Source organism: Saccostrea echinata, unplaced genomic scaffold (assembly GCF_033153115.1).
Source record: "Saccostrea echinata isolate AGI-Se365-2 ecotype Australia unplaced genomic scaffold, CSIRO_AGI_Sech_v1 ptg000029l, whole genome shotgun sequence".
NCBI classification, from domain to species: Eukaryota; Metazoa; Mollusca; class Bivalvia; order Ostreida; family Ostreidae; genus Saccostrea; species Saccostrea echinata.
The window spans coordinates 39,818,708-39,881,964 of NW_026889778.1; the positions used below are offsets into that span (position 1 = coordinate 39,818,708).

At 33.7% G+C, this 63,257-nt stretch overlaps 9 protein-coding genes across 9 annotated transcripts; 8 read left to right on the forward strand and 1 right to left on the reverse strand.

Annotated features, from left to right (window-relative positions):
• The first annotated feature begins 794 nt into the window (after positions 1-794).
• Positions 795-1,904, forward strand: LOC133195303 (angiopoietin-related protein 1-like). The gene is made up of 2 exons (XM_061331153.1): positions 795-825; positions 1,522-1,904. Exons 1-2 carry the CDS (start codon positions 795-797, stop codon positions 1,902-1,904), a joined length of 414 nt encoding a protein of 137 aa, XP_061187137.1.
• Positions 1,905-4,525: 2,621 nt separating this feature from the next.
• LOC133195304 (angiopoietin-related protein 1-like) lies at positions 4,526-6,633 on the forward strand. Its single transcript, XM_061331155.1, has 4 exons — positions 4,526-4,613; positions 5,224-5,303; positions 5,697-5,862; positions 6,245-6,633. Exons 1-4 carry the CDS (start codon positions 4,526-4,528, stop codon positions 6,631-6,633), a joined length of 723 nt encoding a protein of 240 aa, XP_061187139.1.
• A 2,205-nt stretch (positions 6,634-8,838) lies between these two features.
• On the forward strand, positions 8,839-11,593 carry LOC133195305 (angiopoietin-related protein 1-like). Its single transcript, XM_061331156.1, has 5 exons — positions 8,839-8,926; positions 9,974-10,072; positions 10,359-10,438; positions 10,641-10,752; positions 11,223-11,593. The coding sequence occupies exons 1-5, from the start codon at positions 8,839-8,841 to the stop codon at positions 11,591-11,593; spliced, it is 750 nt and encodes a 249-aa protein (XP_061187140.1).
• A 2,987-nt stretch (positions 11,594-14,580) lies between these two features.
• On the reverse strand, positions 14,581-25,266 carry LOC133195927 (protein DD3-3-like). The gene is made up of 14 exons (XM_061331911.1): positions 25,003-25,266; positions 22,541-22,594; positions 21,597-21,683; positions 21,134-21,229; positions 20,449-20,587; positions 19,784-19,903; positions 19,355-19,510; positions 18,699-18,901; positions 17,660-17,878; positions 17,222-17,392; positions 16,282-16,517; positions 15,836-16,052; positions 15,518-15,629; positions 14,581-15,205 (listed from the first exon to the last, which is right to left on the reverse strand). Exons 1-14 carry the CDS (start codon positions 25,086-25,088, stop codon positions 14,813-14,815), a joined length of 2,289 nt encoding a protein of 762 aa, XP_061187895.1. The 5' UTR covers positions 25,089-25,266; the 3' UTR covers positions 14,581-14,812.
• A 746-nt stretch (positions 25,267-26,012) lies between these two features.
• LOC133195928 (protein DD3-3-like) lies at positions 26,013-36,386 on the forward strand. The gene is made up of 12 exons (XM_061331912.1): positions 26,013-26,162; positions 27,094-27,174; positions 30,250-30,421; positions 31,013-31,195; positions 31,776-31,968; positions 32,307-32,470; positions 32,871-33,018; positions 33,228-33,332; positions 33,594-33,650; positions 34,198-34,571; positions 34,907-35,078; positions 35,378-36,386. Exons 1-12 carry the CDS (start codon positions 26,013-26,015, stop codon positions 35,583-35,585), a joined length of 2,007 nt encoding a protein of 668 aa, XP_061187896.1. The 3' UTR covers positions 35,586-36,386.
• Positions 36,387-36,996: 610 nt separating this feature from the next.
• Positions 36,997-41,039, forward strand: LOC133195930 (uncharacterized). The gene is made up of 2 exons (XM_061331914.1): positions 36,997-37,285; positions 39,101-41,039. The coding sequence occupies exon 2, from the start codon at positions 39,137-39,139 to the stop codon at positions 40,829-40,831; it is 1,695 nt and encodes a 564-aa protein (XP_061187898.1). The 5' UTR covers positions 36,997-37,285; positions 39,101-39,136; the 3' UTR covers positions 40,832-41,039.
• A 731-nt stretch (positions 41,040-41,770) lies between these two features.
• LOC133195931 (uncharacterized) lies at positions 41,771-44,138 on the forward strand. The gene is made up of 2 exons (XM_061331915.1): positions 41,771-42,021; positions 42,136-44,138. Exon 2 carries the CDS (start codon positions 42,328-42,330, stop codon positions 44,008-44,010), a length of 1,683 nt encoding a protein of 560 aa, XP_061187899.1. The 5' UTR covers positions 41,771-42,021; positions 42,136-42,327; the 3' UTR covers positions 44,011-44,138.
• A 4,511-nt stretch (positions 44,139-48,649) lies between these two features.
• On the forward strand, positions 48,650-49,015 carry LOC133195306 (DNA-directed RNA polymerases I and III subunit RPAC2-like). The gene has a single exon (XM_061331157.1). The coding sequence runs from the start codon at positions 48,650-48,652 to the stop codon at positions 49,013-49,015; it is 366 nt and encodes a 121-aa protein (XP_061187141.1).
• Positions 49,016-56,955: 7,940 nt separating this feature from the next.
• Positions 56,956-58,635, forward strand: LOC133195307 (uncharacterized). Its single transcript, XM_061331158.1, has 2 exons — positions 56,956-58,006; positions 58,136-58,635. The coding sequence occupies exons 1-2, from the start codon at positions 56,956-56,958 to the stop codon at positions 58,633-58,635; spliced, it is 1,551 nt and encodes a 516-aa protein (XP_061187142.1).
• Positions 58,636-63,257: the final 4,622 nt, after the last annotated feature.

Sequence of the window (63,257 nt, forward strand, 5' to 3'; positions counted from 1 at the left end):
ACTGCAAAATTTCGGAGGCCTTTTATCATTTCATTTTCTTTTGTTTGGGTAAACAACAACTACTGATGTGGAGATAATACCGATGTTCGTTTAACCATTATCTTAAATTATTCAGTTTTATTGAATAATGTTTATAATCGTCGTCGAAAATTTTCAACCGATCGTCTCAACCGACATGTTTTGATGACCGTAAACTATATTACGGTCATCGGCTTTCCTACAGTGTAATTAGTACAATTATTTTAGGGAAGACTTTTTATATAATTTAAAATAGTGATATGGCATAATGTTTCTGTTATTTCCCTTTGGTAATGATTATCAAATAAGAATGCGTTTCCTGTCCATATTATCTCAGAAATATAATCTCTTCCGGTTGGAAAAAAGAGGGGAAACAACTCTGCTTAATCTCGATTTTTTAAGATTCATTAATTTTATTTATTTCCGCATGAAAAAAAAAAATCGACAAAATGATGAAATGCATCGGTCTGAAAATTTACGGGGATTGAAATCGGAGGAACACCCACCCCGGAGCTTGCTGGATATTTCTTCACAAAATATATCTACATTACTTACATGTATTTAGCATGTATGTCAAATGAAAAAGCGGGAAAAACCTGGGGAAGGGGTGTTCCTGTCTACAAGTACCTGTGATTGAAAATAATGTAATGATAACATAGAGCTATTTTAAGATTTCAATTATAACTATTTTAATTTTCTACTATAATATTATTGCAGTATAAAATTTGATAAATAAATAGGATCTTAATTTGTTCTAAAATAGATTCGTTGCGAACATGGAGTATCAAATCTCACGCAGTGATTCTCGTGAGATTTAACGGGACAGAAAATTTCAATCGTACCTGGCAGGACTACCAGAGAGGATTCGGTAATCCTGATTTTAACCACTGGCTGGGACTCGATAAGATTCACTACTTGACCAGGACAGGTAATAAAAGGGAGCCATGATTCAAAATCAACAAAGTCTTTATTATTAGTATTAAAGAAATAGCTTGATAAGGTTGTTAATTTCATTATTTGCATTTTTTTGGTAACACAGAACTGTTGACTTGTTTACTTCAAAGATGCATTATAGAAGGAATTAGAGATATGTATAATTATGTTTATGTGACGAATTTTAGGTTGTACATATTATCAACTACTTAATAGTTATTAATTAATGTTATTTATGATTAATTCGATCAAGACAAGATGAAGTAACAATTGCTTAATTGAAACAGCTACTGTATACAGGGTTATTTTTCGCTTGTGTTTTTTCCCCTTTTACACGATTATGCAACGTTCTAAATTCGCCCAGACAAAGTTTAATGAGAAAATACAGTCTCCTTAGTGTTTGTCCCGTCTTAAATTCGACCACTTGCAACGAGAGCGAAAGGAACGAAAATTAAAGTGAGCGAAAATTTCCCATAAAATACTTCCTCCCATATAATGCACAATTTAACCCACCTTTTAGGGGAAAACCTCTAATACTTGACTTTCAAACTGTTAAAATACTTTTTTCAGGTTATAACATATTTCCTGTCTATTTATTTGATTGGTATGCCGTTTCCAAAGTCGTCCGTTATTTTCATTTCAACGTATCCAGTTCACCAAACTTTCAACTCTCCATCAGGGACTATTTGGGCCAAGTTCCAGATGACCTCTTGTACAACAATGGAATGAACTTTGCTACGTATGACAAGAACGACTACAATGATTGTGCAAAGAAGCTGAGAGCAGGATGGTGGTACAATGACTGCACGTACGCCCTACCGACAGGTGTTTACTATCCGGGAGGAGACTACAGTCCTAAAGGAGGGTTCCATGGTGGAATGTTTTGGAAGGACTGGAGGGGATATGGATATTCCCTCAAAGCCATTAGCATGTTTCTATCAACTTCTGTGTAATTGACATTATGATAATGATATAAAATTGAAGATCTCACATTTACCCCAGTAAATTATGAGTCGGCTATGAATTTTACGATACTATAATTGGTGCCTCGACCAGGATATCTACATGACAATAATTTCCCTCATATCTTCAAGAAGACTGTTTTTGTTAATTTTTATGTTATTTTTTAAAAGAATTCATACATTTAAATAATAAAAAGCCTACGCGGGGAATGTATACATGTGTATTTTTTTTCCTGCAACAGTTGCATTGTTAATTCCCATACTAAAAAAACAAAGAAAGTTTTTTATTGTATTAATATATACGTGAATTCAAAATAAATCAATATTAATCTGAATAAAAACAACAAAATCATAGTATTACAGGAACGCATGCCAATCGCAACTTCTCGGGCCTTTCCGTCTAGCGGAAAAACAACCTCGAATGTATTACGTAGACGCCATTACAACCCCCTTTTCACAAACTTCGAAATAAATATGGGAAGACCTCTTATCTGTGGATTATAGAGTTTAACTTTATTGAATGTAAAGATGTTACCTGAAATATACTATAGAACATGTACATGTAGAAGGGGCTTTTAACTCCGTCTATCCTATACTTAAATAAATAGGAAGTTGTATAAAATTTTAACATCCGGTGGTGTTTGTTTTTCCGACCTCTTACGGAAAGACCCGAGATGATGCGATTGGAACGCATGCTTCACATGCAGTACTGATAGGTATTGTTTCAATAAAATTAAATATAAGGTCAAAGTTAGTTTGAAACTTGGTTTTATCCTATTATCCTAGAAATTGAAAGAATGTCATAGTCCAAGGTCACATGATGGCCTGAAGGTCTTGCACAATTTTAAATGCTTTAAAGTTTAAATATAATCCCTATCTGTAGGTCTAGAATTCAAAATATATGGCCAACAAGATTTTTAAACATTAAAAAAAACGTATGTCGAATTAACTATGTGTTTGGTGGCAAAATGGCTGTAATGTTTTCAAAAAATCTGAGGAGACATAAAACAGTCATATTAAGTCAAAGTTCAGATCAATGTCACAAAGTCAGTAAGCCTACTACGAAAAACTAAAGCCCGTCCATTAAAATTTACTTGGTTACTGTATGCAGTTCAAACTTGCAGTAGTACGTACATAAGTATGCCACTGAAACCAAGTGCCCCGATTGACTTTTCATATTCCCATCATAGACCCCTATTTTTTTTATTTTTTTTATTTTATTTTATTTTTTTTTTGCTTGATATATTTTATCAAAAACAACGCAAGCGAGTACTTTCCATATATTACATAAAAATCCCATCCATTTCATTTCATTAAATAATTAGTCATGCGAGCAAAGCATTTAAATCACGGATGAACTGTCCCGTTGTCAGTCACAAAACAAGATGTGTTTGTGAAAGACTGATGCCCCCGTATGGCAACTTATAGCGAAGGTTAAACTTTCTCAAATGCAAATCAATTATGTTGGTACCCAAAGTAAGGTCTTATCTCGAGGAATATACACGTATCTTTGAAATATGAAGCCCTAGCAGCATCCTTTAAATAGATATGGAAAAGGTTAAAGTTTTTCAAAAGTGTGTCAAACATCAAGGTCATGGTCAAAATTAATAGTACCCAAGGAAAGGCCTTCTCACAAGAAATACACATGTGAAATATGAAAGGCCTAGCATCAACCATTCAAAAGTTACGGCCAAGGCTAAACCTTTTCAAATTCCAAGGTCAAGGTCAAAAGGTAAAGGTTATTGGTATCTAAAGTAAGGTCTTGTCACAAGGATTATATATGTGAAGTTTACTATATGTGAAGGTTAATGTTGGGTGAAATTTTGCAAAACTTGGTCAAACTCCAAGATCAAAAGGTCAAATATGATGGTACATGTACCCAAAGACAGATCTTGTCACAAGGTATATACATGTGAAATATGAAAGCCATAGATCCAACCAATAAAAAATTGTGGACAAACAGACAGACAGACGAACAGGGCAAAATTTACACTATATGCCCCCGAATCTTCGATTACGGGGGCATAATTACATTCATAATTTGTATTGTATACTACGGTTGTGTTTTGTTCAAGGAACTGTTCTTTCGTTAGATCTTTCAAAGTCATAATAGCAATACCCGCACTACTACCGGGAACCAGGGTGATAAAGACCAATAGATGTAAAGATGTTGATTTCTTTTTTTTTTTAGAAGCATTAAGAAGACTGTTACATATAACCTTTTACTTTTTTAAAGAATAAAATGTTAGCTTTTTTTCTAACCATATTGCTTGAAGTGCACAATGGAACAGTCAGGATGAAAATATTTTACATGAAATATTTCCTGTTTAAAAGAAATCCAAACGCAACACAAAATTAACATGGTTTTGTCGAAGGTCCTTCTTCTGATTGGTTGATAAGTTTTTATATTAATTGACGGATTGCAAAAAATACCACCCCCAAACTAGTAGGAAAACTATATCTTCTAAAGATTCTCAACACAGATCAATTGAGAAGATCTAATTTTCTGCTTGCAAGGTTTGTATCATTATGAAGTACATTAATATGATCAGTGATGCTGGTTAATGCACAATTATTTTTTTTAAATTTTATTATTTCAGTAACCTTGCAGCATGCAGAGAAAGGTTTTGCTGTGTATCGTTCTTGTTCAATTTGGAACGTGGCTTTCTCTTGGCAATGCTGCAGCCGTGAAGTTCAAAGGTATAATATATACAAACACAGTTGAAATATGAAAGAAGTAATTTTTTAAAATAATTTTTTAAAAATTTAATTTTGTCTAAATAAAATGTTAAAATTATTATCTGCTTTTTGGCTGTACGGATTTTGATAACTGAATTGTAGAAAGAGATACGAGGAATCATGATAATTATTTTTAAAAATCCATATATCTATACAGGTACATGTATATACATGTAGTAGTAACTGTACAGTCAAGTCTCGGAAATAAGGACACCAATAATCCAAATTCTTCATCTTGCATTCGTTTAATTGGAATACAATTTACCTTTCTATCTACCAATCATTAAAAGTGCTTTAAAATAACCCAGACGCCTCACTGATTTACCTGGACGATTTGCTCGGAAGCACCAGCGTCTGGATAAACGATCTCGACTGTATACTATAAGCCTTCGAATTCATTCGGAACTTTGCTATTGATGACAGTCAGTTGACAAAACGGATATCCCTGCATGATCTCAAAGCAGCTGTTCTTTTTTTTTTTTTTACGGATGTATTCGCAATCCAACATTTACATATGTATACAATGTTTAATTATTTTATTTCTTTTTTCGAATATTTTGTTTCGTACCAGATTGTGACCATGTACGTGCAGCGGGGTTTGTCAAAAACCAGACATACACCGTGTGGATGAATGATACAACTTCCTTCAAGGTACTAATTAGTACAGTTTTTTTAGGGAAGACTTTTCTGTTAAAATATAGTAATAAGGCATAATGTTCTTCTGTTTCCCTTTGGTAATAGTTATTTAATTACGTTTCCTGTCCAAATTATCTAAAAAAAATATATAATATAGTATTTCCGGTAGAAAGAGAGAGAGAGAAGAAAACTTTCCCTACTCTTGATTTCTTAAAAATTTATTTCCACATGAAAAAAAGGGAAAAATGAGGAAATGAAATCAGGATTGAAATTAGTGTAATGATAACACAGAGCTACATGTAATTTTAAGATTTCAACTTCAATTTTTTTGTACATGTGTTTTTATTATCATAATATAATTGTATTTAAAAATTGATAATTAGATCATTGTGAAAAATTACTCCTCAGATTCGTTGCGAACATGGAATATCAACCTCGAATGCAGTGATTATGATGAGATTAAACGGGACAGAAAATTTCAATCGTTCCTGGCGGGATTATCAGAGGGGGTTTGGCAATCCTAAATTTAACCACTGGCTGGGGCTCGATAAGATTCACTACTTAACCAGTAGAGGTAAAACGGAAGAATTATAAAAAAAAAATTATAATTCATATTCAGCCTATATGTATTTTAATATCACTGATAAAAAGAAATATGTTAAAATGATTTTCAGTAAATATGCAATACACTGTAAGATAGAATTTTTACTGGTTTACTTTAAATATACAGTAGAAAGGGAATTAGACGAACCTAGATATGCCATGATCGGTTTTAAGTCATGCATGCCATTGACTTATTAAAGAATGATACTACATATATACGTGATTTAAAACTCGTGATTGAACATTCAATCATGCCAGAGAAGCAGATATCTTATAATTTGTCCCAATACAATGTATAAGTAGGGTAAAAAACCCATCTCTTGGTTTTCAAACTTTAAAATACATTTTTTCAGGTTATAACATACTAACTGTAAACATGCTTGATTGGTATGCCGTTTTAAAGTCCGTCCGCTATTTTCATTTCAACGTATCCAGTGCACCAAACTTTCAACTCTCCATCAGGGACTATCTGGGTCAAGTTCCAGATGACCTTTTGTACAACCATGGAATGAACTTCGCTACGTATGACAAGGGAGAATTCGACTACAATGATTGTGCACAGAAGCTGAGAGCGGGGTGGTGGTACAATGACTGCACGTACGCCCTACCAACAGGTGTTTACTATCCGGGAGGGGACTACTCGCCTAAAGGGGGGTTCTATGATGGAATGTTCTGGAAGGACTGGAGGGGATACGGATACTCACTAAAAGTCATGAGGATGGTTCTTTCTACTTCCGTGTAATTGAGATAATGATATAAAAATGAAGATCTCACATTTACCCACGCAGTAAATTATGAGTTGGTTATGAATTTAGCGTTACTATAATTGGTGCCTCGACCAGGATATCTACATGAACATTTTTCCATTATATCTTTAAGAAGACTGTTTTAGTTAGAATCTTTATATCTTTTAAAGAATTTGTACACTTAAAATAAATCAATGCATAAAAAAGTAAAAAGTTTAAAAAAAAAAAAACACTTTGTACATCAAGGTACCATTTAAAGATTCTCTTTGTATGGAATACTAAAACGTCCTGTACCTATACAGTATGAATAAAGTTTGCACTTTCCACTTGATCCATTTAGAATTTTGTCTATTGCTTTTTAATGCAGTACAAATGACTGTGGAAATGGTTGAATACTCCGAATTGATCGAAATATCTCACTTATAAAATTCTTCAAACAAACACGTGTATTCAAAACAAATCAATAATCTGAATAAATACAACAAGAAACATTGTATTTCATGGAACACATGCTTCACATACAGTATTGATATGTATGGTAGAGTGCGAAGTATATGGTCAGCATTTTACGTTTTGAACATTAAAAAATATATAAGTCAAAGTTACAAGGAGTGTTTGTTGGCTGTTATGTTTTTAAAAAATCTGAGAAGAAACAAAACACATATTAAAACTGAAAGAGAAAGCTAGAAAGTAGGTCAAAGTTCAGATCAATGTCACAAGGTCAGTAAGCCTATTACAAAAAACTAAAGCATGCCACAAAGCCAAATGTTATTGAAATTATAGAACAAACTCGTTTTTTGAACACAGGTCAATGACCAAGCTCAAAACATCAAGGTCTATAAGACCAGGCCCCACTATCATTAAGCAGTCTTGAACTTATTTAAGTCGCAATTGTTCAGTCATTCATAAAATGAATATTTGTTATAACCGACAAATGAAAATTACAGTAAATTTCAATGTGAAAGGAAACAATTTTTTCATAATTCTATAGCTAAAGTCTGAAACAACTGCTTCATGCTCCCAGGGCCAGTGCTTTTACGACATGGTACATGTAAAAGCCCGACCTTGTGCAAATCTAAGACTTTAGAATTTTTTTTCTTTTTTTTTTCGGGAATAATTCAATGACAAGTTCAAGGCTTGTATATATAAGCCCAATAATTCATGTAAGGTCTATAAACATGCTTAAATTACATGTACCCTAAAGTCCAGCCTTTAGTGGTTCAGGCCACAAGACCATTTGAGAATAGACTGAGGTCAAAGTTTAGATTTTGAATTCAAGAAACATGATTGAAAAGTTGAAGTCTGTAAACAGAAACAGTGAAAATTTGGCCTTATTTTCTTGATTATTTCAGAAGTTATGCAGATTCACTTAATTCTGTTATATGGTCTTGGGGCCAGAGGCCCATGGACAAAAATACTCTTTTTTGAAAGTATGTCAAAAGTTAATGTCGAAGATAATATTTTAAAAGTTTATCATTCACTAACAATATACCTGCTAAATATCAAAGCCACGATACATTTTCTCATTTTATTCATATCATGGTGTCTGGGGGTAGAATATGGCCACAATGGGGGCATCAAAAGCTTAAATGTGAATATATGGTAAAAATAAAATTTTCTCAGGAACGCGGGATCATTTGTTCATACAGTCATGTACATGTATCGTGGTTCCCAAGGCACTGGTGAGGCTACAATAGGGATAGAAATTTTACGTGATGAAAAAGGGAAAATATCCCCAAGAATCCTCTCAAGAACAAAGAAAAAATAAACATATATCAATTGATTTATTATAAAAAAAGCAAGCGCAGAAATAATGGCTTGAGACCAGTAAGGCTATACATTTGCAAGCATCTCAAGTAATCATTTAATGGAGATTCATATTTGTTCAAAGCATGACCAACGTGAAGCTAGAATTAGGATTTTAAAGATTGTATTAGAAAAGTTCAGGAGACACATCAGGTATGCAAACATTCTCAATATGTATGTCTATTCAAGTGTGTTCAAATCATGAACTGGATGCTGGGGTTAGAAACTACATTATAAATCTAGAAGTATAAAGGAAACATTCTGACTTCTTCTACAGAACAATTAGGCCACAATAGTTAAATTGATATTCAGCATTACCATATAGACCCCCAGAACATTGACCCCTTCGGAGCAGGGTTAGGCCACGGCATGGGCTCAAATTTTGCATTACCACGATGCAAGTAATCAAGTTTCAAAAATGCAGGCTGTACCAGTCGGACATGCCAACAGAAAGACAGAGTCTGCAGCACAGACACCGAGGAAGTGATCCATAAGTGTCGCTCTGCTTTGGGAGTGACACAAAAATTAGAATTAAATCATATCCACATGTATGGTTCTCTCTCTATCTTAAATCGAATTGGTTTTGCTTAGAACTGGATTTCACGAGTTTAACATACTTGTACTTTTCACGTTCACTTTTCGCGTTAACCATATGGTTTGCTTAGAACTGGCTTTCACCAGCTGAACATCTAGTACTTTTCACTTTGAAATTCCATTTTGCAATTATATTTCCCGTTTTTAATTAAAAGAAGGATCATTTTCTTTTAGTGTCTGTATGCTTTGTATTACATTGTTGAACATGGAAACAGACTTTTGTTGCACAATAATAGGAAAGGGAAAAATGTTTCCTTCTTCGAGTTAGAATAATTTCATACCTTTTCAACACGATTTTATTTAGTTTAATTAGTCAATTGAAGAGAAATGTCACCTTACCTGAGTTCAACTCTTTTAGGAAGAAAAAAGCTTTTAAAATCTTGTTCTAAATAGGTTAAGGTTACATAGGCAGTTTTAATTGCTTTTAGCATTTCAATGGTGGCGGGAATTGAAAGGGGGGAGGGGGCTTCTGTCCTTTGATTAAAGCAGTGTATACATTACACTGAGTATAGAAAGGTTAAAAAAAATAAATGTCAGGTCTACATTGTTGAAAATGTAACATTTGTCCATCATGAGACTTTTGTGAATGGCTATCGGTATGTTAAGCCTTTTTTGTGAATACCGGTATTTTTGGCGTTTTTGGTACATTCATTTTTAACCTCATTCTCTCTCAAAAAGAGAAGAAAAACAAGGAAAAATAGCAACAAAAGTCATATGGCTTGACCTGAAGTCTTTTCTGTGATTGGTTAATTGGTCTCGATATCAATTTAATACCATGAACACCATCCTTGTATTCAAAGTGGAACAGGACATTACACTTAGCTGCTAACACAAAAAAAAAACAAAGGTTTTCTAAAAAGGTTTGAATTCCGTATATATTGTATTTAGCTCCCATTACAAGAAATTAGCAATTTAATGTGTTTTTCTTTATTTTAGCTGAAGCGGAAGTGGACATCATGAAGTTCTCAGTTTTGCTATGTATCCTCGTCGTCCAGTTTGGAGCCGGTCTTTCTGTGTCAGCTGTGAAATTTAAAAGTATGAAATATCCAGAATATCACACTCCATATACATGTACCTGTTCAATACATAGGGCTCACGGCGGGTGTGACCGGTCAATAGGGGATGCTTTCTCCTCCTAGGCACCTGATCCCACCTCTGGTGTTTCCAGAAGTCCGTGTTTTATACCTTTTGTTTACCGGATTTATGAGACTGATCCCTGTTTGTTATCTTCATTTTTATTATAATTATTTTTTTTTTGATCTGTTGGTTCATTTTATATTTTCTTTGTCTGTTTTTTTTTTTTTTTTTAAATTTTTTTAAGGTTGTAACCATGTAAGAGAAGCGGGCTTCCTTAAAAACCAGACATACACTCTTAGGAAGAATGACACAACTTCCTTCAGGGTAATATACGATGTACATGATGATTAATTAATTCAATTAATACCAGGAAGGCTATAAATTTTTTTTTTTCAATTTTACATCACTTTAATAAATTTTCCTGCCATTTAATAATACAGAAGTATAAAAATTCGGGTAAAAATTACACAATAGATTCGTTGCGAGCATGGGTTGTCCTCCTCAAGCCCTGTGATTCTTTTGAGAGGAAACGGAACGGCAAGATTCAATCGTTCCTGGTCGGACTATCAGAGAGGATTTGGAGATAGTTTGGAATTATTGGGCAGGACTTGACAATATTCATTACTTAACTGCTACAGGTAAGTATAATGAATTGTTCCACTCGAAGGGACTTCGTAGGATTGGCAAAACATGAAATAAAAATATAAATATAATAGAAAAAAGCCCCCCCCCCCCCCAAAAAAAAAAACCCTACGTACTGGACATAATTTCCTGATCGTTTTTATGCCATTGCCAATATTTGAGATTCTTATACTTGTTACATATATATATATAAATATAAAAGCATTAAATAATTGATGTGTATGGTTCCTAAAAGTAGCATTTTTTCAGAAAAATTTTACAAAATGAAACTTGACAAACTTTAAAACTTTCAAGCAAAGCATTTCGAAAAAAACAACAACTTTATTTTACTTTGTATAACACAGTGCGTTCACTTTCATGAGCAAGGATTGACAAATCTGGTTTACATTCCAAAACAATTGTCCCCATATATGTAATGTGTCTATTAGTAATCCACGTCATAAAAAAGTAGTATATCTTGTTTCAGGATACAACATCTTAAATGTATTAATGTATGACTGGTCTAATGTTGCTAAATACATCGACTATTCCCAATTCAATGCGCCGAACTATGAGCTCTCCATACGAGGTTCTGTAGGTCAGGTCCCAGATGACCTCTTGTTCAACCATGGGATGAAGTTTGCTACGTATGACAAGAACGACTACAATGGTTGCGCAATTAGACTAAGAGTGGGGTGGTGGTACAATGACTGTACATACGCCCTACCCACCGGAGTTTATTATCCGGGAGGAAACTATACACCCACAGACGGGTTCTACGATGGAGTGTTTTGGAAGGACTGGAGGGGATACGGATACTCACTCAAATTTATTATAATGAGTTTATCTACTGTGTAAATGGGAGAGTTAAAGAACGATATGTTATATTTTTCCCACTGAAATGAATTTCCCATTGTAACTGGTGCCTCGACCAGGATATTTATGAAAATAATTTGTAACCATCGATAGAAGAAATGTATTTCAAGAGAATCTCAGATTTTCTTACGTAGAAAATAAAGGAAATTCAATAAAATAGCACCGATCTCCAAGAAAATTCAGCTTATTTTTCCTTTGTGGCCTTGATTGTGATGTCTTAGTCTGTCTGAAATTTAACAAGATATGAAAGGCATATTTCTCTCCTAAAAGAGCTTAATTTAAATACACATAAAGCTGATATACTGATTTGATTTTTTTTTAAAGATATATATGTTGCGTCTCGTATTTTTTTTAATGCACAATCTGATTTACAACGGTATTAATAAATAGACGAATTATCAATTTTTTCTGGTTTTCCATGGCTTTAACTAACATTTGAAGCTCAAGTGGGAATCTTGAGACATATACATACATTGCTCAGCACTTTCAGTTGAATTCTCACCTTTGTCTGTTTTTTTCCTATAATTTGTCAATATGATATAATACATAAATCGAAAAACTAAGAAAGTAAGTCATTCTTCAAACATTGGAAAACACAGGATACAGAAAGTGCACACGTCTCCATTGTCAAAGATGACATACAGGTATAAAAGGATCAGGTGAAGTAAGGGGCCAAAGGTCCCTAATACAAAAACTGGAAACATGCTTGAAATGGTGACAATTTATAAATGAAGAATTGTTTTAAACCATTTTTTATTTTGAGATAGGGTATACACAAACCGGGACCGCAGAAACCGGGTATACACAAACAGGGACCGCAGAAAGTCATTTCAGTGCGAGGGTGGGTGGGCCAATCTAACAGGAATTCCTTGACAAGCCGAAAAAAGGTCATCAGGCATTATTAATGAGGAGGCACAATGCTAAACTATAGACTTGTTTTCTATTGTATAGTTTATACTTGCAGAATGTTTTAATGGATGTAGGGCAGAGCTCCCTGGTTCCTATAGGACTAACAGAAGCTACATTATTGGTCAAAGATTAGAGCAGTTTCCCCAAATTACTCATGAATATTCGTTAAATTTTGAACGCAATGCTTTGAAAACCACAGATTTCAGTCTAACTCTGATGTTTAGACACAAATGTGTCTAACACTAATTTACTGCATAGTATGCTAAATGGGCAGATTTGTTAGCTTGTAATTCTTTTCCCTAAGAAATTAAGAGAATTCTGAAATTAAGTTGACATTCCTGTGATGTGTATGGTATCATTAAAATTCAATTATGAAAGAAGAAGCAATATATGTTATAAACTACATGTATTTTAGTACAGTGTATGTACATTCTAAAATTATCTTTGGCAATGTAGTAATGTGACCTATTGACCTATCTTGGTGCAAAGAACCAGGAAAAAGATTCCAGGTTCCTTTTTTTTTTTTAGAAAAAGAAATCAAGTCAATAAGAAATAGACGTTTAATGTATGTAGCTGTCCTGCAGCTAAACAGTGAAATACAGTTTATAAATATATTGCACAATACAACATGATTAAAGGCAAGTTCCATCACAATATGTCTGTACAAAAAGATTGAGACATGACAGAAATTACATGTATATGGAGATTGTAAAGCAAAAAGTGAAGACAAAAACTAAACAATTCATAAAATTGTAGATTAAAGAAAAGTATGAGTGATATGTCTGATTCATAATGCAATTCATTGGGCCAAGTTTCAAAAATTCTCCGTTTGCAGTTGCCTACCCAAAATGTTTAGAGTGGGTAGATATATATATTTTTTTCCTTCTTATATCAATTTTAGTTTCCAAGTTTTTCAAAGGAATTTTCATAGGGTAACTTAAATTTTTATTCACTTGCTGAGCAATTACTTAATAAGCTCCACTTAACTGAAGCCACTAATTGATTTTTAATATCCTGAAAACTTGAAATCTACCCCCCCCCCCCCCCCCCGAAAAAAATCTAAAAAATGACTGGAAAAAAGTTTATGCTGGTTGGATTTTTTAGTAAGTCGGTTAGCAACTGCAAGCAAACGATATTCTATTGTAGGCTTCAAAAGCAAAGCTGTTTCATTATAGTCCTAATTACAAGTAGAATTGCAAAGCATTCATATCAAAAATATTCAGTATTGCAAACAGAATGGGGTTACAAAATTGTGAAGTCAGAAATCTGAATGATACATTAAAGGATCAAATTGCAAAAAACAAAAAAAAAAAAAAGAACCATAAAGGAAAAAAAAGATAATTCTTATTTGTAAAGAAGTTGAACTGAGAAAATATATATCATTTTTGAATAAATTATACATGAATATATAAAAAGCTTAACTACCTTTCTCCCTGGGAAAATTATTTAATTCAAATTATTCACTGCAAGTACACCTGATAAAGAATAGGAATGTTATACATGTATTTCCAATTTTCCATATGATATGTACATTGTTTGTCACTTGACGATAATCAATATTATGCCTTTTAATTACACTGACCGACACTTACACATGTAAAATGTGAATATAAATAATCTCATATTTGGTAAACAGAGCATGTACACGTATTTAAACATGTAACATATTAGAATGAAACAACTGACAAAATTTAAGACAATTGATGATTATATTATAAACATAAATACAGGTACATTGTAGGAATAAAAGTTTTGCCATTCTTCTAAAATATAATGTGCAAATGAATTAATGGCAAAATGTATATAAACTTTAAGGCATATATATGAAAGCGAACACTTTGACCTGCAAAGTTGTGGTGTTTTTTGTTTGTTTGTTTGTTTTTAGAAAATATAAACCTTGGACTTTGTTTTTTTTTTTAAATCTTGAACTATCTACAATGAATCTGCACAAATGGTATCATTTGTGTTTAAATCAATGGTTACTATATATATCTAAAATATCATTCACAAGCCCTATTGTAGTTAACCTTCATAATCAAATAATATCTTGGCAGCTAACAAAGAATCAATCTCATTAAAAAAGACTGAAAATATAAAAATTTGTACACCATTTACATATAACTGTATTCGTAATACAGTATGACTTCTAATCGAATGACTAAAGAATGAACACTTTTTTTTTTTGAAAGATGTTATAAATTCTAATACAGCAACCTGAGCAGAAAAAAATTCTGATGAACCAGAAATGAACATTTAAAATGTAATGCCATTTGCAATCCCCTGTCTCTTAATTTACACTTTGTTTTGAACAGATCTCTCTGCTTTCCTAGCACCGCTCTTCAATTTCTGAAATCTGTCAGGATTTCGTCTAAAATACACAATAGTAGCTACCACAACCAAAGCCAAAACAATTCCAGCAACTGCGATACCAATGATGGGACCCAGGTTCTGGTGGGACCTGGCCACGTAGACACCACCTTGGTCCACCTGGAAGCTGGCGGTTCCTCCGTTAACTGAGGATGGGATCTTTGTCCAGCTGGCCATATCCTGGAATTTGGAGCGGTAAATTTCCACATTACTGGCATCAGGATCTACCTGCATCTGAATGGTAAAGGTGGCGCCATTCTGTGTCACCACAGTCTCTGGTCGGATGACAACAAAGTTACTGGCGTAGTCATCTCCAACCTGCAAATAAACATATTAACACTGAATTTGGTATTGTTCACGAAAAAGCAAAATTACTACAAATAAAAGCAAAATTAAAGCAACATTTTTTTTTTAATAAAAACTACATGTATATAAAAATTTCATTAAACATTCAATAAAATCTCATATGATTAGTACACTAGCAACACCATATGCTTTTATCATTACAGAGTATTTTATTTTGAATTGTTGTGTAAGAAGTTTACAGTGTAGTTTATCTCAATAAAACCAACTTAATGTGTGATATGAATTTTTTTTAATATGAACGGAGGGTATGGCTGGGTTACTCACTGGTTCACTCCTCAGTGACCCACTCCCTACTGCCTGTTCGGGGGACCACTCCTCCATTTGTAGGGTCTGTAGAGTGGCGAAAACACCTTGCCCGACCATCACCTTGGCTCTACTGTAAAAGTAAAGCCATAACATATAAATTTCACTCTTTATCATTCAAATAAAAACTCTACAAACTAAAAATTTAAAATGAAGATCCATTCCCTTATTACTTATATGTATTTTCAAAATAATGGAGCGGATGATATTTGTTGTACAGTCCAAATGCTTAAGAAACAAAAAAATATGAACCGATTTTCAACAAAATTTGAATCTTACTTATCAGCTAAAGCCAATGTTCCACCTCCCCAGCCAATGGCCTGGTTTCCTGTGAGGTAGGGTAAAACCGTGATCCTCCCCTTTTGATCTCGATTGGAGAAGTCATTGTTACGAGTACACATGTAGTGGTACGTCCCTTCCTGGGAAATCATACGGAGACCAAGATCAAAATAAGTACCCGCATCATCCAGTTGGGAGAGTTCACCTCCAAAATGTCCTATAAAACAGATATGTCAGTCTATGGTGCAATAATTCTCGTGCATTTTTTAAAAAAAAATCTACATACAAGTAATTTCAAGTTTTATAACAAATTCTGAAAAGTTTTCCTACATGACAAACTTGAAGAGAAAGTTTTATTGTTGTGCACAAAGCACACTGTGGTCATTTCTTAAGATTATATGCTTCAAAAACACATTTTCTGCATAGTGCAATTTATCCCTAAATACCTGGAGAATTAAATGCCAGGTGCAGCAGATCTTCTTGACTAAGACCAAGGAAAGATGAGTTGACAGCATGTGCTGGATAATTCACTCCATATTTTCCGTACACTGCCCCGGGGCCAAATCTGGTCAGACTGCCCTCATCATAGGTCGGATCTCCAAGCTGGACAATATTGTTCCTATCTGACCTGGCCTGTCCATTGCCGTCATTGTTTGGGTTGTTAGTATTGGAGCCTGTCCATCTGTACAAGTGAACAATGTCAATATCAAATACTGTAGAATTACTTTTTTCCCTGTGGGATTTATTTATGCTATGTATACGGTCACAAATATTCCATGGAAATTTGTTTCAATGTACTTCATGTGCATCTTAGACCTTCAAGAAATCATCATAATATTCTACCTGTGGATTGAACAGAAATTGTGGTTCCCATGGAAAAAGGTACATGTATGTTTACAGTATGTGCAAAGACACAAAATATACAAAATTCAATGCGGTTAAAGCTCCCAAACAATTTCTTGTCTATTCACTTAAATAGTGAAATAACAAACGACTATAGGTACTACAAAGATCATGTCATTTTATCCATATTTTGTAATACATGTATCTTGTTGAAATACCTCAGTGACAAGTTTGACTTTCTTTGTAGTAGAGTATGAGTTTGTTTTAATGTAAATACAAGTATGTACAAACGTGTTGTTTCAACTATCCATCTCCGTGTTTATTTATAGTATCCATATTTATTTACCCTAGAAGTGGAGGTACTTCATTTCCATGTTAATTCACTTTATATGTACAATACGTGTACTCTGAGGTTCCAATATGATTATGGTTAATGTAATATACATGTACATGTATGTTCAAATTTTCTGTCTTTGGGGGTTAACTCAGTGAATATGTATCTTAATTAAAGTTTTATAGATTTTCAGCTCTATGTAAACTCACTGTATATGTATGTAATTTGAGGTTCCCATCTCCAGGTTGTTGGGTACAAAGTCGTATTCTACAGATGGGTACACCTGTACAATGTTTCCTCTCTTCCCTCGTACATTGAGATTGGAGATTGTTCTTCCCACGGTACTGGCCGGGCGGGGGCGAATGGCAAAAGCAAAAGACCTGTAAAGTTTATATTCAATTATATGTATCTTTTCAAAATACTTGAAACCCAGGGTCAGATACTATAATTGCAAAACTTTGGGTTGGGTTTCAACATTTCAGAGATATATATCCTCTCAAAAACAAAACCAAGTTTCAGGAAAAAAACAAAAACTAATTTAAGAATAAAGTGATATATTTGGTTGAAGCTCTCCATCTTTTATCAAAATTATTGGTAGAACTATGTTTCAACATTCTCAAAAAATAAATTAATAAACTCTTAATCACCTGTCCTCAAATGTACGACCAAATTGTGCTGTGTTTACAGCAAGCTGGAGTTCAAAGTTCGCATCGTTGAAGACTTTAACTTCAGGGTTGTTTTCAAACAGGAAGCCCCTTTGGTTAGCCTCATTTTCAGACAATCCGACTTTGTCAGCCAACTGAGCATCCACATCTGTATCATACGTAGTGTTCCAGCCATTGTAGTCACCAGTGGAAATATTGTACCTGTATATGAAGAAATGACTCAGTAATGGAATCCTATGTACCATATACATGTATACTCGCATACAAGTTAATTTACTTATAAGTCGATTGCATTCCTTCAGCTTATTTGGAAGAATATTAAATCGACCTGCTTGTAAGTCAGCAGGATTATTTTTTTTTTGCCAAATCAGTTGTTGATTTCAGATAAATATTTTATGGTATTTAACTGACGTGTTTCAAAGTATTTTTCAGGATACAACATCAATATTTAAAATTTTATTGACAAAATTATTAACAACAATACATTTAAAACAAGAATAAAATCATCACAATGAAATAAAAAGATAACGAACAGTTACACACTTGCACTGCAATCTGTACACACTTGACAAGTACTAAAGGCATATAGAAACCTTAAAATTTCCTTTCCTGCTTTTTAAAATATTAAGAATTTATCTCGACTCTGTCAATTTTCATTGACATTATTTATGAAAATACTACATTAAGGACTAACTTATCAGTTGGACAGATTGTTTAAGACCAAAATTTATTTCCCAAAAATCTGACTTAAATGTGAGTATATATACATGGAAACAAGTAACAGTTACTATAAAGTCAGAACCAGACAATAAAGCTCCCCAATAAGGAAAGCAGATAATATAAAGCCTCTGTTATAGGGAAGTTGTATATTTTCCCCATCCCTCATATCAGATCAAAAAAGAAATTTGATTATAAAGAACTAAATTGAATAATTCTTAATCAAATGCATAATTCCTGTTCATCCCTACATAGCAATGTGTTAAAATTATGGTATTTATTCTTCAATTAATTTCATAAGCACCTTATTCTCATGGCACAATTCTCGTGAACAGTATTGGGCACAGTCCAGTTGAAGACCAGGGCGTGACCTCCGATCCCGTTACCTAGGTGATTGTCTCTAGAGAACTGGGTCTCACGGCAGTCTGGGGCCTCGATACCAAAGGCAGGGACCTCCTTCCACTCTGCCAATACACCATTGGGGTCGTTACTGGGGTATCTGTACACCTATTCATTATCAACTTCAGTTTAGTAATATCAGACATCAAAATTGAAGAATACCAACACTTCAAACATAGTTTGTTTATTTACCGGTATATAATCAGCTATTCAAGGAGATCACAAATTTTACAAAACAAATAAGAAGCAAACAATTCTGATTGTTAACTTTCTTCAATTTAAAGTTTCTTCTCTTTTTTTTTCAAGTTTGATAAAAATTTACTTTATTAATATTTGTATGAAATCATACACTAAATTTTTAAATGCCAAATTCAATGTCTTTTTACTAAATACTTATATTTAGGTATTTTTTTTAAAACTGTTAACTGACAAATACGAAAGTTCACTCAAGTTTTTACCCCTTCCCTCCCCTCCCCCTTCTTGCTAACTCTTTACTGTTCCCTAAAAAAAAAAAAATAATAAAAAATTTCTTCCATAAAAATTGCTAGAGTTATAACTGACCTCACAAGCCTCTTTAGTGTTGGGGAGGGTGATTCTGCCAAGGTTTTCTTGGAGAACCTCTGCTGGCATCACACAGCCGTACCGGGGTTTGACGTTGGCACTCTCAGCTTTGTAATAAGGACATCTGGTGGCATCATTAGTCAGAACAGCAATATCCTACAAGCACCACATATCAACATAAATATAACATTTTTTTTTTCAAACCAATTCCTCAATGGTAAGCAAGCTTAACCTCATACATGTATGTCTGCATGTATGCATAGTACTTAAAGTATTTTATAAATAATTTATATTAATTAAAATAAAAATATCTGAACAGTTTAATGTTTTACAAAGATTAATAATAGAAGTTTTTGTTCAATATTTTAAAAAGTCCTGTTCATCTTGCTTTATAACCTAACATTAATTTTGTAAAGAAAAACAGCTGACCATCCAAGGTGTGGGGCCCCAGTAAGGGTAATAATCCCGCTCCTCTGGGCACTCGTAACCATAGCGCTGACCATTGGGATTCTGTCGAGTGTTGACTGCCCTGTTTCTGTTATTCAGATTCTAAAATTTGAATTCAATAACCTTATTATATTACACTATAATCAACCTAATTATAAAACTTCACCTTTCATATTACATTGTAGTATGATATCAATTTCTGCAAATCTGGGTGATATATTTTTGTAATTTGTAATTTTAGAAAAAAAACCCCAAATTTTATCAAGAAATAAGTATCTGATTTTGTATGCTGCAATCACAAAAGCTGTTTGCAAATTTCTATCGAAATCATATTTGTATCTGAAATATATTTCATTTCTAAAGCTCAGCTGTTCAAGTTTGCGTGGGAGGCATTAATTACTACAATGTGTAACACCCACCTATTCAGATACATTTCTAATAGGCATTTTTTACAAACATTTAATTCACATGCAAGGTATGAAATTCTTTCCACTGACCACCATTTATAAGGAAATAAATTTCCTGCTTAATCACGACACGTTACAATAAAGATATCAGGAAATAATAAACCCTTTCAATATTGTAAAACAACCTAAGCTTTCCCTATGAAGTCTTATAAGGTTACAGGTAATTAATACCCCTCTCACCTGGTCTGCTATAAATAGCCCTTTGTTGCGTTGTCGTGACCGACAATTAAGGTAATATTCATAGTTCTCGTTCATGCCATATTCTTTATCTGTATTGCAGTTTCCCAGTCGACAATCATCTGGATTGGTGGGTATAGTACTGAAAAGTAGAAATTTCATATTAAGCACAGTGGTGTCCATCAAACAATCTTCATTACAATTTACATTTCAAAACATTTATTCAGTTATTTTTAGAATTTTTTATTCATGTGCTGGATTCTGAAAAGAAATCTGTCAGAATTTGTTTATTTATCAGAATTAATAATTAATTAAATTCTCTTAATTTTATATCAGGGAATGTTCTTTGACAGCATCAATGATTCATTTTGATAATTTTGCACAGAAATATTGTCAGTAAATCTTTGAATATTTTCAATACTATATATATTGTGACAAGATGATAACATTGTATGTACATTCATTAGATGAAAAAAAATTCATAAATTACTAAAACATGCAGACATATCTCTCCATGGAGTCAATCTCCCAAAGTAACATCTATATACAAATAGTTCTTGTAAATTTCTAATGTCTACGTGGAAAGAGCCACATTTTTTTTCATAGTACAGATAACATAATATCTAGTGCTTTATAGTCTTTGTCGTGGTTTACTTTTTTTTAATTACACAGATGTTAATTTAATTACTTTGTGGAGGCACCATCCCTGAGCTGGTCGTCACACATATACTGTAGAATTATCTCACAATGGCTGTTAGGGTTACTGCATGAATGCTGGTTTGTCCTGAAATAAATAAATATGTGCTATACATCAGATTATAAATATAAAGCAAAAAAAGGTTTAAAAAAAAAAAAACGAGAGAGAGAGATACAAAGTTTCCAATTCAATTGATTTTCAAATAATGTACGCAGGTGGGTTAAGAATCGCAATTTTCATCAATTGCTCACAAATTATGTTCAATATATAAGGATTTTTCTATCTGCAAAGTTGATCCCTCATAGTTAATACATAAAATTGATCCTACCCCCACTGTCATCCCTTTAACTCTCCTATATACAAGTACATACCACTCTTTTGGTCAATCCTGTATATCCTCACACTGATTTTAACCCTATTAAACCTTCTCAGCCATCCCTGTACCTGTACTCACCATTCTATCTGTAGGGTTGACCCCACGTAGTAGTAGAGTGACCCAACATTGTATCCCCCTCTATTGTTGTTCTGAGAGTCAAACATCCTGAAAAATCGACAGATTGTGTTATACATAAATTAAAATATATCTTTCATACAACTACAATGTTTCTTTATCATAAAATGATAAAAAGTTTTTAAAAAATCGGAAGTTTTATTTAAAAATAAAAGTTAAATATGCTTCTTTTGCTATTGAATAATTTTATTCACCACAATTTATACAGAAGTACTAAACTATTTCCTGTGATGTAAAATTCCTACAAATTAAGGATGTGCGGCATATTGCAAATCACCTGAGAATTACATTCATTGCCAGTACAAAACAATTGGAGTAATTAAGACACAGGTAATGATGGCCAGACAAAACCACAAAACTAGTAAACAAAACAGGTTTTACAGGAAAGGAAAATATTTCTGTTGTGTTTTTGTTTAATTTAATATGTCAAAAAGTAGACCATCTTGATCCTTAACCACTTATAAGTGACGTATGTGTTTCACTAGCTAGGATACAGACTTTCAATATCCCAACCAACAGTAGTAAATATTCTTGATTCACATGGCAACCTTAATACTTAAGATTAGCAAAATATAAAAAAAAACATTTCAATTCTTTAATTTGTGTGATGCATTTATAACGAGCCCTGCAATTTAGCTTTTCAATTATTATGATAAATTATGCAAGCATTAAAAATAACAACAATAGTGTGTATGCATGCAAATGAATTTCATTTTTTGCCAATATCTTTCTTTATGGAGGAGAATTAGGACCATTTTTTTTTGGTGGGATTTGCATATATATATATGTGTTAAGATAGACCAACTGGCACCGCATGGGGACTTTAATTTAAAATACTTTTCTGTTGTTTTTAAATTCTAAAATAAGCCTTAATTTTGTTTCCTTACCTTTTATTATTCTGGACATTTCTGTTTTCTTCATCCAACCTGTTGTTACCTCCCCTGCAAAAATAATTGTCAAACATAATTAATCTATTGAAGATTTACTTATTGTACATAATTGCCTAAAAAGGTGAAAGGCCATTCTTTAGGTACTAGATGATACAGTATGATACGTACTGTAAAAGCACGAATTTTAATTTACAGTATCATTGTTTGGTTATGTATGTATTTCATTTTGTGCAGTGACATAATTATACAGTGAAACCTGTCTAATCAGACAGGCAATGGAAGACAAATTTTGTGTCAGAATAGACAGACTGTCAGATTACACTGTGTAAAGAACATAGAAAACAGTAAAGTGGGAATGACAATATACAGGTCAGAATTCACAATGAAACGGATTGCACAGGTGTCAGATTAGACAGTTTTCACTGTATACACATGTATATGCGAATGATCAAGAGATTTTTTTTTTAAAAAAAGAAGAACTTCAAAAAAAAAAATATTTATTTATTTTGAAAAGGACTGACTCTTATTTCAAACAAAAAGACCCTCTACTTTGAGAGAGAATTTTTTTGCATTTTTAGAGTTTTTCAAATTTTTTTTTTTTAAATTTCTGATTAAAAAAAATTCACTTTGGATAGAAAAGTGAACTATCTATACTATCCTGGGTATTCCCTGAAAACAAATAGAACTTAATATTAAATACATGCTTCTTTTCATCATATAGCTATATGTTATATATGTTGTACATTCTGACATTCTTTCTTGCTCAGTGCTTTATCCTTTCAATTGCCAAACAGACAATGGATTCATAATAGATGGTTTTCCTATAACATATTTTTCCTTGGAGTTATTTCCCTTGGCTGCCATCTTGTAGGTCAAAGTAGTGAATTTCCCTCTTTGAGCAACCAATTTTAAAAATGCATGCCAAAAATATATAGGGCAAAAAATATTTACAATATTGAAATTATGAATTAAAAGAAGCTTTAACAAATGTATATTCATAAGGAAAACAGTGTTATCTTCACCTCAGTGCCCAGTATAACAAATTGAACTTGGCTGAATAATGAACTTGGGATCTGGGGATGTTGACCTACAATATGGCAGCCATGGGAAATAACTCTTGCTTAAATCACCTTGATGGAATACCATCTATATGTTACATTAATACATAAACTAAATTTTTTGCAAGAAAGTTAACCTATGCAACTTCTGGGTGTATATGCATTTACTGACTAACACTAGATACGCAGAGGAATGTAGAAAACGTTCTGCACTTTAATGGTTTAGAACAATAAACTGATAACATGATAACATACTTAAACTGTGTACAAACAAAAGGTTCAATATTTGTCAATAAAGATAAACTTTGGAGTGTATTTGAACAACAAGCTTCTACCATTGGTGAGCAGCGATCTCATTTTACCTACATCATATGATCAGTTTACAAGTCCATGATAAATGTTTATGAGAAACTGTAGTGTTGTTGTAGAATTCCAAAATGAATGAGTCAGTGTTTTTGTCATCATATTTAGTTCAAGATACTGCAGAATATTGAAAGATTTAGTGAAACAATAAATAATACATTTGTCCCTTGAATTCAAACATATTATTAAGTATATAGTCAAGTGGGTTCAATAGTTATCACCTTGTACTGAAGAGTACAAATATTTAATTTTGGTGTTGCAGATGCAAATAAGTATAAATTGTTAGAGGTAAAATACTGGAGTAACTATATCCTGACAATGTGCATACATGTTATCAATTATTTAATTTGATGGAGTGGTTGGAAGCACATCAGACTTTAATGCCTTAAATTAATTCTAGACTAAGGACATTTTTACAAGCTGGTACATTATTACACTTGTGGTAGATTGCCGGTGGCCAGTTAGCTCAGATGGTAGGGCATCTGACTAGTGATTCAGGGAACCCTGGTTGAAATCCTGGTCTGGTTATCACATTTTCTCCCCTCCTGTTACATACTTAATAGCAGTGTTTTCCCTTTATTTCTAAGTAAAAGGTTAGAGACCATTGTAACAGGCTTTGGGTTGAAGTTTATGACAAAACTCTGTGGACCTTACAACAACTTAATTTTGATTTTTCAAAATTTACATGTATTTTTATTATTCTGAAGCGGGATTTTTATCAATGGAAGCGGTCGATTTGGCCGGTAGTCTGTTCTTAGGGAAAACACTGTAATAGTCATCACATGACCAAGGATCAAGATGACATCTTATCAAACTATATGAAATTTTAATACCTTATTGCAGTATTCATTAAAACATTCACCAATTAATACAAAACAATTGTTAATGACTGTTGACATTTGATATATGTGACATGATGATGCATTGTCTCTATACATTGTTCATGTTGTTACAAAACAAATATTAATGTTGACAGTTGTAGGAATAATAAATTAAAAATCATAACATTTTATACTAAAACTGTAATGAAATAATTACCTTGGATTATGTAAATAAACATCAGCTCTCACAGACTTCCATAAAACAAGACAAACAGTCAACAAGACAAAGTGAAAGTTACTCATTTTGTCTTTGACTTCACACACAGTCTACTTAAAAATTTGCTTCAGTCTCTGTATTCGAGGTGTGTCAATATTTAAATCAAGCAGTAATTTCATCCAACCCCAAATTAGGGAAACTGGACACCCTGTGACGTAGATAAGTATCGCAAGCACAGTAAATTATCGTATACACCGTTTACACATTATCTGACTCATGGTCACTCAACATCCTGATTCCCTTTCTGCGTAAATATTCCGCGCGCAGGTATAGTTCGTAAATGATTTAAGTTCACGTTTTGAAAGAGTTTATTTATAAATAAGTTACTATACTTTAAACTTAATTCTTAATTTTGATATTGGTAGGCACAAGAACTTCTAAGTGAAAATAGATTGTTGGTGTATATAAAGTTGCATTTACAAAATATCTACTTTCATTTTCACGCGAATGAATATTATTTACAATGTGTATTTTGATCGCAGGTGAGGACTGAGGTGTGTAACTGTGTTACAGTATAACTGGCAGAGAGGATAACAATAATAAAGGTAAGAAAACACATAACAAACATACACGTAAATTTATTTAGGAAAAATCTTCCCTATTTATTGCCAAATGTGTAACGTTAGTGGGAAGATAATGAGGAAAAAAAAAATTCACGATAGTGTCAGCTGATAGAACCATGTATACTCTCCCATTTGTGAATTTTCAAAAAAAAAAAAAAAAAAATGAAGTTTTAAATTGAAAACACTAGCCTGTTATATTGGACGGACTATTAAGGGATATCGTAATGAAGAACTGAGTGTACTCCCTATAAAGGACAGTAACTCTGGCTTATAAAATGTATACATTATAGCAGATAAAAATAAAATGATTTAATTTTGTTGAAGTTTGATATTATAGACTTTTTCACATATTTTATGTAATTTCTTTTTTTTTGTTTTGATTTTAGAATGAGGAGGCTGGTTCAGTTCTGTGCCTGTATGTTGCTGCTCCACCAAGTTGGAGCAGATTTGTACTTGCATATGCCAAGAGGCAGCAACAATAGACTTAACGAGGCCACAGCAACAAGGGCTAATGCTAACAGGGTGTTTGATTCACAGGTATGCCCAGTAACATTATACAATTATGGACCTGTTTAGAAGGGAGACATCACAAATTATCTAGTCTAGGGTATCACCTGAGCCCGATGGTGACAACCCTACTCAGACCTAATAATTTGTGATGTCTCCCTTCTAAACAGGTCCATAATAGTTTTATTATCCTGATTGAAGAATCTGAATTTTATAAAATAGAATAGGATATGTCAATCAAACCTCTTGTGTTATCCTTAACCCACTGTTCTGATTCCATACCGAGGGTACTTTCGAAATATATCAACAGACAATTTTGAGGTCACCATTAGAATTTATTGTTTACCAATACTGCATATATATCAATTATATATGAGAGGAACCTTGCTTATGACATTTTATTGTCATCTAAAGGGAGATAACACAGTTGCAAGTCTGCTCCCTTGCGCTATTTTATTGTCATTTGAAGGGAGACAACACAGTTGTTACCCCATGTGTGAGGGGACATCACAGATTGTCTCCCTGCATGTGATGTTCTCTAGACCAATCAGATTAACTGTATTATTCTGAAGGATAATAATGCTATAATTGCTTACCTTCTTGTATTTAACCCTAAAAATAGGTAATAACCTGTAGACTTTATAAAGCCTAAAATGACCCTCTGTTCAAGTATGATAGTTACATGTAAACTATGATAAAGTTAAAAGGAGTTGAACCCTTTTGCATACTTAGAAGATACAATTATATTAATTAGAATTTGTGCACCATAGTATTTTTTGTGTGTGTATGTGTGTGAAAACATCAGCTACCATACATGTAGCACAGTTTTTTTTTGTACAAAGACTGTTTTAAAAAACAATGTTGCAGAATTTTTTATGACCTTTATAGTCCATGCCATTTATATCTGTTTAAAAGGTGTGAGTGAAATAATCAAATATTTTTATATTGACATCATTTACAGAACAACAACAGAGGGGGTTACAACGTGGGAGATGTGGATAAAGACAAATCAGGAAACAATGAAGGAAACCAGTATAGAATGGTAAGTACCATGAGAGAATGGTATTAAATGGTAGGTACCACAAGAGAATGCTTAAATGGTATAGAAGTACCCTGACAGAATGCTAAAATGGTATACAATGGTAGGTACCATGAGAGAATGCTAAAAACCTGGTAATATAGAACTGCAAGTATTACTGGGAGAGAATAAATCAGCTACAACATGGTGAATACCAGTAATAATATTTAAAACGGTATAGAGTAGTATAAAACTATACAACAAATCAATGGAAGCAGTATAGAAAGTACTGTAGATTACTAAAGCAGTATAGAAAGTACTGTAGATTACTAAAGCAGTATAGAAAGTACTGCAGATTGCTACAGCAGTATAGAAAGTACTGCAGATTACTAAAGCAGTAAAGAAAGTACTGCAGATTACTAAAGAAGTATACAAAGTATTCAGAATTCCAGATTTACTTAAGCAGTATAGAAAGTACTTCAGATTACTAAAGCAGTATGCAAAGTACTGCAGACTACTAAAGCAGTATAGAAAGTACTCCAGATTACTAAAGCAGTATACAAAGTATTCGGAATTCCAGATTACTTGAGCAGTATAGAAAGTACTTCAGAGTACTAAAGCAGTTCAGATTATAACAGTGTAGAAAGGACTCTAGATTTTTAAAGCAGTATAGAAAGTACTGCAGATTAATAAATGGCAGTATAGAGAGTACTCCAGATAACTAAAGAGGTATGAAAAATACTTCAGATCACTAAAGCATTGTAGAAAGTACTTCAGATTAAAAATGTATAGGAATTACTAAAGCAGTATAAAAAGTACTGCAGATTACTAATTTGAAAGCATTATAAAATGTATTCTGGAATACTAAAGCAGTCTAGAATGGCTAGTAACATATATTAATTAAACATGGGGGACTCATAAATACCATACATTGAGGAGACCTTGTACAGATAAATGACATAAGGTGCCATAAAGATTTAAAGAAGCAGACATTTTATTCATTGATCATCATCATAGGTTTCAGCACTTTCTGCATAAATTCATAACAAAATATGCCAGATAACAAATATGTAAGTGGCATGGAAATTAAAAAAAATATTTGGAATGAAATGTGAATTTTGATTTTAGTATTCAATTAGCTATGTAGGTGGAGGTGGTTTTGACCCACACCTGATATAGATTTCATTTCTAGTGTGTATAATGAATAAAATGTCAGTATCATGTTTTGAAGAAATAGAAAAGTTAACATAAATCGCAAAATCAGAAATGTGGGTGTGATACCGTTGAACCTTTTTGTGACAAGCTGCTATAATGGTGGCTTGTCATGAAAACATGCAACTGTTCAACAATTTGCAAGTTTTTTTCCGTAATTTTATCCCCAAATTGTTATAGAATTACTGTCTCAAGGAAAAAAGCATCAATAACCCTTAAAGCTGACCTAAATTTACAATCACAAGACTTATAAAAGTATTTACTGGTAATTGGTCATGACACAAACTATTCTGGATGCTCAAGTGGTGCATGAAGATTGTCACAGACTGAACACTGCAATATATGATGCAAGCTTTAAAGCATTTTGAATTTAAATGAATTTGAAGTATATGATATTGAAATTTAATGTTTACATGGTAGTTCTAAACAAGCAATAATTGTACAATCTTAAAATATTTCACTTTGTATCATAGTACATATGCACTATGTAAATTATGTAAAGCGATCAGTATAAAATGACTCAAGAATATTCTTCTGTCTCTCAAGGAAGCAGATTTAACATAGTATTAAATAATGACACTGGTTTTCAACCTCAGAAGTCCGTATAGAGGAAGCTGTGTTAGTTTCAGTTACAAGATCCAGGAAGTCAGCAATCCTGGATGACTAAATGACAATTACCTTGTGTGTACGATATTGTCAATTACGGCAAACTACTTAACAACGTACGTCTTCATATTGACGCACCTTAAAATATTACTTAAGTTATAATTTGCATAAATATTTACTTTCTCACTTGAATTTAATCTCATGATTTTGAACTAGATCTATATGTTACACATCATATCAGATTTTGAATTTTTTTTGCAGATCTTTAGGGGCATTATAACAATATGCAGACCTATATAAATTAAAGACTCATAAACTAGTAATTTTACACTGTCCACTGGTGTCATGATTACAAAATTTCTGAAAATTTTCAGTTAGGAACAATTTAAAAGGATGAGATTGACTTTGCTTATCACTATACTATAGATCACCAAATGTTTGTGACACCTTATTTTCTAGAGATAGTTGGTTGATTTATTAAGGAGTGATATGATAAATACAAAAAATGGATACATGAGTGGTATATATTTTTGAACCTATTTTGGTTATAAATGATGCAAATAATATTAAAGAAATTGTGAAACTTTTTTTGATGTCCAAAATTCTACCTTTTTGCCATCACCCTAATAATTCAATCTATACAACTTTTTATTACTTTATAGGACATTTAATATATAGTGAAACTTTGAATGAAATAATTAATATTATTAAAATCTATGCAGCTAAACTTCATGATACTTAAACAAACACAATCTTCATTCTGATTTTCATAATTTTTGAAAAGTTTGTTTCATCTGTCCTTAAGTGAGGAAAAATTCATGAAATTTGGTTGTTGCTGTATGCAAGAATGGAATTTTCACCAGCAGTCTTGTGTAACACCAAAATAAAGGTCTCGTGAATAAAAAGTGATTTACAGTATTCCATACATTGCCCACGTGGCGCAGTGGTAAGAGCATCTGCTCTAGAGTCGCAGAGTAAGGAGTTGAACCCACTGTGGGACATGGAGACCAGTCCCTCAGATGAGACCATATAAACCAAGGTCCCGTGTCGCAGTAGGTGCTGGCATGATAAAGATCCCTCACTGCTCAATGGCCCTGAGGGCTGAGCATAGGTCAAAATTTGCAGCTCTCCATCGGCAAGTGGTGGTGTCTCCATATATGTGAAAAATTCTCGAGAGGGATGTTAAACAACAAACAAACAACAGTATTCCATACATATAAAATTCCTGTGGAAAAAAATTGAAAATATATTCATTTTGTATTGCATTAAAATTTTTTATAGCAATATTTCCAAAGTGGGTCAGCTACCCCAAATGTGAAAGACAAAACTTACCTGACCGTAGAATGGACCAATCAGCATGGATGTGGGGGGAGTGAGAATACAAACCCCCAGAAACACAACTGTCACATGGTGCTCCAGTACATGTGTCAGGATGATGTGTCATCACCTGTAGGTAAGTTTCCATAGCAACCTCAGGTAGATATTTTAATCATACACCTAACTCATCCATTTGTAATGGTGCATGGATGAGTTAGGTGTATGCAGAGAAGCTTTTGTGATACAAACACAGTCAAACCTCATTATCTTGATTCTGAAGGGGCTTTGAGTACTTTGACATATCCGAGTATTTATAGAGACACATAAAGGTTAAAATACGTAAAGAAAATGAGGGTAGGACTTTGGTCTCACTTAAAACATATCCATGTATTCAGGATATCAGTGTTCAAGCTAATTTTCAACTGTATACATGTAAATAAAATGAACTAAATCTTAGGCAAGTGAAAAGTTTGCTAATTAGTTCAGCAGGGTAATTATAACCTTTTACACATAGGTACTGCCACTGGACTTTATCTATTTTCTTATCACAAAAAATGTATTCTATGTATTCTCCTATCTGATTTATTAAGTAGGGGGTTATATTTTTTCTGATAAGAAAGATAGGTAACATCAAGTGTCTGTTGTTTAAGGTGCTTGTAAGAATACTTGTTCACTTATGAGTCCAGATAACATGGTTTAATAATAATTATTTTAAATTTGCTTTCAGGTACAGCAGACACTTTAAGAAATGGTGTCTCAACTCAAACTCCGAATCACAACAGGGCTGGTAGTTTAAATGAGAACAAAAACACGGCCCAGAACAGAAAGAATAACAATATTAATACGGAGAGGGTGCTGCAGGAATCCTGGGATTGGTACGACAAGTGTTACATGAGAGAGAGAAACAAAGGTAAGGGGTGGGGGTCTTTATGATCTCCTAGCCAGGAAAGGGTTAAATTATCAGATTAAGAGATAGGTAAAGGGAGGTAACTCATACTTTGTAAAGATATGGAAACATGGGATTGGTACGACAAGTGTTACATGAGGGAGAGAAACAAAGGTAAGGGCACAATTCTCTGATTCCCAGGCAAGAGGTACATATGTAGTTATCAAATTCCTAGGTATAAAAAAGGAAGTAGCTGATAATTTGTAATGGGATTGCATCAAGATATCAGTATATAATAGCATCATTGAATCAATTAAAGGTCAAATTACTTATTCAATTTAGATTTCTGATACTTGAGAATATAAGAAAATGCAAATATTAGTCAAAGAGAGATAACTGCATATGATACAATGCATTAATATGGCTTTTATCATTGTTGAAGTTTCATGGGAGCGATCAAATAAGGAGAAACAATTATTACAAAGTTACAAATTCAAACATATTGAACATTTTTAAAAATTAATTTATAATCATTAATGAAATTAACTTTACTCAAATCCGGATTCAGACATTTTATCTTAAATGTTCAAATTTCTCATGGTAGGACTGTTTAATGCTGACCAGAAGCTAAAGTCAAACAATGGGCTGGGATTTAGTAGTGCCATCTACACTCGTCAGAATCCCAATGGGAATCGCTATGGTTACGAGTGCCCAGAGGAACGTGATCACTTCCCCTATTGGCATCCCACCCCCAGGACTGATGTTGCCATCCTAACAGATAATACATCTCTTTGTAGGTAGGTGTCAACATTTTTTGTAAACATGCAGTGACAAGAAATGTAGTTATAAAGGTAGAAAAAAAAGTCTCAAAAGTATTAATATTTAAGGGGGACATTTTTTTTTTAAAAACTTGAAACAAAAAATTAGCTATTTATTTAGCATGGATTTTTTTAGTCTTTCCTTATATGATACATGTACATGTATATGAATATTTGTTTTTCATTTAAAAAAAAAACAACAAAAATGTGACTCTTTATTGCATTTATGAAATAGTTTAAGATGCATCTCTGAAGTTATGTACAAAAGCTACCTATAATTTTTAAAAAATATAAAATCTTTTATTTCTTTATTGCAGTTTCTTTGAGGAGGGAAGTTTTAACAGGAAGGCTTACGGAGAGTGTATAGAAGAGTACGGTGATGGTAGTCGTAAACACTGGTCTCGCTGGAACAACAGACAAGAATGTACAGAAAATGGTGGACAGTGGGTGGAGCTTAGCAGCTATATTGAAAAAGCTACACGTATGTATATAAACTGTTTTCATTAACTTATTTCTTTATTCATATTTTATATTTTTTTTATATCCAGTAATCTGTAAGGGAATAATTGTCATTTATATGACCCCCCCCTTCTCTCAGTTACCAGAAGCATTTGTATTATTAACTTAAATCCTGTACAAAATTTCAGCACTAAACATGTAGCTTTAACAAAATTAAAACATCTTTGAGACACAATACAGTGCACATAACAGGTAATTTTAAGACATGCAAAAATTAAGTCATTGAAAAAAAAATCATCTTTAAACCATCAAAGTATTTGATCAATTATAACATATATAGACAGATGGCATTAAGATGATTTTTACAGTTTTCTTGTTGTTTAAAAGTTTATGTGTTTGACATGTTGATGTAAATTTCCCAGAATTCACCTCTGAAGGTCAGTGCACATCTCAGGCGGCGCAGGGAAACAGGTACGTCTGGGCAGTGCCATACGATGCCACTGACGTCACCAAGAAAGAGTGTCTAGTTCAGGCGCCACCAATAGACTGTCAACAGGCAGACTGGTCAAGGTAGGGGAATTAAGCATTTAAAAAACTGCCTATAAAACACAAATTTCTGTCAAGATGAATTATTTAGTGTGCCCAATGTGATAACAAATAACAGAAAATAACTAAATCATTTTACTTGTATCAGTAAGCAGAGAATAATTAATTGTTTTTTTTCAGCACTTGAATCTTACATATATGTCAGTAAAATGATTACTTTAAACTCTTTACAGATCAAATCATCTTGGAAATGGTATAAATGGAGAGGCCAATCGCTATCAATGGGCTCTGCCATATTTCCCATCCAACAAAGACAAGAGATGTGTGTTTAGGATGAGGTAATGTCTTTCATAATACAAGTATGTTAATATATAGGATCAGTAATTATTCCAACAGCATATTATAACCTATTGAGTCCATATCAATATTATTTCTTCAGCCAGTCTATATATATTGTACTGCCTTTAAACATCTGATAAATGTCTTCTTTTTAAAGCCAAATCAAGCTGTACATGTAATTTTATTTATGCCCCTCAACTGTACATCAAAACAGTTATTATATGATTAAATTACAAATAAAATTTTATTTTTGTTTTCAGGTACAACATTTCCACAGATGACTATGCCCCTTATTCCACTGATAGCTCTAGGAATTTGTAAGTAATTGCTGATTTTAATTAATTTTTAAAAATTTTTCCTACTCTCTATGTAAACATTTAAATCCTATCCTACATCAGCACTCAAGCATTCTCAATGGGAGATTTAAAAAAAAAAGAGTTAATTTAAGTAAGAACACACACTGTATAAGTAGAATTTTTAGCAAAGATTCAATTTTGGCATTAAATTATTACTAAGAGTGTTAGATCGCTAAATTTGAATATTGCTAACAGTTCATTCCATATAGGAGATAGCAGCTATCTTTCTTGGCACCATAAAATCACTAAAATTAATTCTCACTGAAAATGTATACCAATTTTTTTAGGGCAAATCGCTAAATTTGTGTCTAGCTAAAAATTCCACTATATGGTAATGCCAACATTGTATGTCTATGAATGTAAAATGTTGTGAAATTGTTTGAGAATACAGATAAAATGATAAAGAGGAAATCTTCCAATGTTATAGGATATTGTAGCCCTAATTTTTTAGTTCATAAAAGAAATCGATAATTGTTCAAAAATGTAAAGAATTTTCTTTTATTCACAGAAATAATGGAATAGAGGGTATTACCTCCCCTATCGAGGACAACCCATATGTTGATGTTGGAGGTAGATCTGCCCTTCGGTTGAACATCAACACCGACCAGACAGGGCGTATATTCCAGGACCGCAGTCACCTCTTTAAGCTCCTCACCAGACCATCCTCCATCCAATCAGATAACATCTTCAACATAAATGTCCGAGGAAAGCGCGGAAACATAGTGCAGACATACCCAGCTGTGGAGTACGATTTTATCCCTAATAATCTACAGTTGTCAGAATCAGACTCCGTACATATACAGTGGACAGGATCAAATTCACATAACAATGGTGGGGGTGGAGGTGATGGACAGGCTGGGGATGAGGGTCAAGGCACTGGAGGTGAGTGAGCAGGTGGACATAAAAACTCTTGTTGAGATTGTCCCTGTAGATATAGAAATGAATGGGAGAATTTTAGATAATATCATAAACTTTTTATCATACAGGTATATAGCAAATGAATTTAATTTGGTTTAAAATTTCTTCAAAAAATGTCTTTTATTTGAATCTGAATGCCACTGTGAAGCATATCATACATATATTAGTTAAACATTTTCTTGCTACAGTATTTTTAAAACCTGGTCGAAGAGCGTTCAAACTTAGGGAGACAACCAGTTCATAGAATATGTTTATAGATTTTCTGATCTGCTAAGGGATGACTTTTGGCTCTTTTCCAGGCACTGACAGAAGCAATATTGTACAGATTGCTGATCTGAATGATAATTTTCCGATGCCTTTTGAAAAGACCAATATGTGGACAAATGCTAACATTCGCTGGATTTACCATGGTAAAACTGATGTCTCCCCAGAAAATTTAGCTGTTTCCATGGCATCTGCTGGCTATTACAGGTAATTTTATTTAGTTTACTTTCTCTTGATCTTAATTATCAGAATATCAATGATCTTGTATGATTGTAATCCAAATTTTTTTGCAATGTAGTATTAGTCAGCAGAATTTTCATGCATTTAAGAAAAACTTATTTGAATCATTAATTCTGCTCCATTTTTTTTTCAACTTCAGTCTTTGAAGGGAAAAAAATTAGTCATAAAGCCATTACCCTTTAATCCTCAGGTCTTTTCATCTTTCAATATCATATTTAATGAAGAACTGTGTGCAGAATAAATCTCAACCATTCTTTTATTTACAGATGCATAAAGAAACAAGACTGCCCTGAGGCAGCACACAATGACTACATCGTGGAAACCAAAACCAAAATGAACGATTTACTCAACAATGCCCCCGCCTCGTTCACAGGTGCAGTCCTGAGGTTTAAAAAGGGAACCTATCATTATATGTCAACGAGAAATAACAACTTCTCCAACAGAAGTCAGAAATCAACACTGACTGTTGTATAAGCTTTAATAATTGTTAATTATTAATTAATTACCAAATGAGATTATTTATTACAATGAATTGCCAATATAGCCATATCAAATGTGTGCTCAAGCAGCTCATGATATTTTTACCTTTTCTGTTTTTTACATTTCCTTATAGCTCAGGACATTTGTCTTGCATTCCAATTTTTATCTTCAAAAATCAAAATCAAATTTTCGTAACTGAGAAATATTGTCTCATATTGTTTTGAGTTTATATATGAGGGCACTATGTCTTGTTTTATATCTGTATATTAGATAGAAAACTATTGGAGATTATATTCATTCTGCTCACTCGATAAATATAGGCAAAAGATATTAACCCCCCTCCTCCCCCCAAAAATGATATTAAAAAAGAAATTATACAGATTTCATCAATTTTTATTTATTTGATTCTGATATGTGTTCATTTGTATGTTTGTACTATACATGATTTAGAGTAAAGTGATTACGTATCCATCAGTACCCATTTTTCACATCTGTTTGAAATTTTCAAGATCATCGAAGATCAAATTCATCCTCAAAGTACGAGTCCATTGACCAAAGACATTTTTACAATTGAACTTACTAGTTACTGTAATTAAATCATTAATGCATCTGACATTTGTAAATCAGTGACTTCACTTTGTTCATAATAATTATTTGTTCTTTGTTTAATTACTTTATCAATTGTATATAACCCCATATGGCTCTACAAAGACTAAGTGCTGTGTTACATGTATAACCTGCAGGATCAGGAATATGTTATTGTAAATTATTGCAATATTTGATACAGAAAATCTTTTAAAAAGAAAAAAAAACATTAAAAAATTTATATCATACTAAAAGTTGTTATGTGTTATTTTTCATGGTTTTCGGGTATAAAACGTAAATACACTCCAGTTACAAGTATTTATTTCACTTCATTTCAATAAATTATCCTTGACCCGAAACGATATAATGAAATGTTTTTTCTAGTTCCAAGGATCCGAGTTTAAATAGGTCAAATCAGGACAACGGAGACGCATTTCGTTGAAGTCCTTTAAAATATTACGAGACGCATTTCGGTGAAGTATCAAATTCGTTTAAACTTTAAAAATATTACGATCAATATTGTGAAACTCTTTGAGAAGATTTGTATGAAGAACTAATTAATGAAATGATACAGCCAATCCATACCCTCTGTACTGCAAAGAAATAAAAGGGGTATTCATAAACAAGATATCGGGTAACTCAAAGAATGAATACAACTTTTTTATGGCTGTTTTTTTAAGGCTAGCATAAGGAAGGTGAAAAACACACCAGGAAAAAATACGAAGATTTATGTCATATTGTCAAAACAATTCAACTCAGAGGGGCGCTTTTCACCTCCTTCTCTGTTGGCAATATGATACAAGTTGATTTGCTAAAAGCTCCACTGCGTACTCATACAAAAACCGTGTTTATTAAACTGTTTTTGCTCATGGTCGCTTCTACGATCCAAAATCGATCGCATTCTTTAAATTGAATTACAGGCCTCCATTTTGATCTGACAGATCAGATGATATTCAATTAGTGAGTCTCCTTGTGTTCTAGTGAATTAATATGTCAGCAGATTTATTTTTGAGAGTGCGCCAGTGCATAGATCAAATCGTGCAATGGAGTGGTAACTGTGCATATTTTAAATGTGTATTCAAGGATCTATAAATAAACATTAACAGCTGGTAAGTGATTGCAACTCAAGGTTTTTTACGTTTATATTGATTGATTATTTTTGTTGTTGTCTTGTGTTTCGGTGCTTGAATGGTTTCTTTTTTCTTAATTTCACATTTTTGTATACAGTTCAATAGAAAAATATGAGCATAAATTGGAGCAAGATCCCAATGGCGCCAAAACTAGTTCAACCACCCAGGGGCGCTGAACCCATCTAAGTATTCGTTACATGAAGCACATAAATAGTTTGTTATATATACAAGGCTGGGTATTTACAGTCTGTATCTGTTACTGCTGGTGCTGTACTGACCTGCACCGAGTTGGCACTGCACTCAGTACTGACCTGTACTAACTCCGTACTGTACTGGCCTGATTCGTTGTTGAACAATCCATACTGATCAGTGGCGGATCTGGGATTCTTGAAAAGGGAGGGGGGCTAAAAGATTAAGGGTCTGGGGAACACATAAATAATTGCAATATCTACAACAACAAAAAAATTGATTTCTTAATCTTAATATGTAATTTTTGGTCACAAAAAGGAGGACCTCTAAATCCGCCATAACTGACCTTAACTGACTCGGTACTGATCTGACCTGACTTGGTGCTTACTGACCCATACTGCATTGGCACTGTACTAAGTACTGACCTGACTCGGTACATGTACGTATACTCACTACTGATCTGAACTCACTCGGTACTGATCTCAGTACTAACCTGTATGACTGTACTTTTGTATCGACTCGGTATCTGTAGTCACTACTGTCCTGAACTTATTCGATACTACTTTCAGTACAGTACTGACATATATTGACTCGGTACTTTACTCAGAATTTACTTGTATTGACACGGTGCCTGTGCTCACTACTGATCTGAGCTCACTTGGTACTGCTCTCAGTACTGACCTATACCGCCTCGGTACTTTACTCAGAATTGACTTGTATTGACTCGGTGCCTGTGCTCACTACTGACCTGAGCTTACTCGGTACTGCTCTCGGCACTGACCTTTACTGATCGGTACTTTACTCAGAACTGACTTATATGGACCAGTATTTGTACTCGAGCACTACTGACTTGAAATCACTTGGTACTGTACTTACTTGTAAGTACTGACCTGCAGTGACTCGATCTGAACTGACTCGGCACTGTATCAGTGAAATGAATATCTGTAGCGTTTACCAATGATATTCCCCCGTTTCAGAAATCGAATAAATTCTATTTTTGTCAATGTTTGTCCGTCGAAATTCTACATGGATTTACATGTATATTATTGAAATATTATCGAAATGTAGCGTACAATTTTACTTAGTTTCATTGAAATCAGATTAAAGCTGTTTGAGTAGCATTTTGAAATTAAAAGATTATTTTATTTTTAAAAGCAATGATAAAACTTTTTTGTTATCGAAATCAATACAAAAACATAGGTCATATATCGTCATATCGTAACGTAGTCAACAGTTGAACCAAATTAAGTTAAATCGAAATCAGACCAAAACTTCAGGATGAAACACTTCGAAAAAATTGTTTATGAAATAGATATCGACGTAATTTTTACCATAAAAATAGACTCTTCTGCGCAGTAGATCTGAAATAAAACACTATCCATCACATATTAATTTAATTTTTCAAAAAGGCGAAATATATTTCTCACGCGCTTTGAGGAAATTAAATGCTACTTAGAAATAGGACAAGAATTTCCATCAACTGACTATATGTCAAAATTTCTGTCTAAACATAAACCATCTTAAATCTATCTGAGATCAGAAACCAAGTCATTTGCTTGCATTTGCTTAAATTTTTGAAAATAATAATTATAATTATTTTTGTAGCGACGTTTGGAACGCTGATGAAACATACAGAAAGAAATGGCGCATTCTGGATCATCTCAGTCCTACAAAGCTTGTGAACTGTGCGAAGCGGACTCGGTTCTGATGCACTGTAGTTCCTGTCACATCAAGCTCTGCAGTGACTGTGTCGGCAAACACTTGTCATCTCAAAACTGCAAGCAACATGACGTAGAGGGTTTTAAATACCGGAAGAATGACGTAAAACTTCCGGTATGCCGGCAGCATCCTAGTCACAGTTGTTCTATGTATTGCGATGACTGCGATGAAGCGGTTTGTAGCAAGTGCGTAGCAGCTTCAGATCACAAGCAACATCGGCTTGATGACATAACGAGAATGTACGTAGCAAGACGATTACTTTTGTTGCAGGAAGCCAGCTTTCTAGAGAACACAGTGATTCCGCAATACGACAAAATGGAATCCATTCTTGATACGAAGATGTCTAAGCTATCTAATGATTATTCCTCTGTGTTGAACAAGTTGGTTTCGGAAGAAGAAACCCTGCATGAAATGATAAGGTCAATTTTCCGCCAGAAAAAAGAAGAGACCCTCGCAATGAGAGAAAAGGATTTGAAAACTCTACATGAACAGAAAAATGGGATTTCTTGTTCAAAATTAACTGTGGAGTCACTGGTGTCTAAGTATAAACAAGTGTGTGGTTCAAACGATGTTGACAAAATATTGAGGTGTCCTTTTGAAAAAGATCAGTACAGAAGAATTCCTCCTGTTGCAGAAATCACGCCTCCCAACTTCTCCTCCATTGAAGTTGACGAGGAATTCTTCAAAAAATTTGTAAAATTAACACCTTCTATTCAAATTCTGAAGTCTCGTGGCCAACGACTCGAAAGTACCCAAAGCTTTGGAGAAAAGAAGGAAATTGCAGCAGAAGTAGAGCTTGTAGCATCGTTTAAAGGCGTGTACGAAGAATTACAACGAGTGAAATGTATCGAAGACTACCAAGCATGGCTGAGCGGAAGCGCCCATGGCACTCTCACGCGGATGGATATCAATGGTAAGGTCCTTGAAACGGTTCATGTCACTCATGGTTATGCACCTAAGGACATGGCTGTAACAACAGATGGTCATTTAATCTATTGTGACGTGGGAAACTTAAGTATCATGGCCATCAAAGATGGAACCTCAAAAGTCATTGCCAAATCTAACAAATGGATGCCGACTGCCGTGTGTGTGACGTCAGTGGCGGGGCATTTACTTGTGTGCATGATTTCCAAAGATCAGAGATTTGGCCGCGTTGTCCGTTACGTGGGATCCAAAGCCAAACACAAGATTCAGTTTGATGACAAAGAACAAGATCTTTTCAAAAAGCCCACATCTGTGGCCGATAACATCAACGAAAACATATGTGTGATTGATTCAAATACACAGTCTCTTGTTGTACTCAGCAAAGCAGGTTTATTTCGATTTAAATACAACGGAAGCCAGAAGACACATTTGCACACGTTCTACCCAAGTGGTCTGGCCACAGACAACCTAGGTCAAATCATCGTGGGGGATCGAATGAATACCTGTCTAGATGTTATTGACAAGGATGGTCAGTTCATTAGATCTATTGCAGGGTCCATTTTGAACATTCCTTCAGCCATAAGCATCGACGATGACGAGAATTTGTGGGTTGGAGAATTTCACACCGGAATAGTCAAAATTATCAGATATCTACAGCCGAGTGAAAACAACGGCAGCTGTCAGGACAAATAAACCTACTTGTTGTGAAGGTCACATGTTTAACAATATTGAAATACATGTATATCAAAAAGCAACTGAAATACATGTACAAGAAAAAACAACATCATTGAAGAAATATTATGTTAGATAAATGTTTTTATGTCAATTATTTCAAACATATTTTGATGTACCTTTGCTTTTTTGGTGTAATTCATATAATATTACATAATAGATAAATGAAGGTGCCGTAGTACATGTATATCTTTATGTAAAAATAGTATCAGTATATTTTTTTTTCTTATTCACGCAAACTTGGGCTTTTTAACATTGTTTCTTAGACGCACAGCAATTCAATAATGAATTACAAAAAATAAGCACAGAATGAATAAAGATTAATTCTTTTAAAATATAGTCATATTAAGGAGTGAAAAGCTTTCATGAGACGATAAGTTTCATATGGACCTATCGTAATTTGGAACAAAAATCTGCAGTAAATGTGCCTTCATAAATGTGTCCCCCCTGCTCGCTGAGCAACATGACGTAACGATCCGAGATTGTAAGTGCCAAGTATATCGTAGATGTGACAGTTACTGCAATAACAATATCGTTGTTTTGACGGAATAGCTTTTGCTGCAGCTTTACAATTTGTGTCCGATTCGTATCCCTTCATCTCCCCCTAGGGTTCTTTCTTTTAAACATAAACTTCTGTGATTTATACGGGATTTGTAATGGAGATTTTCACAAAAATGTGGTTTTCTGCTCACTGAAGGAAAATTACACAAATACTCAGGAAAACTCGAAACACTAATTAACCTATTTAAAAAAAAATAAAAATGAATAAATAAATAAATAAAAAGATAACGGTAAAAATATGGCATATAAAATCCGCTAGGCATCTTTAATCTTTAGAAGCTTTCAATATTGTAAACAAATATGATATTGTTGGTCTTAAAATACTTACGATTTCCTGTGTTTTCTGTATACATGTATATGCACCGCTGATCCGCTCATTTAATTCTTGAGTACATTTTATGGCAAGAGGTTGACCTTGATTTGTGGGGGAAAAAAGTTTTGATTTGTTTATCAATCCATGTCAGAGTAAAGGAATGCTTAATGTACGTGTAGCAACCCAACAAGTTCACTCAACCGAGACCAAGAAAGATAATGATGTCTATACTACGATCTAAACAGGCAATGGAGAGGTCAAAAGTAACGACACGCAGGTAAGTCCGTTCATTCATACCATAGCTTTGTTTATAATGCCTGTTTTTACATATGTAGCAAATGTTTAGTCAGTCGACATAATTGTAACGCAGTTCTGATCATTCTTCTTTCAGATTATGTGCGAATCTGCCTGCTGCACTTTGTATGTGACTAGGGAATGAAAATTCAAAGCTGATGTTTATCTGGGATTACGAAGAAAATTTACAGAAATTGCGTTATGGTCGTGTAGCCTAAAAATAGTGTACGTAACTCCTTGCAAACTGTAAAGCCTTATCCTTTTCCGGTTTGGGTTGAATCTTATCAACATGGCTCAGGCGGTTATAACGTGTGAATTATGTGAGGACGAACCTGTTTTAATGCATTGTAATTCCTGCCATATCAAACTTTGCAGTGAATGTGTCGGCAAGCACGTATCCTCTCTAATCTCAAAGAAACATGACGTAGTGGGCTTCAAATACAGGCAAAGTGACGTCACACTCCCAGAATGCAATCGTCACCAGCATCAAAAATGTGATATTTACTGCAAGAACTGTAATACTCCTATTTGTAGCAGATGTGTCGTATCTCCAGAACACAAACAACATGAAATTTTCGATATTATGGACGAATATTTGACAAGAAGAGAGCTTCTTTCACAAGAAACGACTGTGCTGGAAAGGTTTGTTATTCCAGAGTTCAATAAGATGGAAAATTTGTTAAATTCCAAAATGGCAAAATTGTCACAAGATTACGAAAGTGCCACTTCCTCATTGATAAGCGAAGTTGAAAAGATTCACCTTGAAATAAATAGGAAATTTGAAGAAAAGAAAACGATACTTAGGAATTCAAAAGACAGTGATCTTGGAGAGCTGCGATCACAGATGGAAAGATTTTCAAAAAGGCACCAAGAGGCTCAACAAACCGCTTCCGATTACAGGACAGTTTTGTCTGGTAAAAACGTTGCAGATGTTTTTTCTTGTACAGTTACTGAAAACCAATTTCGAGAAATCCCTTCCATGGTTGAAATATTCCCTCCTAAATATTCACCGAGTCAAGATCCAAACAGTATCGAGGCTCTCCTTGGTAAATTTGATTTCGGAAATCGAATGTCGACTCTTCATGGTTATACGATCTCCACCATACAAAACAATGACGGCATGGTCGGGAAAAGGTTTTTAAGCCAACTGGAATTGTTGAGTTCATTTGACTCTGGATACGAGGAAATTCAGACAATCGCCTGTGCTGGTAATGATGAAATTTGGGTGGTAGGAAAGGTTCATGGAACAATGACGAAATTCAACATTAAAGGTACGAAATTGGAAACTTTACAAGTAATTGAAGGGTACTCACCTAACGATGTCAGTGTGGATGGTCAAGGCAACATACTCTTTTGTGACATGGGAGAAAATAGTGTGGTAATGTGGAACAAGGGAAAGAGAGATGTGGTGACTGTTTGGAAAAACTGGAAACCCACCTCACTATTTGTCAACAAGCTTGGGCACATTCTAGTTAGTATGGTTACGGCAGATAAAAAGAATGCACGGGTTGTCCGTCTTGTGAGAACGAGGCCGAAACAGAAGATACAGTTTGATGACAGAGGAGAGCAGTTGTTTTTCAGACCCCAGGCCATAGTAGAGAACAGAAACGAAGATATCTGTGTAGTCAATAGTGGTTCCAAAGGTTTGGTGGTTGTGAATAAGTCTGGGATTCTTAGGTTTATCTATAACGGGAATCAGATCTCCCAAACGTTTTTCTTTAGGCCAACATCCGTAGTCACTGACAGTTTTGGACAGATTCTAGTTACAGACGCCATGAACAATTGTGTTCATATTTTGGACGAAGATGGGGCGCTTCTCCTTTGTGTTGGACGGTCCATGATGAATATACCATCTGATCTTGACATTGATGAAAACGAAAATCTTTGGATTGGGGAATATCATTCTGGAAACGTGAAAGTTTTCAGATACTTGGCAGCCTGTCGGAATGCTGAAAGTATTCCTCCGACATAATGCATGTAATAATAAGCAGAGAAGGAAGGTTTATCACAAAAATACATTCGGTCTGATTCTAAGAACAAAATGGTCCTAGGCTGGAATATGTCAAGTTGGAAAAGAAATTACATGTATTTCATTTCTTATTTTGTCTCTGTAATTTATTTTTGTACAAAATATAAACATGAATTTGGAAAAGCCTCTTTTACTAAAGGTCTGCTGCAGAAGAGTTTTACCAAATTTTTTTGAGAACGCAAGGGATTTACTTCATGTACATGTATCGGGAATAAGAAAGCAATCTGAGCATGTTGATGAGTTGAAATCTAGATTGGCCATTCAATAAATGCAATTCTTGCCCTTTTAAACAAAAGCACTTTATTCTGCCATTGGCTTCTTACATTTGTTCTGCATATCTTCTACTTCGGATTAGCCTCGGTTTTTATTATTGGCCGCAGCAGCGGCCGATCTATTTGTAGTTGTGTTAGAAAGTGCATATGGGGATATGAGACGTTATTTCTTTATTAGTTCAGTAAAATAATTCTTAAATGATAACATGTATAAAATCATGAGTAAAATATTTTAAAAACTTGCTTTAAACTAAATCTTAATTGTTGTTATTATGTTTCAATTTCATTATCATTTCTCATGAGATAATTGATAATTTATGATTATATAAAAAGAGTTTACAATAGGTACCTGGGCGTGTGTAAGATATGAAAGCAAATCATGATTTTCCGGATAATAATGAAGTGGTAAAAGTGCATTGTGAATAAAAATTGAAAAGTTGTTAAACTAGTAAATTTTTTTTTGAATATGCTACAGCTGCGAATGACGCAACGATAATTTTTCCTACATTTTGCACCGCGCCGTGCAGCATAGCCTACTCTGCAGAAATCATGGGCATTATCACGTGACAAAGATTCAGGGTATCAGCACGTGGTTCATGAGATCTGGGGCCCTTTTTACAAAAGAACTTACGACTAAGACCAAAATTTAATTCTGCTAATAACTTTCTAATTTACATTAAATAGAAAATGGGTTTAATCATTTTAAAAAGAATGTAGAAAGATACTTTTACGCTAAAAATTTTAAACAGAATCATCAATTTTGCAATATTTTCCAATCAACTGAAGTTTTTGGTTTTGGTCATAAGTTCTTATGTAAAACGGGCCCCTGAACATAAATAGGCCTACATCTTAATCTTGATGACAATAAATTCTTATCATTTATCATTGACTTTATTACATCGATGAATCAATTTGATGAGCAAATGCACTAAAATTTCTATTTAATATTTTATTTTATTAAATAATTTATTTATTCATTTTTCTTTGAAGACAGTCTGAAATAAAAATGATCACGCTTTAAGCTTTGAATATCCTGTGCTATCCTTGCTAAAATTTTGTTTGTGGCCGATCTGATGCTTTGCATCAATTTTACTTGTTGGTAGTCCTTTAATTCTCATTCTACAGTAAAACTCGGTTATGGCGAATTTCTGGGGACCTGCAAATTTACTTCGCTATATCCATAATTCCGTATAACGAAGCGTATAAAGCCAATTTGCAATATGTTTTTTTTTCTTCCAGCCAAATGTACAATCTTTTACCTTTAAACAATTGAAACATGATTAACTCTTAAAGTAAATTTTATATTTAAGCTACACATACTTTTATGGTAGTTGTTTTTAAAGGACAATTTTCAATAAGTGTAATTTTTATTCAATCCATGAATACATTTTGAGAGTCTAATAGGAACAATTATTTTTGCTTATATGTACATGTATCTGTCTGACGTAATGTCTTAACGAGGTTCGTTCCTGAGCTTTTGAGCAGATTTTTGTGTAGACCTCTATCTAAAAAAATTCTGCATAATGTTTTAGTTCTTACAATAAATTTGGATTCTGCAATGCTAATTTAACTATATTCAATTAAAACCCCATGATTAGATTCCATACTGAAAGCATTAAGTTAGGAACTATATTTTGTGGCAGAAGGTTTTATAGAAGAAAATGATAAATTTTTCTCATTCGAAATATTTACAGTATTGTTAAGTTTGGATTCCTATTTTTACATGCAGCCTGCACACAAAGTTACACGTATTTTGAGCAGTGAAATGTTTTATGCTGGTCCAAAATAATATATTAAATTAACCGTCATGAATTCTGTCATCATATTGGACAAATATATTGTGAAAGTCCTGGGGGGAAAAACCCATTTTAGACTAAAAATTAGCACTATTTTAGTTATATCTAAAAATTAACATCACAGACCCCCACTTTTAATTTTATTTTCTGAATAAACAAGATAATTAACCATTCTGCTTAAACTCAGAAAAATGTCATTACTTTCAATTGATTTTATTGCTTGTTATATTTTTGATGCCAGAAAAATGACATTATTTGAGTGCAAAAAGGTCAAATAATTGACTATGCGCAGTAATTTTTTTTTTGTTGTCACAAATTTTAAAGAGGCTATTCAAGACGAAAAAAGACTGTTTTTGTTCCCATGATTTATTTAGATAAAAAATATTACAGGAAAAACTTTGAAAAATTGATTTATGTGTTAGACGTAATTACAGTGCAAAAAGGTCATATTAAATGCTCCGTAGCGCTGAAAGAAGCGCATTGACCCCCATTTTTGGTTTTGATTTTTAAATAAGCTATGTGTCTAGATTCCAAAAATATACTTGATAAAAAATTCTCAATACTTTTGATAACAGGATCCAACCTCCTTAATATGAGTTTTCAAAGTAAAAAAAGAGTTCAATACAGTCAATAGTGCAAGACTTGAAATTGTCCATGATTCTGAAAAAATTAAGGTCTGTTAAATGAGGTCAAAGAGACATGGATTGGTGATGTTTTTCTCTGTATTTTTTTTTTCATATAGAAGTGGAGAAATGCATAAAAAAGTATATAAAGAAAAGGGTTTTTAATGCAATTATATTAATTAAATTTTTGACAATAAAGAAACTGGGGGGATAAGCCGAGCCATATGCCTACATAACGATCGATAAAAAATCAATAAATTCATTTCACAAAAATTTCACTTTTTGTTGAATTAATGTAATGCTTATTACCATTTGCATATAAATTTGACAAAACCTGAATACTGTAACAGCGAAAATGATTCTGATTAACACAACAAAATGGCATCACGCTCAATTTTCACAGAAACTGACATAAATTGGATTATATAACTACATTTTTTAAATAGAGTGGGTCATCGTACCATTTTTTGAGAACGATTAATGAAAGGCAATGGAAAGATGTTGCTTTTTACACTTGCAAAAATTTGGTATGAAGACCCACTCTACATAAAAAATTAAGTTAACTTACTTAAATTTTCACCGTGGTCTTAAGAAATTCTAAGTCCAAAAACGCTTGCTAAATATAGAGAACTGTATGCTATTTAAATGGAAATGTTAGTGTGACTCCGTGGTCTAGTGGTTAGCGATGAGCTCTTTAAAGGGACATTTACCGAGAAAAGTGTTCGAGTCATGCTCTGATTTTTTTTTTTTTTTTTTTTTTTTTTTTTTGGTTTTAATTTTGTTTTTCTTTATAAAAAATGTCTATAGGAATAACATATTTTTCACTGGAAATAAAATGTATACATGTAGTAATGAACTTATTTACAGTAAATTATTTAAAATGCCGGATAAAAATTATAATAGATATTTGAATACTTTTATTCCCGTTTTATTTATTTTAAATAAAAGCGCTTCTAGATCACCATTATCATTATATACGATGTTAACATTTTTATAATATCTCCACAATAAGTGTAAACACTCAATATGCAGATTAATTAATAGGAAGTCCTTACCCATGTTAGACATTTGAGACAGTAAATGAAAGTCAACTGTTTAGCTTGTTTAGAATATAAATATCATTTTGAAAACTACGGTAAACATTAAAATGCTTAAGTAAATTCGAACAATTGAGAGATTTTTTCCAATAAATGTTCTTGCATAGCCGAAAAATGGGCATGGGCACATGGCTCGTCTCATCCCCCCAGATTCTTTGAATTGATCATATTTGAATGTGGAAACATCATTTAACAACAAAAGAAATCTTAACAAAAGGAGAATGGAAATTTCTGGATCTTCTTTAAAACATAAAAATTAATTTTATAATCAGTTCTGTATGTTCAACCACAAAAACACCTGAGACCATCGACACTTAGGTGCGTCGTGCTGTTTCCAGTGTTCCGTCAATTTCCTCAAACGTAAACTATTTACATTACGGGATCTGTAGCGTTATGATCAAAGACTAAAATTTAAAACCATAACGCTAAGTTCAGTGGCCCTTTTCACAAAAAAACCTTACGACTAAGACAAAAATTTTCCTTTTCTCCAACAAGCGTCTACATGTAAGCTGTAGTAGATCACAAAGAATCTTTTATTCTAATACATAGGATTACATTGTAAATTATATCTGGGAAAATAATAAATATCTTTATTGAACAAAAAATTACATAGTGGTCAATTTTTTTTTATCTTAGTCGTAAAATTTTTTGTGAAAAAGAGACCACTGCAGCTTCGCATAAAATGTATTTCAATTTTCAAGTAAAAAACGATCGGGTTCGGGATTACTAAAATACAAAAAAAAAAAAAAAAAAATCCACATGTGTTGTGATAGATTGATCATTGGATCGAGAATATGGAAAGTAACGAATCAAACAAGAAACGTTTAGAAGTTGTGGATTCATCTGGATCATTAGACGAAACATGTAAGACATTTGTTTTCCATAATGAGGACCACACATTGGGGAATTCATTGCGATACATGATAATGAAAAACCCCGAAGTTCAGTTCTGTGGCTACAGTGTGCCCCATCCTTCAGAAAACAAAATCAACTTTAGAATACAAACACACGGCGAGGAGGCGACAGAAGTATTGAAGAAAGGGCTCAAAGATCTTAACAGTGTCTGTGAACATGTACTGGAGACTTTTCAGAGTAGTGTTCGGGATTATAAGCGGCGGAATTTCTCATCGGATGTTGAAATGGCAGATGTACAAAGTTAACTGGGAAATATTTTGAATTTCTGTTTGTTTTTCCGTGTTTAACATTTAAAAACATTGTAATCATTAATTCCATGAAGCTGTATTTATATTCACCCATAATCATTATTGCATCATATGAATTTTTGTAATAACACTCTATCAATGGTTATAATATCATTCAGGGATATATTAAACAAAGCTTTTTTAATTTTCTTTTATTGAAATTGTAGTTCAGAAAGAGCACTTAATCCAGTGAAAAACATGAGATCCCAAATGAATGTTTACACATACATACATGGATAGCATACTTTTGAACATAATTTGGGATTTTAAATTTAATAAGTTAGCAAAATCTGTGAATATTGATGACTTGCATTTATTAGATAAGAACCATGCCCCCTTCCTGTACATAATGAATCTTGCTCAAATCAAAACTAGCAAGGACAATAACAAACCATGCAGGAAATAATTTTTAAGCCTTTCTTACACATGTTTACACTGATTGAATAATTAATATCATAAAGAAAGGTGTGTTTGTGAAACACTGATGCCCCCTTATGGCTCAAAGCCAAGGCTGAAGTTTTTCAAATGTAGGTCAAACTCCAAGTCAAGGTCAAGACTAAAAATGTTGGTACCCAACGAAAGGTATTGTCACAAGAAATACACTTGTGAAATATGAAAGACTTAGCACCAACCATTCAGAAAATGTGGCGAAGGCTAAAGTTTTTCAAAAGTACTTAAGTAGGTCAAACTCTAAAGTCAAGGTCATGAGGTCAGCAATACTGGTACCAAAGGAAAGGCCTTGTCACAATGAATACGTATGTGAGATATGAAAGCCTTAGCACCAACCATTTAAAAGTTAAAGAGAAGGTCAAAGTTTCTACTAATGTAGATCAAACCCAAAGGTCGAGGTCATGAGGTCAGATACAAATGAAAAACAAGATGTGTTTGTGAAACACTGATGCCCCCGTATGGCAACTTATAGCAAAGCTTAAACTTTCTCAAATGCAAATCAAATATGTTGGTACCCAAAGTAAGGTCTTGTCTTGAGGAATATACCTGTGAAATATGAAAGCCCTAGCAGTAACCATTGAATAGATATAGAAAAGGTTAAAGTTTTTCAAAAGTAAGTCAAAAGTCAAGGTCAAATGGTCAAAATAAATGGTGCCCAAGGAAAGGCCTTCTCACAAGAAATACACATGTGAAATATGAAAGCCTTAGCACCAACTGTTTAAAAGTTATGGCCAAGGTTAAAGTTTTCAAAAGTAGGTCAAACTCCAAGGTCAAGGACAGAGGGTCAACGTTGTTGGTACTCTAAGGAAGGTCTTGTCACAAGGATTACATATGTGAAGTATGAAAGTCTTAGCACCAATTATTCAAAAGTAATGGCCAATGTTAAAAAAAAGTTTTCCAAAAGTAAGTTAGACTCCAAGGTCAAGGTCAATGGGCTATAGTTGTTGGTATCCAAAGGAATGTCTTGTCACAAGAAATACACATGTGAAGTGTGAAAGCATTAGCACCGACTAATCAAAAGTTATGGCCTAGATTAAAGTTTTCCAAAAGTAGGTCAAACTCCTTGGTCAAGGTCAAAGGGTCAAAGTTGTTTGTATCCTAAGAAAGGTCTTGTCACAAGGATTATACATGTGAAGTATGAAAGCCCTAGCTCCAATTGTTCAAAAGTTATAACTAAGGTTAAAGTTTTTCAAAGGTAGGTCAAACTCCTAGGTCACACCCTAGGTCAAAGGGTCAAAGTTGTTGGTATATAAAGGAACGTATTGACACAAGGATTACACATATGAAAGCCCTTAAGCTTGCACCAATTGTTCAAAAGTTATGGCAAAGTTTAAAGTTGGTTTAAGTTTTGCAAAACTGGGTCAAACTCCAAGGTCAAAAGGTCAAATATGATGGTACCCGAAGAAAAGTCTTGTCACAAAGAATACAGATATGAAATATAAAAGTCATAGTTCCAACCAATCAAAAGATATGGGCAATGTTAAGTTTTTGCAGACAACAGATAAACAGACAGACAGACGGACGGACAGGGCAAAAACTATATACTCCCGAATCTTCGATTATAGGAGCATAAAAACAAGAAATAATACATGATTACAAATAATTTTTTTTTACAATACAAATGGAAAATATGGAATATAAATAAATGTTATACAATCCAATTGGAAAATTATAGAATACAAATGAAAAATTATACAATCCAAATAAAAATTGTAAATTTAAAGTGAAAAATTATACCATACAAATGAAAAATTATACAATGCAAATGTAAAATTATAGAATATGAATAAAAGTTATACAGATTAATAAAAATTGAAAATGATACAAAACAAATGGAAAAGATCGAAAATTGCAACGTTTGACATGCCATAGAAAATGATTAAATTTTTTCTTTATCTGTGTTTTTTCAGGATTGTTTACAGGTGTGTTGAGATCATAGTATTTGAAATGTCTATTGACATCAGATTTAGTTTTTGTCAGCATTAGGTTTAATCACAATGTTGCCAGAACCAGTAGAATATTTACGAATCTCCATTGTATCAGTGAGATAACAATTGTCTTAATACCCAATTCACTTAAAGCAATATGAGCTGCATTTTTGTGAATTTTCTTTTGTTGTTAAAATGTGCTGTTATGATAAATCTGTATGTAAATTTAAACCTTCATGATCAATTAGATTTATATAAAGTATCAAAGTTTTTTTTTTTTTTCAGAAGAAAGATTTCTACACAGGGGAATGTATAGTTTTATATAAGAAATCAATATTGTACAGGACGACAATAATGTAATTTTGCTTCAATCAAAGCATATAAATAGTTCTTCCATCGCAAATTTAAACATTAAAGTTTATAAACCTTACCTTCTTTTTATGTCATTTAAATAGTCAATTACAATATTGCAACAAAAAATTCCAACACCGAAGTTGCAGCTCATATTGCTGTAAAAGAAGTTTGCGTCTTACAAATTCTTTTCTTTTCTTTTTTAGATTTACTTAACAGAATAAACTTGCGTGTATTAATTTTATCTCTTTACATGATTGCCTTTATCAACATTTTCAACTTGGTATAAGACTGAGGCAAATGATGTTATATGTTAATTGTTTATATCGGTTAGAATCTAATAAACTCCTACATTTGTAACAAAGATGTTTATGAGTACTTATATGCAAGGTGGTGACAGAGTTGTGAAGTTTGCTTTACAGGTCCTTGCATACAAGACCCACCACCACCATCAACTCCCTTTAAAGGGGATAATCATAAAAATAAATATGCATTGTTTGCAAATAAATCATAGCCTGGATGAGTTAGAAACATGCAGATAACATTATCCAGTGTACATGCATATGCAAGATGGTGACAGAGTTGTGTGGTTTGCTTTACAGGTACTTGCATACAAGACTCACCCCCACCATCGATATTAAAATCCCGTTGGATTTTTTTCATAAATATTTATTTGATAGCCTTATCATGTATATGGTGAGAATAAAACCTCCAAAATATATAAATCCTTCCATGAAAAATCCCTATATCCTGCATTCAAAAAGAAGGGAAATATTTGGAGTATTTACGTACCTGTTTCATTGATATGCATTTGTTGTTAGCTATTAGAACATATTGTTAGTAACACTCTGAACATTTAGATCTACAAATTAACACCTTCTATTCAAATTCTGAAGTCTCGTGGTCTACGACTCGAAAGTATATCCAAAGTTTTGGAGAAAAGAAGGAAATTGCAGCAGAAGTAGAGCTTGTAGCATCGTTTAAAGGCGTGTACGAAGAATTATAAGAAGTGTATTGAAGACTATCAAGCATGGCTAAGCGGAAGTGCCCGTGGCACTCTCACACAGATAGATATCAATTGTAAGGTTCTTGAAAAGTTCATGACACTCATGGTTATGCACTCAAAGACATGGCTGTTACACCGGATGGTCATTTAATCTATTGTGACGTGGGAAACTTATTAAATAAGTATGGACATCAAAGTCATTGCTAAATAAAGCAAATGGATGTCGACTGCCGTGTGTGTGACGTCATCGGCGGGGCATTTCCTTGTGTGCAAGCATTCCAAAGATCAGAGATTTAGTCGTGTTGTTTCGTTACGTGGGATCGTTACTGGGATTAAATTTAATAAGTGGTAATCCAACTTATACCCATAGCTCCCTTTCTATGGAGGAGATTCTTCTAAATCATATGTCAGTTTTGAATATCTTTAATATTCCCAAGTAGCATAATGAATTTGAATTACCATATCTATAATGGATTCCAAAACATCATAAAAATCCTTAAAAACAAAGATACGTAGCGGGTTCCAATAAATGTTCTACCAAGCTTCTTTCTTTACTCCTCACTGAAATATTGACAGCAGTGAAGGAGAAACTTCAGGAGTACTGTGTAACAATATATTCGAGAAGTGGCGAAATTCAGATGTGGATACTTAACAATTCCATGGAACTTTTGGAAAATTTGAAATCACAGAATTTTACCAAAATCAATAAAATCAAAACTTACGATTTTCAACTCTATATACAACCATTACCCACGATAAATTAAAGTCCAAGCCTTTTGACATTATTGACAGCTGCTTTTTCAATAAAAATGGAACTCGTAAATTTACAAACCTTGTCATTGGTCATTTGCAAAATCATTTTGTGAAAGAACGTTTTGATTGTACACACAAGTGCTCTGAAGTTGATTGATTGAATGTTATTTTACGTCCCGTTCGAGAATTTTTCACTCATATAGAGACTTCAACATATACCGGTGAAGGGCTTTAAATTTAGACCTTTACTTGGCACTCAGTGCCATTGAGCAGTGAGGGTTCTACGCCTACCGTGACACGGGGCCTCGGTTTTTAAGGTCTCATCCGAGAGACCCGCAACTTTCACTTCAAAGTGCCGAGCTCTTGGCGAAGGAACATTTGCTACCTATTTTTTTTTTTTTTATTTATTTTTCTTAGGTCAGTCGCGGCCGAGATTCGAACTCACGGCCTTCCGTTCACGGCCTTGCAGTTGATATTAAAAGATTCTCGAGTTTCTGATTGACAATATCTATGCGATTTTTGAAGACCAGGTCTTCCAACAATCTGGTGGAATTCCCATGGGTATTAATTGCGCTCCCTTATAAGCAGATCGACCTATTTTTGTACTCATATGAAGCAGAATATATTCAAAATCTTATACATGAGAAGAAGAAAGCACTTGCTGTGGCATTCAACTCGACATTTAGATATATCGACGTCGTATTATCAATTAACAATGGTTATTTCCATTTATATATCGACACGATATATCCTAGGAAGCTTAAAATGAAAGATACCACAAAGTCTGACACATCTGTTTCATATTTGGATATTTTACTAGGAAAAGACGTTGATCGTTACCTAACAACAAAGCGATGAATTTAAGCATGGTGTACGTTTGGACAATTTTTAAAACAAGGTAAGTTATTGACAAATAAGTTGATGAAACAAGATATCAACAATCTAGTTTAAAGTCAACGTTTCGTAAGTTCTATAGTCAGTACAATGACCATGTCAGATCAGCAAATACAATCTATCATTAAGTCAAATGCTGACTGACGTTTTTCATGCTAACTGTTAGGCCATTATTTACACACTAAATTGTAAACGGATTTTCCCTTGTTTCCCGATCATGACAAGGAGCACACGGCGGGTGTGACCGGTCGGCAGGGGATTCTCACTCCTCCATGGAACCTGATCTCGCCTCTGATGTTTTAGAGGTCCATGTTCGCTCTGCTCCTGATTTGTATTGTTTAAATGGACTTTTGGGCTTGAATACTGTTCGTTATTTCCATATATTTCATCCACAGACAAACAAAAGTTACAGTTTGATGACAAAGAACAAGATCTTTTCAAAAAGTCCACATCAGTGGCCGAGAACGTCAACGAATACATATTTGTGATTGATTCAAACACACATTCTTTTGTACTCTGCAGAGCAGGGTTATTTCGATTTAAGTACAACGGAAGCCAAAAGACACAGTTGCACACGTCCTATCCTAGTGGTTTAGCCACAGACAACCTCGGTCATTTCATTGAATACCTGACTAGTCATTGTGGACATAGATGGTCAGTTCTTTAGATCTATTGCAGGATCCATTTTGAACATTCCTTTAGCTATAAGCATCGAAGACGAAGAGAATACGTGGATTGGGGAATTTCATACTGGAATATTCAAAACTTTTTTGGTGTAAAACATACATGTAGATTTAGTATGAACAGAAACTTTTGTGATTTGGAAGTGATAGAGATTTTCTAAAAAAAAATATTGTATTCTGCTCCCTGAAAAATGGCAAAAACATGTACATTGGAAAGAGATTGTAAAACTATTCATATACTGAGGAAAACTCGAAACACTAATTAACTTTTAAAAAAAGGTGAAAGTATGGGATATAAAAATAAAGCGTCTTTGTAGCGTTTCAATGTTGTAAACAAAGATGATATTTTTGTTTGGGCTTGAAATACTTAACAATTTCCTGTGTTTTCTGTCAATTCAATTATGTGCACTATAGCTGTTCATCGCTCATTTACTTCTTGAGTACACTTTATGGTAAGAGGTAGTCCTTGATTTGTGAAATTAAAGAAAAACAAAACATTTTTTCGTTTGTCTATCCGACATCATTGAAGATTAATTGCGTTAGATATAAGTTTATATGTCAGTTATTTCAAACATATTTTCTTTTTTGGTGTAAATCATATACATATGAGCAGAATACTGAAAATGACATAGAACGTACATGTATATCTTTATTTAACAATAGTATATTTAAATAATTTTTATTCATGACTTGAGCTTTTTAACACTGTTCTTAGACGCACATGAATTTAATATTGCTTTACTAAATTTAAGCACAGGATGAATAAAGATTAATTCTTTTAAAATATAGTCTTTTTTTAGAAGTTAACAAAGCTTTTACGGGACAAAAGGCTACAAATGGGCGTATCGTAATTTGCAACAAAAATCCGCAGTGAATATCTCCCCTCTGCTTGCTGAGCAACATGACGTAACGATCCCGGATTGCAAGTGCCAAGTATATCAGAAATATGACCTTATTGCAATAACTTTCATTCTTTTGACATAATAGCACATGCTGCATCTTTGCTATTTGTGTCCGATTCGTATTCCCTGATCTCCACCTTTGGCGCTGTACATGGGTTCATAGGAACACAATCTTCTGTAATTAGGAAGTGATAGAGATTTCCTCAAAAATATTATATTTGCTCACTGAAGGAAAATTGCCCAAACATGTATATCGAAAAGAGATTGTTAAAAGTTTCAAATACTCAGCAAAACTCAAATCACTAATTAACTCATCAAAGAAAAAAATCACGGTAAAAATATGGCATATGAAAATGAGGGATCTTTGGAGCGATATGAGGATGATATTGTTTGGGCTTCAAATACTTAACAATTTCCTGTCAATTCTATCATGTGCACTGTTCATGTGTTGATGAACATGTAAGAGGTTGATCTTGATTTGTGAAAAAAAGCTAGTTTTGCTTCGTTTGCCTATCAAGAATGCATAGTATTCGTGTAGAAACCCAACCAGTTTACTCAATGGAGACCAAGAGAAATAATGATGGCTATACTATTATCTGAATATTGACAATGGAGGGGTCAAAAGTATTGTCAAACAGTTAAAATCATACCATAGCTTTGTTCATTATATTTCAACATATATGGCAAATGTACAAAATGTTTGAAACGTAACGCTATTTTGAGAATTCTTCTCTCAGATTAAATGCGAATGTTCCTGCTGCACTGTGTATGTGAATAGGGAGTGAATTTTCAAAGCTGATGTTTACCTGGGATCATGCAGAAATTTTACAGAAATTGTCTTGTGGTTGTGAAGCATCAGTTAGAGATAAAATAAAAATAGTAACTCCTTACAAACTGTTAAACCCTATCCTTTGGGTTGAATCTCATCAACATGGCTCAAGCGATTATAATATGTGAATTATGTGAGGATGAACCTGTTTTAATGCATTGTAATTCCTGCCATATCAAACTTTGCACTGAATGTGTCGGCAAGCACGTATCCTCTCTAATCTCAAAGAAACATGACGTAGTAGGCTTCAGATACAGGGAAAGAGACGTCATACTGCCAGAATGTCATCTTCACCAACACCAAAAATGTGATATTTACTGCAGAAACTGTGATATTCCTATTTGTAGCCGATGTATCTTATCTCCAGAACACAAACAACATGAAATTTCCGATATCATGGACGAATATTTGTCAAGACGAGAGCTTCTTTCACAAGAAACAACTTTGCTTGAAAGGTTTGTAATTCCAGAGTTCAATAAGATGGAAAATTCGTTAAATTCCGAAATGGCAAAATTATCACAAGATTACGAAAGTGTCACTTCCTCATTGATAAGCAAAGTTGAAAAGATTTACCTTGAAATAAATGAGAATTTTGAAGAAAAGAAAACGTTACTGAGGAATTCAAAAGACAATGATCTCGGAGAGCTTCGATCACAGATGAAAGGCTTTTCGAAAAGGCACCGAGAAGTCCAACAAACCGCTTCCGGTTACAAGGCAGCTTTGTCTGGTAAAAACATTGCAGATGTTTTTTCTTGTACAGTTACTGAAAACCAATTTCGAGAAATCCCTTCCATGGTTGAAATATCCTCTCCTAAATATTCACGGAGTCGAGATCCTAACAGTATCGAGACTCTCCTTGGTAAATTTGACTTCGGAAATCGAATGTCGACTCTTCGTGGCTATACCATCTCCACTTTATCAAACAATGACGGCTTGGTCGAGAAAAGGTTTTTAAGCGAACCTAAAGTGTTGAGTTCATTTGACTCTGGATACGAGGAAATTCAGACAATTGCCTGTGCTGGTAATGATGAAATTTGGGTGGTTGGAAAGGTTCATGGAACTATGACGAAATTCAACATTAAAGGTGTGAAGTTGGAAACTTTACAGGTTACTGAAGGCTACTCGCCTAACGATGTCGATATAGATGGCAAAGGTAACATACTTTTTTGTGACAAGGGAGAAAATAGTGTTCAATGTTGAACAAGGGAAAGAGGGATGTAGTGACTGTTTGGAAAAACTGGAAACCCACCATTTTTTGTCAACAAGCTTGGGCATATTCTAGTTGGTATGGTTACGGCAGATAAAAAGAATGCACGGGTTGTCCGTCTTGTGAGAACGAGGCCGAAACAGAAGATACAGTTTGATGATCAGGGACAGCAGTTGTTCCTCCGACCCCAGGCCATAGTAGAGAACAGAAAGGAAGATATCTGTGTAGTCAATGGGGGTTCCAAAAGTTTGGTGGTTGTGAATAAGTCTGGGATTTTTAGGTTTATATATAACGGGAATCAGATCTCTCAAACGTTTTTCTTTAGGCCATCATCGGTAGTCACCGACAGTTTTGGTCAGATTCTTGTTACAGACACCCTGAACAGTTGCATTCATATTTTGGACGAAGATGGGGCCCTTCTCAATTGTATTGGACGGTTCATGATGAATATACCATCTGATCTTGACATTGATGAAAACGAAAATCTCTGGATCGGGGAATTTCATTCTGGAAATGTGAAGGTTTTCAGATACTTGGCAGCCTGTCGGACTGCTGAAAGTATTCCTCCGAAATAACGCATGTAAAAATACGCAAAGAACAATTGATTGATTGATTGTATGTAGTTTCACGTCACATTCGAGAATTTTTCACTCAAATAGAGATGTCACTATATACCGGTGAAGGGCTTCAAATTTAGACCTTTACTCGGCACTCAGGATCATTGAGCAGTGAGGGATCTTTATCGTGCCAACGCCTGCCTTGACACGGGGCCTCTGTTTTTAGGTCTCATCCGAAGGTCCCGCAACTTTCACTTCAAAGCGCTGAGTGCTTGGCGAAGGAACAGTTGCTACCTATTTTTTTTATTTTTCTTAGGTCAGTCGCGGCCGAGATTCGAACTCACGGCCTTCCGTGCACGGAGCGAGCGCTCTACCGACTGAGCTACCGTGACGGCTGCAGAGAACAAAGATTTATCATAAGAATACATTCGTTCTGATGCTCAGAACAGAAATGGTTCTAGGCTAAAATGTGACAGTTTGGAAAAGAAATTAATTTTTTTCCCTATTCTTTAAAGAAATACATATTGTAATTTTGGAAAAGCCTCATTTACTATAGGTCTGCTACAGAAGAGTTTTACCAACAAGTGGTTTATTTTATGTATATTGGTATTAAGAAAGCAATGCAAGGATGTTGATGAGTTGAAATCTAGATTTGCCACTCAATATATGCAATTCGGCCTTTTTAAACAAAAGCACTTTAATTTGCATTTGCTTTCATACAGTTTTACTGCATAGCTTCATTATTAACATCGGTGTTTTTTTTTCTTAGTTTTTAGTTGTCCTTTCTCATTCTACAACCTTTCACCTTCAAATAATTGAGAAAAATGATAAAAAATGATTAAACTCGTAAAGTTTTATATTTAATCTACTCGTGCTTCTAAGGTAGTTATTTTATAAGAACAATTTTCAGTATGTGTTATTTCTATTCAATCCATAAATACGTTTAGAATAGAAAAAAATATTTCTACGTATTTATATGTTTTATATTGGCATGTTAAACGTTGCTTTATTCGATAATCCTGTTATGTATATTCAATATCTTGATGTATATGCAAAATCTTCTGGTTCATGTTCAAAATCTTGTGATATATGTTCGATAATCTTGTGATGTATGTTCGATAATCTTGTGATGTATGTTGGACATCTTGTGATGTCGATTCGATATCTTTTGTTCAATATACTGTGATGTGTAATCTATATTTTTGTGAGGTAATTCTATAATCTTGATGATATATGTTCGAATCTTTTGATGTACATGTATGTTTGATATTTTGTATATTCGAATTCTTCTGATGAATGTTCAATATCTTGTGATGTGTGTTCAATATCTTGTGATGTATATTCTTTACATTTGTGATGGCTATTCCATACTTTTGTCAAATCTTGTATTTTCAAATTCTTGTGATGGATGTTCAATATCTTGTGATATACATTCTATAATCTTGTGATGTATATTCTATAATATTGTGATGCATATTCAATATCTTGTGAAGTATATTCTATAATATTTTTTCTAAGTTAAGGAGGGATAACTCTGTCAAAAATCATCGGACCATGACCAAATTCGATCTTGACCTGCGTATTCTGTTTAAATACCTGCATATGCAATTTCAACCTTATACATACATCCCTACAAAAGTTAGAGAGCTGAAACTGAAATTTTCTTATTTTTTATAAGTTCAAGAGGGATAACTCTGTCAAAAGTCATCGGACCATGTCCAAATTCAAACTTTACCTTCGTCTTCCTATGAAGTATCCATATGTCCAATTTGAGTTGAATGTGTGCAACTGTTGTTGAGTTAATGCACGGAAAGTCAATGATGACAGAATGACGGAATGACGGAACAGGTGACCTAACAAATGTGAGGTCAAGGTCAAAGGAAAGGTCATGAACATGGCTGCCTCTTCCAAAATTGTGAATTTCATGGCCCCAGGGTCAAAAAAGTTGATACAATTGAAAGGCTCTCATGAATATGAATCAACATATGAAGTTTGATAAAAAATATATTGAATAGTTACTTTGAAACTGAGCTAAAAGGTGATATAAATGTCAAAGGAAAGATGAAGATTTAGCGCAGTTCCAAAGTTGCAGGCGGTTAAACTTTGTTTCCTCAAGACTTTCCACATAGGATTTGTTCTCTGCCCTTTTGTTGCTTCTGCAGTATTCGGCAGAATCATTTCACGGCGTAATCAGACAAATGGGGCACCTGCTTGAATAAATCCCAGACTGGTCAAAAGATCCTGTATATTAGGACCAGGAGGATCTGGTGCCCATGTGGCTCTGGCTGAAGAATCCATTACCTAGCTGAAAATCTTAAAATCATTTTGTTGGTGAAGCAAATTACTTAAATCCCTAGAATGGTACATGACAATGTAGCAGGGGAGGTCAACTATACGAAGATGTTTTTATTGTAGAATTCCTATAAATAAGTACAAATCTTCTCTTTGTCGGTTTATGTTCTTTGTCGTTTAATTTTTCTTATATCTTTTGCATGTATACATGGTCATGCACATAATCAATAGAAATACTAAACATAGAAACTCTCGATATCAATCCTTTTAGTAGATGTGTTAACATTATATTTTTTAAAGTACCTAAAGATAACAGTAATTAATGTTAGTATAAGAAACAAGTACAAAACAAATGTAGAAGTGTATTATATATAACAAACAAAGGACCCATGTGCCACAAAGCTCACCTAATTTCCTTTAACCCTGCTGTTCTTCAGAAGATATTTTTAAAAGATTTTTGTGTTCCATTAAGAATTAATTTAAAATTTGATCCTGATTTAAACCAACTCTAAACCGGGGACTATAATTTAAAAATAAATACATCTACAGAAATGGGAAATTTAGGATTCTCTTGTGTTTCTTTAGATTATGTTTTAGTTCCATGCAAAACTGTGAACCCCCTATTATGGCTCAACCCTACCCCGGGGGCCATGAGTTGAACGGATACGAATCTACACTTCATCAGGAAGCTTTCTCGTATTTTCTGGTCCAGTGGTTCTTTATATAAGAAGAAGATTTTAAAAGATTTTTCTGATATGTAATAAAATGTACAACCTTTCTCCCGTATAATTGCCAAGCGTGCAAAAAAAAAAAAAAAAAAAAAAAAAAAAACCACTCACTTACTCTTCCCGGATGAGTGAAAATTGGCTTAGGACAAGTGGATGTCATCGACTTCGTGGGAAGTAGAAACCAAAACACTTACTCAAATTCAATGCTATATTGTATTTTTACAATACCAAAGATTGTTTAAATGTTAGAGTGTGCATATAAGATCACGCTAGTTACATATACGAATTAGTCAGTCTCTTCTGACCACGAGTTGTCATGAATAGAACATCTGGTTGAACAAGACTATAAGCGGAAATTAATTATAAGTAAAATGAAAATTAACTTCATTTCCAAAATGCACCAGGCAGCCTTTGCCTTAATTTACAAGGATTTTCCACTTATATAACTTTATATTAGTTTCTTGCATTGTTTATTGAACAATTTATTTTAAGTCCACATAAAAATGTAGGGCAGGTAGCTATAGGTAGGAGAAACTTTTTTTAAGTTTACTTTTTATTTTGAAAGCTTCAGTTAATTATTCAATACACTATTTTTTGTCATACATACGGACACATTTATAAATATACATACACAACAAAACAAATGTGCTCTTTAAATCATTCGAATAGTGTCTGAGACATGCATTTCATTGATTCAGCTTGGGAAAACTGTAATCATCCGGTAATAATTTCAACAAAATGAAACCATCTGCTTCTAGACTTAAAATTAGGCCCAGACTCTTGAGAAGTGATTATTACGAACACCAGACACAATATGAAAGATAAAGATTTCTGAAACGTGCTATGATCTTTTTGATTCGAATTACTTGGCTTTATATAGGATGAGCAAAACCATCATGGGGACGAGTACTTATGATTTCAAACTTGTCGCCTGAAACATGTGGTCAATGAATTTTTTTCTCATTCTGTGGCCTCATCCTGCCACTCTCCTCGGGGCCATGGTTTGAATTTACGTGTACACACAGGTCACGTGCTACCCACACAGCGTTGGCCTGATGACGCGACCTCTATATATAGACACTTTGAAACCCTTCTGGAGATTTACTTCTCTCATTACTTCCACTGCTCCTCTTACTTTCATCTTAAGAATCCCCCAAAGTCATTTCTAGCTTTGCCAATTTGGATTCTTTAAAAATGGATGTTTATGGTAGCTGCAACTTGGTGCTCCGGCTATTCAGCCCTATAGAAATAAAACATGCTAGAAAACCCAATTTTCTAACTTCTTTAAAGCTTTGCAAGGCGATTTCTTACAGAAAAAGTGACCATGCTATTCTAGACAGAAATCCATGTTGGTATATCCCTACCCTAAACGTCCCTGGTAGATCGGTCCCGTCAATTTCCTCGAGCTCATTTCTTTTGACTTCTCTTGATCGATTTTTCTGATACTGTAGGTGCCATTTAAAGAGCTATCGAAGCACCTCCTTTGCACTATATTATTTTAGTATATAATTTTTACTGTGTTATTCAATAAATCTGATTGGTTTGCTTGCTATCACGTTCAAAATTAAATTTTACGATATTGACATGAGTTACTAAAAATAACTCAGGGAAAATCCAAAG

What these genes read in the sequence shown, in the direction of transcription:
- LOC133195303 (XM_061331153.1), top strand. Translation starts at nt 795, where the DNA reads ATGGAGTATCAAATCTCACGCAGTGATTCTC. An exon ending in AATCTCACGCAGTGATTCTC is followed by an intron (nt 826 to 1,521) that starts GTGAGATTTAAC and finishes TACTTTTTTCAG; the next exon opens with GTTATAACATATTTCCTGTC.
- LOC133195304 (XM_061331155.1), top strand. Translation starts at nt 4,526, where the DNA reads ATGCAGAGAAAGGTTTTGCTGTGTATCGTTCTTGTTCAATTTGGAACG. An exon ending in TGCAGCCGTGAAGTTCAAAG is followed by an intron (nt 4,614 to 5,223) that starts GTATAATATATA and finishes GTTTCGTACCAG; the next exon opens with ATTGTGACCATGTACGTGCA. An exon ending in ATGATACAACTTCCTTCAAG is followed by an intron (nt 5,304 to 5,696) that starts GTACTAATTAGT and finishes ATTACTCCTCAG; the next exon opens with ATTCGTTGCGAACATGGAAT.
- LOC133195305 (XM_061331156.1), top strand. Translation starts at nt 8,839, where the DNA reads ATGCAAGTAATCAAGTTTCAAAAATGCAGGCTGTACCAGTCGGACATG. An exon ending in GCAGCACAGACACCGAGGAA is followed by an intron (nt 8,927 to 9,973) that starts GTGATCCATAAG and finishes TCTTTATTTTAG; the next exon opens with CTGAAGCGGAAGTGGACATC. An exon ending in ATGACACAACTTCCTTCAGG is followed by an intron (nt 10,439 to 10,640) that starts GTAATATACGAT and finishes TTCTTTTGAGAG; the next exon opens with GAAACGGAACGGCAAGATTC.
- LOC133195927 (XM_061331911.1), bottom strand. Translation starts at nt 25,088, where the DNA reads ATGAGTAACTTTCACTTTGTCTTGTTGACTGTTTGTCTTGTTTTATGG. An exon ending in ACACTAAAGAGGCTTGTGAG is followed by an intron (nt 18,902 to 19,354) that starts GTCAGTTATAAC and finishes GATAATGAATAG; the next exon opens with GTGTACAGATACCCCAGTAA. An exon ending in TCAAATTACATACATATACA is followed by an intron (nt 16,518 to 17,221) that starts GTGAGTTTACAT and finishes TCACTTGTACAG; the next exon opens with ATGGACAGGCTCCAATACTA.
- LOC133195928 (XM_061331912.1), top strand. Translation starts at nt 26,013, where the DNA reads ATGAGGAGGCTGGTTCAGTTCTGTGCCTGTATGTTGCTGCTCCACCAA. An exon ending in CTATATTGAAAAAGCTACAC is followed by an intron (nt 32,471 to 32,870) that starts GTATGTATATAA and finishes TAAATTTCCCAG; the next exon opens with AATTCACCTCTGAAGGTCAG. An exon ending in AGATGTGTGTTTAGGATGAG is followed by an intron (nt 33,333 to 33,593) that starts GTAATGTCTTTC and finishes TTTTGTTTTCAG; the next exon opens with GTACAACATTTCCACAGATG.
- LOC133195930 (XM_061331914.1), top strand. Translation starts at nt 39,137, where the DNA reads ATGGCGCATTCTGGATCATCTCAGTCCTACAAAGCTTGTGAACTGTGC.
- LOC133195931 (XM_061331915.1), top strand. Translation starts at nt 42,328, where the DNA reads ATGGCTCAGGCGGTTATAACGTGTGAATTATGTGAGGACGAACCTGTT.
- LOC133195306 (XM_061331157.1), top strand. Translation starts at nt 48,650, where the DNA reads ATGGAAAGTAACGAATCAAACAAGAAACGTTTAGAAGTTGTGGATTCA.
- LOC133195307 (XM_061331158.1), top strand. Translation starts at nt 56,956, where the DNA reads ATGGCTCAAGCGATTATAATATGTGAATTATGTGAGGATGAACCTGTT. An exon ending in TGTCGATATAGATGGCAAAG is followed by an intron (nt 58,007 to 58,135) that starts GTAACATACTTT and finishes GGCATATTCTAG; the next exon opens with TTGGTATGGTTACGGCAGAT.